At 36.8% G+C, this 66367-nt stretch overlaps 2 protein-coding genes, 2 long non-coding RNA genes and 1 other non-coding gene across 7 annotated transcripts; 2 read left to right on the forward strand and 3 right to left on the reverse strand.

Moving 5' to 3' along the window:
* Positions 1–14521: 14521 nt before the first annotated feature.
* On the reverse strand, positions 14522–14629 carry LOC112787290 (small nucleolar RNA R71). Its single transcript, XR_003194710.1, has one exon. It is a non-coding gene; the product is annotated as a small nucleolar RNA R71 (small nucleolar RNA).
* A 9672-nt stretch (positions 14630–24301) lies between these two features.
* On the reverse strand, positions 24302–30775 carry LOC112786785 (uncharacterized). Of its 2 annotated transcripts, XR_011878869.1 has the most exons (6): positions 30706–30769; positions 29726–30026; positions 27168–27262; positions 25607–27062; positions 25440–25527; positions 24305–25354 (listed from the first exon to the last, which is right to left on the reverse strand). It is a non-coding gene; the product is annotated as an uncharacterized lncRNA (long non-coding RNA). The 2 variants fall into 2 exon arrangements; XR_003194325.3 differs by lacking the exon at positions 29726–30026 and having other exon boundaries at positions 24302–25354; positions 30706–30775.
* A 767-nt stretch (positions 30776–31542) lies between these two features.
* Positions 31543–33362, forward strand: LOC112786784 (uncharacterized). The gene is made up of 2 exons (XR_003194324.3): positions 31543–32011; positions 33120–33362. It is a non-coding gene; the product is annotated as an uncharacterized lncRNA (long non-coding RNA).
* A 10254-nt stretch (positions 33363–43616) lies between these two features.
* On the forward strand, positions 43617–46643 carry LOC112783819 (mitochondrial import inner membrane translocase subunit TIM17-2). Its single transcript, XM_025826890.3, has 2 exons — positions 43617–44160; positions 45698–46643. The coding sequence occupies exon 2, from the start codon at positions 45799–45801 to the stop codon at positions 46444–46446; it is 648 nt and encodes a 215-aa protein (XP_025682675.1). The 5' UTR covers positions 43617–44160; positions 45698–45798; the 3' UTR covers positions 46447–46643.
* Positions 46644–48117: 1474 nt separating this feature from the next.
* On the reverse strand, positions 48118–51449 carry LOC112784636 (uncharacterized). Of its 2 annotated transcripts, none has more exons than XM_025827916.2 (6): positions 51116–51449; positions 50205–50295; positions 49809–49894; positions 49607–49668; positions 49205–49290; positions 48118–48564 (listed from the first exon to the last, which is right to left on the reverse strand). In XM_025827916.2, exons 2-6 carry the CDS (start codon positions 50283–50285, stop codon positions 48472–48474), a joined length of 408 nt encoding a protein of 135 aa, XP_025683701.1. In that variant the 5' UTR covers positions 50286–50295; positions 51116–51449; the 3' UTR covers positions 48118–48471. The 2 variants fall into 2 exon arrangements, with proteins under 2 accessions (XP_025683701.1, XP_072085954.1); XM_072229853.1 differs by having other exon boundaries at positions 49205–49287; positions 49604–49668; positions 51116–51435.
* Between the last annotated feature and the right edge of the window lie 14918 nt (positions 51450–66367).

Consider the following 66367-nt stretch of genomic DNA (forward strand, 5'->3'; position numbering starts at 1 on the left):
TTCTGCAGGGGTTTTCACATGAAGAGATTCTCCTGCAGAATGGTCCAATGACATTTTTGATAACTCAGACAGACCATCATAGAATATACATATGATGCTCCATTCTGGAAGCATGTTAGTAGGACACCTTTTGATCAGTTGCTTATATCTTTCCCAAGCTTCATAGAGGGACTCTCCTTCCTTCTGTCTGAAGGTTTGGATTTCCACTCTAAGCTTGCTCATCTTTTGAGGAGGAAAGAATTTGGCCAGGAAAGCACTAACCAGCTTATCCCAAGAGTTCAGGCTTTCCTTAGGTTGTGAATCCAACCATGTTCTAGCTCTGTCTCTTACAGCAAAAGGGAAAAGCATAAGCCTGTAGACCTCGGGATCAACTCTATTGGTCTTGACAGTGTCACAGATTTGCAAGAATTCAGCTAAAAACTGATGAGGATCTTCCATTGAAAGTCCATGAAACTTGCAGTTCTGCTGCATTAGAGAAACTAATTGAGGCTTAAGCTCAAAGTTGTTTGCTCCAATTGCAGGAATTGAGATGCTTCTTCTATAGAAGTTAGAAGAGGGTGCAATAAAGTTACCAAGCATCTTCCTTGCATCTCCACCATTGTTATTATTTTCGGCCATGTCTCCTTCCTTTTCTAAAATTTTTGTCAGGTTTTCTCCAGAGAGTTGTGCTTTAGCTTCCCTTAGCTTCCTCTTCAGAGTCCTTTCAGGTTCAGGATCAGCTTCAACAAGAATGTTTTTATCCTTGTTCCTGCTTATATGAAAAAGAAGGGAACAGAAAAAGAAAATATGGAATCCTCTATGTCACAGTATAGAGATTCCTTATGTGAGTATAAGAAGAGAAGAATAGAAGAATGAGAAGAGAAAAATTCGAACACAGAGAAGAAGAGAGGGTTCGAATTTTGAGTGGAATAGGAGTGTTAGTAAATAAATAAATAAATAAATAGAAAGAGATGAGAGGGGGAAGAATTCGAAATTTTAAATTGAAACAAAAGGAAAATATTTTTGTTTTTGTTTAATTAATTAATTAGAATTCGAAAATTAAAAAGAGAATTAAGATTAAATTAAAATTTAAAATAATTAGTTAATAAAAAAAGGAATTTTGAAAAAGTGGGGAGGAGTTTTTGAAAATTAGAGAGAGAAAGTTAGTTAGGTAGTTTTGAAAAAGATAAGAATCAAACAAAAAGATAAAATTAATTGAAAAAGATTTGAAAATCAATTTTGAAAAGATAAGAAGTTAGAAAAGATTTTGAAATTAAGTTTCAAAAAGATATGATTTGAAATTTATTTTGAAAAGGATTTGAAAAGGAAATTAAAAAGATTTGATTTTTGAAATTAAAGTTGATTACTTGACTAACAAGAAACTAAAAGATATAGTTCTAAAATTTAAAGATTGATCCTTTCTTAATAGGCAAGTAACAACTTGATATTTTTAAATCAAAATATTATATGCTAGCAAAGAATTCAAAAATATGAAACAAAATAAGAAAAAGATTTTTGAAAATCAATTTGAAATTTTCGAAAATATGAAAGAAAGAATGAAAAAAATTTGATTTTTGAAAAAGATTTGAAAAAGATAGAATTTTTTTCAAATTGAAAATTTGACTTGACTCATAAGAAACAATTAAATTTTAAAACTTTTTGACTAAGTCAATCCAAATTTTCAAATTTTATGAGAAGAATAAGGGAAAGATATTTTTTTATTTTTGAATTTTTAAGAAGAGAGAGAAAAACAACAAAAAGACTCAAAACATGAAAATTATGAATCAAAACAACTAATGCATGCAAGAACACTTTGAATGTCAAGATGAACACCAAGAACACCTTGAATATCAAGATGAACACCAAGAACTTATTTTTGAAAATTTTTTAAGAAAAGAAAAATATGCAAGACACCAAACTTAGAAATTTTCAAACTTTAGACACTAACAAATTGAAAATGCATATGAGAAACAAGAAAAGACACAAAACAAGAAAATACAAAGATCAAACAAGAAAATTCATCAAGAACAACTTGAAGATCATGAAGAACACATGATGAATTTTCGAAAATTAAAGGGAAATTGAAACACATGCAATTGACACCAAACTTACAATTTAACACTAGGCTCAAACAAGAAATACAAAATTATTTTTGGTTTTATGATTTTATTAAAATTTTTTTGTATTTTTCAAAAACTATTTGGAAAAAGAAAAATAAGGATTTCAAAATTTTTAATAAGAATTCCAGGAATCATGCAATGTTAGTCTAAAGCTCCGGTCCAGGAATTAGACATGGCTTACTAGCCAGCCAAGCTTTCAGTAAAAACTCCGGTCCAAAACACTAGACATGGCCAATGGCCAGCCGAGCTTCAGCAGAACATTACATACAACAACTAAATTGCTGAGAAAGACAAAGAAGCTCTTCTAAGGATAGTTGAAACCTCGGTCCAAAAGATTAGACATGGCTTAAAAGCCAGCCAGGATTTAACATATCTCATGAAACTCTAGAATTCATTCTTAAAAATTCTGAAGAACAAAATAAAATCTCTCTTTTTTTTTTTGAAAATTTTTCGAAAATAAAGGCTAAAAAAAATAAAAACTTAAAAATAAAAATAAAATTACCTAATCTGAGCAACAAGATGAACCATCAGTTGTCCAAACTCGAACGATTCCCGGCAACAGCGCCAAAAACTTGGTGCACAAAATTGTGATATCTAGCAACGGCGCCAAAAACTCAATATGCACGTTCGTAATCTCAAATTCTTTTTCTTCACAACTTCGATACAACTAACCAGCAAGTGCACTGGGTCGTCCAAGTAATAAACCTTACGTGAGTAAGGGTTGATCCCACGGAGATTGTCGACTTGAAGCAAGCTATGGTCATCTTGCAAATCTCAGTCAGGCGGATTCAAATGGTTATGGTGATTTGATGATTAAAATATAATTAAAATATAAAATAGGATAAAGATACGTATGTAATTCATTGGTGAGAATTTCAGATAAGCGTATGGAGATGCTTTGCTCCTTCTGAATCTCTGCTTTCCTACTGCCTTCATCCAATCATTCATATTCCTTTCCATGGCAAGCTGTATGTTGGGTTTCATCATTGTCAATGGCTACCTCCTGTCCTCTCAGTGAAAATGGTCCAAATGCGCTGTCACCGCACGACTAATCATCTGTCGGTTCTCGATCATGTTGGAATAGGATCCATTGATCCTTTTGCATCTGTCACACGCCCAACACTCGCGAGTTTGAAGCTCGTCACAGTCATCCCATCCCAGATCCTACTCAGAATACCACAGACAAGGTTTAGACATTCCGGATCTCAAGAATGACCGCCAATAATTCTAGCCTATACCACGAAGGTTTTAATCTTAGATTAGAAACCCAAGAGATACACATTCAAGCTTGTTTGCATGTAGAACGGAAGTGGTTGCCAGGCACGCGTTCATAGGTGAGAATGGTGATGAGTGTCACATAATCATCACATTCATCATGTTCTTGTGTGCGAATGAATATCTTAGAGAAGAAATAGGCTTGAGTTGAATAGAAAAATAATAGTACTTTGCATTAATTCATGAAAAACAGCAGAGCTCCACACCTTAATCTATGGGGTGTAGAAACTCTACCGTTGAAAATACATAAGTGATGAAGGTCCAGGCATGGCCGAATGGCCAGCCCTCTAAACGTGATCTCTGAACGTAAAACTATTCAAAGACTAACCAAAGATCTAAAATAAATCACTAAAAGTAGTTTTTATACTAAACTAGTAACTAGGGTTACATAAGATAAGTAAATGATGTAGAAATCCACTTCCGGGCCCATTTGGTGTGTTCTTGGGCTGAGCATTGAGCTTTCATGTGTAGAGGCTCTTTTTGGAGTTAAACGCCAGGTTGTAGCCTGTTTCTAGCGTTTAACTCTGATTTGCAACCTGTTTTTGGCGTTTAACTTCAGAATAGGGCAGGAAGTTGGCGTTTGAACGCCAGTTTGTGTCGTCTAAACTCGTGCAAAGTATGGACTATTATATATTGCTGGAAAGCCCTGGATGTCTACTTTCGAAAGCAATTGAGAGCGCGCCAATTGAGTTTCTTCAACTCCAGAAAATCCACTTTGAGTGCAGGGAGGTCAGAATCCAACAGCATCTGCAGTCCTTCTTCAGCCTCTGAATCAGATTTTTGCTCAAGTCCCTCAATTTCAGCCAGAAAATACCTGAAATCATAGAAAAACACACAAAATCATAGTAAAGTCCAAAAATGTGATTTTTGAATGAAAACTAAAAAAAATATAATAAAAAGTAACTAAAGTATACTAAAAACTATGTAAAAACAATGCCAAAAAGCGTATAAATTATCCGCTCATCAATGATCATGGGTGGAAACATGTAATTGAGCGATCGAACCCTCGCTGGATATGTATCTGCTCTAGGCACTCAAGTGTATGGGGCTGATTCACTCAAGTCTTCCCTAATCATGCTCTCTAAGATTTATTTTTCATCTAACAATCAACAATTACTTTATGCATGCATACAAATATCATGAGGACTTTTCCATGGGTTGTAATGGGGCTAGGTCAAGGTAGGGTGCATATGGTCAAGTGAGCTTGAGAATTGGATCTTTGATTAACTTAAACTTCCCACCTAACCTATGACAACCTATACAATTCTAAACAATCCTAGCTATCCATTCTTCACTTTTCGACACACTCATGCATTCTCTTTTGATCACCACACATATGCTTTGATTATTATTGAACTTCACCTTGGGGAATTTTTGTCCCCTTTTTATTTCAATTCTTTTTCTTTCTTTTATCATTATTTTTTTTTCAAACTAAAATATGTACAAGAGCATCAATGCATATGATTTACACCTGATTAATATATGAGTGTGTACCCAATTCCCAAGATTTCCAATACAACTACAAAACATGCTTTCATCTCTTTTCCAATGTACCCAACTTTCCCAAAATCTAGTAATGAACACTCTTACTAGCCTAAGCTAATCAAAGATCCAAACATGGGACATTTATTATTTTTCACTTAGGCTTGTAATGTGCTACAATTATGAACACTTGGGTTAAGTATAGGCTCAAATTGGCTAACAATGAAAGATAAAAGGTAGGCTATTTGGGTAAGTGAGCTATTTGAACAATGGCCTCAATCATATAAATGCATGTGTACACAAAGTAATGGACATAAAGAATCAAACAAATCAAAGATTACACTCATAGGAAGAGAATAATGCACACAAGAATGAAAATAAGTGGTTATATGATGTAACCACACAATTAAGGCTCAAAACTCGCATGCTTGTGTTCTTTGCTCAAAACATGATCCACAAAGTGTATAATTCAAGCAAGTCCTAAAAAAAATTCTAACCAATTGGGGTGGTGCCCTAGAAATGGATTTCTTGGAGATTTTTATCATATTGACTGAGCTTATTCTAATGCAAGGTTGTGATTTAGAAAACTAAAAAAATTTCTTAGTTTACCTCTTTTCCAATCAAAGCAAATTTCATACGCAAAGGGGATCAACTAAGTTTCAACAATCCACAACCAAAAAGGCTAAAACAACTATATAATAAAAATCCAACCAAAATATGGACTGTATACAATCTAAGGTGCAAAATGCGATGACTAAGATAAAGTAATTCCAAGATAGCAAATATATACAATAATCTCAGAGTAATCTCAAAGATAAAGTGCAAAATAAAATAAAGTAGCAGAGACTAGAAGATAAATGTCCAAAAGTTCACCACACATATGCTATCCACCGGTCACGAACGGTGACCTCCCCACGCTTTAGGATGAAGCATCGTCCTCGATGCTATTGCTGAAGCTCGGGCTGGGGGTCAACAGTCGCGTCGGGCTGTGGCTGTGACTCAGGTTGTGGCTGTTGCTGTGGTACTGGCTGTGAGTCCTCAGGGGGCTATTGAACCTCTGTGGTGGCCTGTGTCTCTGGGGATTCCTCCTGCTGAGTCGGCTCCTCAACATGCTCCTCCTCCTGATCCTGCTCATCGGAGGCGGGAGAGTCAGAGAGAGGAAGTAGCTCAATGCCCTGTGATATGAAGACCTGGTCTATGCGATCGAGACGTCGTATGATACGATGCTCGCTGCGCTCCATGAAGCAAAATAGGCGTTGTACTAGCAGGTATGTCGGCTCAGGTGCTGGTGGTGGTGGAAAAGGTGATGCTACTGCTGAAGCAGAAGAGGGTCCTGCTGCTGCTGTGGAAGATGAAGGCTGAGCTACCTCCACCACTGCTCTAACTCGAGAACGGTGTCTGGATGGAGGCTTCTTGTGCACCCACCCACCCCACGGAATAGTAGCCTCCTTGTCGTCATCATCTAGGGGTGGTGGTGTCACGTCATCGTCCCTCTAAGGGACATCGGCTAGCTCAATCATGCTGGTGACCAATGTAGGAAATGGTAGTAGGCCACGGATGTGTGCTCGCCACATGCTCTGCCTGATCAACCGGGGGAAGTCTACCTCTTTCTCCTCCATGACACAGCCAATCAGAACCAGTATATCCATCGGAATCTCGGAAAAATGAGTGGTGGGCAGGACATAATGGGCGAATATCTACTACCAAGTCCTAGTCTCTCTCGACAAATAAGTGAATAGCATCCCCTTGGGCTTCTTGTTGCCAGAATCCATCACCCAAGGGGCGTCCGGTGTGGCAATCACGCGCTTCAGCGCCTCATAATCAAAGGTCATGCAGTGGATAGCTATCTCTGCCTGCTGATAGGCGCATGTGTCACCAGTACGAGGTCGGCAAAGCAATGCCTCCTCAATAGCTGCCTCAGTAATCAAGATCTCCCTACCCCGTAGGTGGACTGAATCAAGAGTTGCATGAAAGAAGTTGCAGTAGAACTCCTTCACCCACGAAGTGTTTATCCTTCCCAAATCCCTATCAACAAAGTCCAAGCCCAATTCCAGAATACGGGTATTGATGGCGCGTCTCACGTCGTTGGGAAGGATCAATTTCTTCTCAATGTTCAGATTCGTCTTCCGATATTTAGGGAAGCGAAGCTCACAATAGAGATTGGGAAACTTGGTTGGGTCAGTGGATGGTAGCAGCTGATTCTCTTTATCCACGTCATTAAGCGGATTCTTAGCATAGTTGGCATAAGGGGAAGGGGTAGAGGCTTTAGAGTGCTTCCTCTTCTTTGAGGTAGTAGCTATGGCTTTTTCTTTATCCGACATCCTGAAAAACAGATGTGATATGACATAAGCAACTAGCCAAGTAGATGTATAGCACTCAAGGTAAGACATATTCATAAAGTGAGTGAAGAAAAGAGAATTCTTGGAATGCAAGTAACAAAATTCAGAGTTCAAACCAAGTCACAAACCAAGAATTCAAACCACAATTGCACAACGCTTGTTCATTAAGCCTAAGAAACGTCATATCCAAAAGAATGGTTAAAGGAGTTATGTTGAAAACAAAAGGAAGAAATCAGTTGGTTAATCAAGTTAGAGTTAGAAACTGGTTCAAAAGTTAGTGATATGGCGGTTACTGGCTCAATTAAAAGAAGTGCACAAAGTATAGAAGGTAAGCATACTCATAATCATGAGGGACATTTAGTCATTGATGATGAAATATGAGATTGCAAAAGAAACACTTTATTAAAAGTAAGTCAACAATCAATGTAAAGGTCACTAAGTTTGCCTTAATTGGTGTTGGTAAAATCAAAACATTGAGAAACAAGTTAATCAAGAAACATTCAACACCAAATTCAATGAGGCATAAAAGTCACAAGTTGAAACAAGAATGGAAAACCTCATGATCTATGTGACTTAATGTGAATTAGGTATGAATAGAATGAATCAATTCAGCCGCATAGATTTAAAACTTTCAATCTTGTGAGTTTATGCAAAAGAGGCTCAAAATCTCAAAAGAGTTTCAAGTTATGGTCAATCTGAAAATTCACTCAAACTATTCAATGCATAGAAGTAAATCAGCATTATAAACAAGCAAAGAATGTTATAAGCATGACCAAAACTTGTAAACAAGTTCAAGAGGAAATTTCCAAACCCATTTAGCAAACAAGATTCTTTAAGACATAGAAATCCGTCTAATAGAATTTCGTTGCACCAACAAAATAATGTCATTTAATGAAACAAGGTTAGAAAAAATCCAGCAGTATTTCAGCAGTAAATTGGACGTCCCCGGATAGTATAAAGCACCAAAACAGGCATATGAATCCGCAACTTGCAACAAGCATGGTAAGAACATGGATTACATATGATTAAGCCGCATTAATCTAAATTATGCGAGAAAACTCAGCAAGGCAGCATATAAGAACCAAAAACTTAGCACAACCTTAACCAAAATCCAAAAATAGCAGCAACAATCATCATTCAACCAACATGCACAATTAAGCAAATAAACACAAACGGAGCACTTATCAGGCCTAGAATCCTCTAACCACATCCTAACTACCTAACCACATACACTTCTATCTAACCTAACATACAAAGATAACTAATTAACTGATCTACTCTAATCATTAAACAAAACTAATAAAATAGAGTAGCAACTGGGCAGTAGGAAACCTGGAAGCAGGGCAGAAGAAATGAACTGAAAAATGAAAAGGGAAGGTGAATGGTGATGCTGCTAGTAACGACGGCCTACGGTGGAGCTTGCAGCGGCGCTGAGACGGCGTCGGGACAGAGCAGGAGTGGAGAGAAAGCAATAGGGAGTGAGAGTGAGAAAAGGGAGAAAGACGGAAAGGAGGAGGGAAGCGAAGGCGGCGCGGCGGTTGACGGCGGCGGAATTCGGTCGTTGGACGGGGTCGCTGGCTGGTTCAGGGGTTTATGGAGGAAGAGAGGAGGAGAGGGAACGTTGGGGAGAAGAGAAGTTGGGGTTGCGTAAATGCGCTATGGTCTTCGCGTGGATAGGGTTAATTAATTTGAATCCACGCGAGCGCGCACCGTGCGCGTCCGCGTGGGTGGGAAAATATGAAAGTGGCACGGAAGCGTCAAATGCGCTTGCACGTAGATGGGTGATGTAGGCACGGGTGCGAATGCGTACGGTGCGCGTCCGCGCGGGTGAGTTGGGCCAGAGGCACAAAAGTGGCCCAGAGTTGGCACAACTCTCGGGTCTTTGGCCTGGGTGATGCAAAAACACATCGAGGCGCGCGCGCACTATGTGCTTGCGTGTGGATGAGTTGGGCGATGATGGGGCGCGGAGGCGCCAAGTGCGCCTACGCGTAGGTAGGGAAACGCAAAGGGGTGCGGACGCGTCATGTACGCATCCGCGTGGCTTAAGACCCCGAGTTGGCCCAAAAGTGGCACAACACTCTGGTCCTTGGCCCGGAAAGTGCAAAATGCACAACCGGCGCGTGCGCGCACTGTGCACTTGCGCGTGGCTTCTCTCTCTCTCTCTCTTTTTGTTTTTTTCAAAAGCACCAAGAAGAGCTCAAAATCCTCCTAGCCTTCTCTAAGACTCAAAAACCAGCTAAAATGGAAAACCAACCATATTTTTGAAATTTTTGAGGATTTTCCAAATGATATGAGGAAACTTGCAATCCAAGCAAAAACTCAAATTCAAAGAATCATCCTTATTTAAAGCATAGGATGTATAAACAACTCAGCAAGCCAAAACAGATATACTAAGGAATAGAGAAGCTACCTACATCAGAACTCAATTCATTCATTATATCTACAAGAGAATGGAAAGAGTTTACCATGGTGAGGTGTCTCCCACCAAGCACTTTTAGTTTAAGTCCTTAAGTTGGACATTTGGGAGGCTCCTTATCAAGGTGGCTTATGCTTGTATTCATCCTTAAACCTCCAAGAGTGCTTATTCGTCAACCGGTCGTCAGAATCTCCAACCATCTTCACCAAACTTGGGTAAGGTTCCCTCCAAGATATGAGCTCCCGAAAATGGTCTTCATGTTGTGATCCAGGATCCCATATCTTATCTTCACACCCATCTTCGAATTGATCGCCTTGATTTCGTCCGGGTGACAAGAAAGTCAAATTCTTATGAAAGCACCAAACTACCCTCCTAGACCCATTTAATTGAGTACTATACCAATCCATGCTCTTCAATTTTGAGCTTCCAACTATAATGAGTCTAGATTTACAACGACAACCACTAAACATCCTCCTCTTTCGCTTAATTCCACAAAGCGCCCTAAGTTGGCCATCCGTCCAAACCAAATTCAAGTGGGATAATAAAACTAAGAGTTAGAAGTTTTACCCACTCAAATGAAGGATTGGATAACAACCTAGGTGGAGGGGTGATGAGCGGATAATTTATACGCTTTTTGGCATTGTTTTTAGTATGTTTTTAGTAGGATCTAGTTACTTTTAGGGATGTTTTCATTAGTTTTTATGTTAAATTCACATTTCTGGACTTTACTATGAGTTTGTGTGTTTTTCTGTGATTTCAGGTATTTTCTAGCTGAAATTGAGGGACTTGAGCAGAAATCAGATTCAGAGGTTGAAGAAGGACTGCTGATGCTGTTGGATTCTGACCTCCCTGCACTCAAAGTGGATTTTCTCGAGCTACAGAACTCGAAATGGAACGCTTCCAATTGCGTTGGAAAGTAGACATTCAGGGCTTTCCAGAAATATATAATAGTCCATACTTTGGCCAAGAATAGACGACGCAAACTGGCATTCAACGCCAGCTCTCTGCCCAATTCTGGCGTCCAGCGCCAGAAAAGGATCCAAAACCAGAGTTGAACGCCCAAACTGGCACAAAAACTGGCGTTCAATTCCACAAATGGCCTCTGCACGTGGAAATTTAAAGCTCAGTCCAAGCACACACCAAGTGGGCCCTGGAAGTGGATTTATGCATCAATTACTTACTTATGTAAACCCTAGTAACTAGTTTAGTATAAATAGGACCTTTTACTATTGTATGAGGCATCTTTGGACGCCTGGTTCTTAGATCAGAGGGGCTGGCCATTCGGCCATGCCTGGACCTTTCACTTATGTAATTTTAACGGTAGAGTTTCTACACTCCATAGATTAAGGTGTGGAGCTCTGCTGTTCCTCAAAGATTAATGCAAAGTACTACTGTTTTCTATTCAATTCATCTTATTTCGCTTCTAAGATATTCATTCGCACTTCAACCTGAATGTGATGAACGTGACAATCATCATCATTCCCTATGAACGCGTGCCTGACAACCACTTCTGTTCTACCTTCGACTGAATGAGTATCTCTTAGATCTCCTAACCAGAATCTTCGTGGCGTAAGCTAGAATGATGGCGGCATTCAAGAGAATCCGGAAGGTCTAAACCTTGTCTGTGGTATTCCGAGTAGGATTCAATGATTGGATGACTGTGACGAGATCCAAACTCGCGATGGCGGGGCGTTAGTGACAGACGCAAAAGGATAGTAGATCCTATTCCAGCATGATCGAGAACCGACAGATGAATAGCCGTGCCGTGACAGGGTGCGTTGATCATTTTCACTGAGAGGATAAGATGAAGCCATTGACAAGGGTGATGCCTCCAGACGATTAGCCGTGCCGTGACAGGGCATTGGATCATTTTCCCGAGAGATGACCGAAAGTAGCCGTTGACAATGGTGATGTATCACATAAAGCCAGCCATGGAAAGGAGTAAGACTGACTGGATGAAGATAGCAGGAAAGCAGAGGTTCAGAGGAACGAAAAGCATCTCCATTCGCTTATCTGAAATTCTCACCAATGATTTACATAAGTATCTCTATCCCTATTCTATTATTTATTATTCGAAAACCCATTACTGTTTGATATCCGCCTGACTGAGATTTACAAGGTGACCATAGCTTGCTTCATACCGACAATCTCCGTGGGATTCGACCCTTACTCACGTAAGATATTACTTGGACGACCCAGTGCACTTGCTGGTTAGTTACACGGAGTTGTGAACCATGGTCTTGGCATCATGTTTTTGGCGCCATTGCCAGGGAAAGAAAGAGCAATGAATTCTACATAATTAAAGTGTAATCACGATTCCGCGTACCAAGTTTTTGGCGCCGTTGCCGGGGAAGAAAGAGCCATGAATTTTACATGATCAAAGTGTAATTGCGATTGCGCATACCAAGTTGCTCACGTTGCCAGGGATTGTTTGAGCCTGGACATCACAATTTCGTGCACCAAGTTTTTGGCGCTGTTGCCGGGGATTGTTCGAGTATGGACAACTGACGGTTCATCCTGTTGCTCAGATTAGGTAATTTTCTTTTTTTGTGTTATTTTCAAAAATTTTTCAAAAATATTTCAAAAAAAATTTTTTTTCTTTTGTTTTCGAAAAAAATAAAAATAATAAAAATGTTTTCAAAAATTTTATTCAAAATTTTTAAAGAATGAATTCTAGTATTTCATGAAGCATGTTGAAGCCTATCTGGCTGTAAAGCCATACCCAAACTGCTTTGGGATTGGCTAATCACTTCAGTGGAGTCATGCCCAATCCTTCTGGATAGGGTATGTCAGGCTTGTCATGTCTGAATTACACTCATATTTTTATTAAAGCTTGGCTGGCTATTAAGCCATGCCTGACCCTTTGATTGGAGCTTTAAGACTAACATGACAAGATTCTTGGAATTCATATTAAAGATTTTGAAATCCTTATCTTTGTTTTTCAAATAATTTTCGAAAAAAAAAAAAACCAAAAAAAAATTTAGAAAATCATAAAAATCAAAAATATTTTTGTGTTTCTTGTTTGAGTCTTGAGTCATATCATAAGTTTGGTGTCACTTACATATTCATCTTGCATTTTTTGAAAATTCATGCATTCATAGTGTTCTTCATGACCTTCAAGTTGTTCTTGGTCAGTCTTCTTGTTTGATCTTGATGTTTTCTTGTTTTGTGTCTTTTCTTGTTTTACATGTGCATCTTTCGTTTATTAGAGTCTAAACATGAAAGATTTTTAAGTTTGGTGTCTTGCATGTTTTCTTTGCATATAAAATTTTTCAAAAATATGTTCTTGATGTTCATCATGATATTCACGGTGTTCTTGGTGTTCATCTTGACATTCATAGCATTCTTGCATACATTCATTGTTTTGATCTAAAAATTTCATGCATTGCATTATTTTACTTGTTTTTCTCTCTCATCATAAAAATTCAAAAATCAAAAAAATATCTTTCCCTTTTTCTCTCATCAAATTCGAAAATTTGGGTTGACTTTTTCAAAAATTTTTAAAATCAAGTTATTTCTTATGAGTCAAATCAAATTTTCAATTTGAAAATCTTATCTTTTTCAAAATCTTTTTCAAAAATAAAATCTTTTTCAAATTTCTCAGTTATTTTCGAAAATTCCAAAAAAAAATATTTTTCAAAAATCTTTTTCTTAATTTTACATCATATTTTCGAAAATAACATCAACAATTAATGTTTTGATTCAAAAAATTTCAAGTTTGTTACTTGCTTGTTAAGAAAGATTCAAACTTTAAGTTCTAGAATCATATCTTGTGATTTCTTGTGAATCAAGTCATTAATTGTGATTTTAAAAATCAAATCTTTTTCAAAACTAATTTCAATCATATCTTTTCAAAAATATCTTCTTATCTTATCTTTTTCAAAAATTTGATTTCAAAATATCTTTTCTAACTTCCTAACTTCTTATCTTTTCAAAATTTGTTTCAACTAACTAACTAACATTTTGTTTGTTTCTTATCTTTTTCAAAACTACCTAACTAACTCTCTCTCTCTCATTTTCGAAAATTTCTTCCCCCTTTTTCAAAATTTCTTTTTAATTTATTAATTATTTTAATTTTTAAATCTTAATTTTCGAAAATTACTAACATTTTTCAAAAAAAAAAAACTATTTTCAAAAATCACTAACTCTTTTTCAAAAATTATTTTCGAAAATTCCTTCTCTCTCATCTTATTCTATTTATTTATTCATCTACTAACATCTCATCTCACATCTCAACCCTCCTCACAGTTGTGTTTCTTCCATTATATTACATTCTTTGTCTCCCCCTCTTCTTCTACTCACACAGGGATCCCTATACTGTGGTATAAAGGATTTCTATTATTATTATTATTATTCTGTGCCTTCTTCTTTGTCATATGAGCAGGAGCAAGGATAAGAACATTCTTGTGGAAGCAGATCCAGAACCTGAAAGGACTCTGAAGAGAAAATTAAGAGAAGCTAAATTACAACAATCCAGAGATAACCTTTCAGAAATTTTCGAACAGGAAGAGGAGATGGCAGCCGAAAATAATAATAATGCAAGGAGGATGCTTGGTGACTTTACTGCACCTAATTCCAATTTACATGGAAGAAGCATCTCCATTCCTGCCATTGGAGCAAACAACTTTGAACTGAAATCTCAATTAGTTTCTCTGATGCAGCAGAACTGCAAGTTTCATGGACTTCCATCTGAAGATCCTTTTCAGTTCTTAACTGAATTCTTGCAGATATGTGATACTGTTAAGACTAATGGAGTAGATCCTAAAGTCTACAGGCTCATGCTTTTCCCTTTTGCTGTAAGAGACAGAGCTAGAGTATGGTTGGACTCTCAACCTAAGGATAGCCTGAACTCTTGGGATAAGCTGGTCAAGGCCTTCCTAGCCAAGTTCTTTCCTCCTCAAAAGCTGAGCAAGCTTAGAGTGGATGTTCAAACCTTCAGACAGAAAGAAGGTGAATCCCTCTATGAAGCTTGGGAGAGATACAAAGGACTGACCAAAAAGTGTTCTTCTGACATGCTTTCAGAATGGACCATCCTGGATATATTCTATGATGGTCTGTCTGAGTTATCTAAGATTTCATTGGATACTTCTGGAGGTGGATCCATTCACCTAAAGAAAACGCCTGCAGAAGCTCAAGAACTCATTGACATGGTTGCTAATAACCAGTTCATGTACACTTCTGAGAGGAATCCTGTGAGTAATGGGACGCCTATGAAGAAGGGAGTTCTTGAAATTGATACTCTGAATGCCATATTGGCTCAGAATAAAATATTGACTCAGCAAGTCAATATGATTTCTCAGAGTCTGAATGGAATGTAAGCTGCATCCAACAGTACTCAAGAGGCTTCTTATGCAGAAGAAGCTTATGATCCTGAGAACCCTGCAATAGCAGAGGTAAATTATTTAGGTGAACCTTATGGAAACACCTATAACTCATCATGGAGAAATCATCCAAATTTCTCATGGAAGGATCAAAAGCCTCAACAAGGCTTTAATAATGGTGGAAGAAACAGGTTTAGCAATAGCAAGCCTTTTCCATCATCCACTCAGCAACAGACAGAGAACTCTGAACAAAATACTTCTAATTTAGCAAACTTAGTCTCTGATCTATCTAAGGCCACTGTAAGTTTCATGAATGAAACAAGGTCTTCCATTAGAAATCTGGAAGCACAAGTGGGCCAGCTGAGTAAAAGAATCACTGAAATCCCTCCTAGTACTCTCCCAAGCAATACAGAAGAGAATCCAAAAGGAGAGTGCAAGGCCATTGATATAAGCACCATGGCCGAACCCAAAGAAGGAGAGGAGGACGTGAATCCCAAGGAGGAAGACCTCCTGGGACGTCCAGTGATCAATAAGGAGCTTCCCTCTGAGGGACCAAAGGACTCTGAGGCACATCTAGAGACCATAGAGATCCCATTAAACCTCCTTATGCCATTCATGAGCTCTTATGAGTATTCCTCTTCTGAAGAGAATGAGGATGTTACTGAAGAGCAAACAGCCAAGTTTCTTGGTGCAATCATGAAGCTGAATGCCAAATTATTTGGCATTGATACTTGGGAAGTTGAACCTCCCTTGTTCATCAATGAACTAAGTGATCTGGATCAACTGACATTGCCTCAGAAGAGATAGGATCCTGGAAAGTTCATAATACCTTGTACCATAGGCACCATGATCTTTAAGGCTCTGTGTGACCTTGGTTCAGGGATAAACCTCATGCCCCTCTCTGTAATAGAGAAACTGGGAATCTATGGGGTGCAAGCTGCTAGAATCTCATTAGAGATGGCAGATAATTCAAGAAAACAGGCATATGGACAAGTAGAGGACGTGTTAGTAAAGGTTGAAGGCCTTTACATCCCTGCTGATTTCATAGTCCTGGATACTGGAAAGGAAGAGGATGAATCCATCATCTTAGGAAGACCTTTCCTGGCTACAGCAAGAGCTGTGATTGATGTTGACAGAGGTGAACTAGTCCTTCAATGGAATGAGGACTCCCTTGTATTTAAAACTCAAGGATCTCCCTCTGCAACCATGGAGAGGAAGCATGAAAAGCTTCTCTCAAAGCAGAGTCAACCCAAGCCCCTACAGTCAAACTCTAAGTTTGGTATTGGGAGGCCACAACCAAACTCTAAGTTTGGTGTTAAACTCCCATATCCAAACTCTAAGTTTGGTGTTGGAGAGTCTCAACAATGCTCTGAACATCTGTGAGGCTCCATGAGAGCCCACTGTCAAGCTATTGACATTAAAGAAGCGCTTGTTGGGAGGCAACCCAATTTTTATTTATCTAACTATATTTTTCTTAGTTATATGTCTTTATAGGTTCATGATCATAAGGAGTCACAAAATAAATATAAAAATTGAAAACGGAATCAAAAACAGCAGAAGAAAAATCACACCCTGGAGGAGCATCTGCCTGGCGTTCAACGCCAGAACAGAGCATGGTTCTGGCGCTGAACGCTCAGAACAAGCATGGTTCTGGCGTTCAACGCCAGAAATGGCAACAAATGGGCGTTGAATGCCCAAAATGGGCACCAACCTGGCGCTGAACGCCCAGAGTTGTGTGCAAGGGCATTTTACATGCCTAAATTGGTGCAGGGATGTAAATGCCTTGACACCTCAGGATCTGTGGACCCCACAGGATCATCTCAGGATCTGTGGACCCCACTCGATCCCCACCTACCTCATCATCTCTCTTTCCATTCATGATCATCCCTTCTGTTTTCCATTTACCACTCACATCCATACACCCACTACCTTCAAAATTCAACATCTCTCTCCCACCCAATCCCACCCATATGGCCGAATACACACTCCCATCCATCTCCTCCATATCTTCTTCATTCTTTCTTCTTTTGCTCGAGGGCGAGCAACATTCTAAGTTTGGTGTGGTAAAAGCATAGCTTTTTTATTTTTTCCATAACCATTGATGGCACCTAAGGCCAGAGAAACCTCTAGAAAGAGGAAAGGGAAGACAAAAGCTTCCATCAAGGGTCTATAGCTCAGTGGTAGAACATTTGACTGCAAATCAAGAGATCCCTGAGATACCTCAGGGGATACATTTTCTTCCACACAATTATTGGAAGCAACTAAGGATGGAACATCAAGAGCACTCCATCATCCTTCATGAAATCAGAGAAGATCTAAAAGCAATGAAGGAGGAGCAACAAAAACAAGGAAGAGACATAGAAGAGCTCAAGGACATCATTGGTTCCTCAAGAAGGAAACGCCACCATCACTAAGGTGGATTCATTCCTTGTTCTTATTTCTTCTGTTTTTCGTTTTCTATGTTATGTGCTTATCCATGTTTGTGTCTTCATTACATGATCATTAGTAGTTAGTAACTTTGTCTTAAAGTTATAAATGTCCTATGAATCCATCACCTCTCTTAAATGAAAAATGTTTTAATTCAAAAGAACAAGAAGTACATGAGTTTCGAATTTATCCTTGAACTTAGTTTAATTATATTGATGTGGTGACAATGCTTCTTGTTTTCTGAATGTATGCTTGAACAGTGCATATGTCTTTTGAAGTTGTTGTTTAAGAATGTTAAATATGTTGGCTCTTGAAAGAATGATGACTAGGAGACATGTTATTTGATAATCTGAAAAATCATAAAAATGATTCTTGAAGAAAGAAAAAGCAGCAAAGAACAAAGCTTGCAGAAAAAAAATAGGCGAAAAAAATAGAAAAAAAAAAAGAAAAAGCAAGCAGAAAAAGCCAAAGCTCTTAAAACCAAGAGGCAAGAGCAAAAAGCCAATAACCCTTAAAACCAAAAGGCAAGGGCAAATAAAAAGGATCCCAAGGCTTTGAGCATCAGTGGATAGGAGGACCTAAAGGAATAAAATCCTGGTCTAAGCGGCTAAACCAAGCTGTCCCTAACCATGTGCTTGTGGCGTGTAGGTGTCAAGTGAAAACTTGAGACTGAGCGGTTAAAGTCAAGGTCCAAAGCAAAAAAAGAGTGTGCTTAAGAACCCTGGACACCTCTAATTGGAGACTTTAGCAAAGCTGAGTCACAATCTGAAAAGGTTCACCCAATTATGTGTCTGTGGCATTTATGTATCTAGTGGTAATACTGGAAAACAAAGTGCTTAGGGCCACGGCCAAGACTCATAAAGAAGCTGTGTTCAAGAATCATCATACTGAACTAGGAGAGTCAATAACACTATCTGAACTCTGAGTTCCTATAGATGCCAATCATTCTGAACTTCAATGGATAAAGTGAGATGCCAAAACTATTCAAGAGGCAAAAAGCTATAAGTCCCGCTCATCTGATTGGAGCTATGTTTCATTAATAGTTTGGAATTTATAGTATATTCTCTTCTTTTTATCCTATTTTATTTTCAGTTTCTTGGGGACAAGCAACAATTTAAGTTTGGTGTTGTGATGAGCGGATAATTTATACGCTTTTTTGCATTGTTTTTAGTATGTTTTTAGTAGGATCTAGTTACTTTTAGGGATGTTTTCATTAGTTTTTATGTTAAATTCACATTTCTGGACTTTACTATGAGTTTGTATGTTTTTCTGTGATTTCAGGTATTTTCTGGCTGAAATTGAGGGACTTGAGCAGAAATCAGATTCAGAGGTTGAAGAAGGACTGCTGATGCTGTTGGATTCTGACCTTCCTGCACTCAAAGTAGATTTTCTGGAGCTACAGAACTCAAAATGGCGCGTTTCCAATTGCGTTGGAAAGTAGACATCCAGGGCTTTCCAGAAATATATAATAGTCCATACTTTGGCCAAGAATAGACGACGCAAACTGGCGTTCAACGCCAGCTCTCTGCCCAATTCTGGCGTCCAGCGCCAGAAAAGGATCCAAAACCAGAGTTGAACGCCCAAACTGGCACAAAAACTGGCGTTCAACTCCACAAATGGCCTCTGCACGTGGAAAGTTAAAGCTCAGCCCAAGCACACACCAAGTGGGCCCCGGAAGTGGATTTATGCATCAATTACTTACTTATGTAAACCCTAGTAACTAGTTTAGTATAAATAGGACCTTTTACTATTGTATGAGGCATCTTTGGACGCCTGGTTCTTAGATCAGAGGGGCTGGCCATTCGGCCATGCCTGGACCTTTCACTTATGTAATTTTAACGGTAGAGTTTCTACACTCCATAGATTAAGGTGTGGAGCTCTGCTGTTCCTCAAAGATTAATGCAAAGTACTACTGTTTTCTATTCAATTCATCTTATTTCACTTCTAAGATATTCATTCGCACTTCAACCTGAATGTGATGAACGTGACAATCATCATCATTCCCTATGAACGCGTGCCTGACAACCACTTCCGTTCTACCTTCGACTGAATGAGTATCTCTTAGATCTCCTAACCAGAATCTTCGTGGCGTAAGCTAGAATGATGGCGGCATTCAAGAGAATCCGGAATGTCTAAACCTTGTCTGTGGTATTCCGAGTAGGATTCAATGATTGGATGACTGTGACGAGCTCCAAACTCGCGATTGCGGGGCATTAGTGACAGACGCAAAAGGATAGTAGATCCTATTCCAGCATGATCGAGAACCGACAGATGAATAGCCGTGCCGTGACAGGGTGCGTTGATCATTTTCACTGAGAGGATAAGATGAAGCCATTGACAAGGGTGATGCCTCCAGACGATTAGCCGTGCCGTGACAGGTCATTAGATCATTTTCCCGAGAGATGACCGAAAGTAGCCGTTGACAATGGTGATGTATCACATAAAGCCAGCCATGGAAAGGAGTAAGACTGACTGGATGAAGATAGCAGGAAAGCAGAGGTTCAGAGGAACGAAAAGCATCTCCATTCGCTTATCTGAAATTCTCACCAATGATTTACATAAGTATCTCTATCCCTATTCTATTATTTATTATTCGAAAACCCATTACTGTTTGATATCCGCCTGACTGAGATTTACAAGGTGACCATAGCTTGCTTCATACCGACAATCTCCGTGGGATTCGACCCTTACTCACGTAAGGTATTACTTGGACGACCCAGTGCACTTGCTGGTTAGTTACACGGAGTTATGAACCATGGTCTTGGCATCATGTTTTTGGCGCCATTTCCAGGGAAAGAAAGAGCAATGAATTCTACATAATTAAAGTGTAATCACGATTCCGCGTACCAAGTTTTTGGCGCCGTTGCCGGGGAAGAAAGAGCCATGAATTTTACATGATCAAAGTGTAATCGCGATTGCGCGTACCAAGTTGCTCACGTTGTCAGGGATTGTTTGAGCCTGGACATCACAATTTCGTGAACCAAGGGGTTCCCAATGATCTTGACAAAGCACGCTCCACTCCTGTCCATCCTCTTCTAGAGGCTTCCACCACTTGGCAAAGTTTTCAAGTTCCTCCTCTTGCCAAGCTTCCTCAAGTTCACATTCTTCTTCACCAATTTTTGCCATCTCTTCCCCATCACTCTCATCATAGATAGGAGGTTTAGTGAAGTCTACTTCATCATCAAGTCCAAGCATATTGGTGAAGGACTCTTCAAACTCGAAAGGGTTGTATGTTGATGCGGAATCATCATATATAAGGGGGCTTGTTGCTCGGGACACTTCTTCCAATTCTTCACTCACAATATGCCTTAGAGGTTGCACATCCTCCTCAACATTGCTTTCTAGTCCATTGGAAGGAGGCTCAACAAGATCATCAAGGGGATAGATCAATGTGGACAAAAAATCACTAATGATGGAATCCACTTCTTGATCGATTTCCTTCAACTCTCTATCCACTTCCGCAAAATCACTCTCCTCTTTAACATCCCTTCCAAACTCTGTGGAAGATGGCTCTCCAACTTGAGATTTCTTTATGTGATCAACATATCCTAAACATCCACCCACTACTTCCTTTTTTTCACTAATCTCTACCTCCTCCTCTTGTTGCACTTTTTGCTTTAACTCCTCTTCCTCACCATGGAGCTTCAAGTTCACTCCCTCATCAGGCTCCTTGATTGTTTCTCCACATTCAACAATGGGAGTACTTAGGATGCATGAGCTTAGGTGGGATGTTAGGTGACTCACAGCTTCTACCATGCTAGCCATCTTTACTCTTAATTCCTTAAACTTATTTTCATTCTCCTCTTGTTGCCTTAAAATATGAGATTCAAGATCTCTCATTTCTAACATGAGGGCTTCATCGGGAGGTGGTGGTGGAAGAGAGGGTTCATTTTTTGAGGGAAGGTTGTTGTAATTGGAAAGTGGTTCATATTGGTGAAATTCTTGAGGTGGTGGGTGTGGACTTTGTGGTTCTTAGGAGTATTGGTGTTGGAATGGTGGTGGTTCTAGGTATGGTTGATATGGTGGTTGGTATGGTGGATGCGGGTTGGGATCATATGGAGGTGGATGATGGTATGGGGCTTGTGAGTATGGTGGAGGGTTATATTGAGGAGGGGGTTCATATGCATATGATGATTGTGGTTGACAACCACAATGAGGGTCATCACACACATTAGATTGGTATGCATCTTGGAGTGGTTCTTGCTCATAGTACATTGGTGGAGGTTGATGCCATGGAGGTTGAGCAAATGCTTGAGGCTCCTCCCACCTTTGGTTGTTCCTTCCTTGATGCATGTTATCATTGTAATTTCTATCTCCTACAACATAGTTAGAACCACACTCATAGCCAAAAGGATGAGAATTCATAGTGTTAAGAGAAAATAAAAAAAAAAACAAAAGCTAACAAGAAATAAAGGAAACTAAGTCCTACAACTAGCAAAAACCAACAAGCAAACCAAAAATCAAGCTATTCACAATATATACAATAGCCAATAACATAGCACTATTGCAATATCCCCGGCAACGGTGACAAACCCCAATTTGACGGTTTGTTTTGTATTGATTTTTGGGGATTTTATCACCTTTTACCCATATTTATTCAAGAAATAGCATGGTTTTGTATATTCTCCTTTAATTGTGCTTGAATGTGAAAACATGCTTTTTAGGACTCAAAATAGCTGAATTTAGTTCACCTTGATTCTATTAGATGCCTTGATATGTTTGTTAAGTGATTTAAGGTTTAGGAGGCAAAGATTGGATCAAGGGAATGAAGAAAGAAAGCATGAAAAGTTGGAGAACTCATGAAGAAATGAAAGAACCGGAAAGCTGTCAAGCCGACCTCTTTGCACTTAAACGACCATAACTTGAGCTACAGAGGTCCAATTGATGCGGTTCCAGTTGGGTTAGAAAGCTAACATCCGGGGCTTCGAAACGATATAAGATTTCTCATAGTTGCTACACGTATGGTGGCGCGCACGCGCAAAGTACGCGCACGCGCCGTTGCTGCCACCTAGTTCACTTAAAGCAAAACGTGGCCAACGAATTCTAAAGCCCTGTGGGCCCAATCCAACTCATTTCTGATGCTATTTAACCCAAGGAGTGAAGAGGGAAACATGTGTTAGTTACCAATTAGTTTAGTTTAGCTTTGTAGTTAGTTTCTAGAGAGAGAAGCTCTCTCTTCTCTCTAGGATTAGGATTAGATTAGTTCTTAGATCTAGATCTATTTCTTCTTATTCTCTCTTCTAATTTTCGTTCCTCTCCTCTATTGCACTTGTAGGATTCTTCTTCTAATGTAATTCCTTTGTTTGTAGTTTGTGAATTCTCTTTTGTAGATCTACATTTCTCCTTCAATGCAATTGGTAAGTTCTTTGTTGTTTCATGATTGATTTAGTTTTCTATTGTGGACCTCTTGCCTTTGTAGTTAGATCTCTCTTTAATTCTTGCAAATTTATGTGTTCACTTGTATTGCACTCTATGTTTTTGATGAAATGTCTCTTATAGCTATTAGTTAGATTTTGTTCCTCTTGGCCTAGGTAGAGTAATTAGTGACACTTGAGTTATCTAATTCCTTTGTTGATTGATAATTGGAGAGATTGCTAATTGGTTTGGAGTGCACTAAAGCTAGTCTTTCCTTGGGAGTTGGCTAGGACTTGTGGCTCAAGTCAATTCATCCACTTGACTTTCCTTTCTTTAGTAAGGGTTAACTAAGTGGTAGCAATGAACAATTCTCATCACAATTGAGAAGGATAACTAGGATAGGACTTCTAGTTCTCATATCTTGCCAAGAGCTTTGTTAGTTGTTAGTTTATTTTCTTTGCCATTTATATTTCTTGTCCAAAAGCTTAAAAACCCCAAATATAATTCACAACCAATAACAAGACACTTCATTACAATTCCTAGGGAGAACGACCCGAGGTCCAATACTTCAGTTTATAAATTTAGGGGTTTGTTTTAGTGACAAACAACTTTTTGTATGAAAGGATTAGTGATTGGTTTAGAAACTATACTTGCAACGAGAATTCATTTGTGAATTCTAAACCGTCAAAAATCCATTCGTCAAACGGCGCCATTAATTTGATACGCGAATTTCTACCGATTCAGAATTCCACAAAATATTTCCGCTGTTAGTATAGTCCAAACCGATAGTTAATCCTCAAATCAAATTAAATTTGGTTTTGTCACAAGTACAAACCCCAATAAGAATTAACCGAAGTATTTACACTCCGGGTCATCTCACAAGAAATTGCAATGAAGTGGTCAATTATTGGCTATAAAGGAACAGAGGGGTTTTGGTTTATAAGAGCAACAAGAAAAGGTAAATCAAGCAAGTGATTAAAGAAAGCAAGATAAAGAACTCTTGGCTAAGACTTAGGTAATTGAGATCACCATCCTTATCAACAAATCAAATATTGATAATTATAAGGAACCAAGCTCATTATGTCTACTCACTAAAGCCTTAAGTACGTAATGTCTACTCCTAGGCTTGGAGTATGTCAAATGGCTTGATCAACATCAATCCATAAGTCCCAACCTAGCTACTAATTAACTTAGTAGTAAGCTAGAGTCAATGGTTATCAAATTGATCCCCAAGGGTTCTAGAATTACCAATTCAATGAAGTATAAGGACTCAAGATCACTCAATCCCCTTAGCCTAGGCCAAGGGTCAAGAGAACTACTCAAGAACTATAGGAAACATTCTATTAAACACCTAATATGCAATAAAAGTAATCATCACAAAATGCTAAAATTAAAGAAACCCATAACTAACATAAGCAAGAAATCAACAATAACAATGAAGATAAACATAAAAGAGACATGAAAACATAAAATTGTATTAAAAGGAAATTAGATCCAACAATGTTTATCAACATAAAAGATAGCAAAATGAGAATTTAACACTACAACTAAAGAAACAAGATATAAAAATGAGGAATTGTAGAAGACACAAGATGGAATCATGAAATTGAATCAATATCTACAAGATATTAAACTAATCCTAACCTAATTCTAGAGAGAAGAGGGAGCTTCTCTCTCTAGAAAACTAACTAAAGGCTCATGTTGACTAACTAATTGCTCCCCACTTGCTTGGGCTTCAATTCTGCATGAAATACACTCAGAAACAACTTGGATTTGGGCCTGGGCAGCTCAGAAATCGCCCCCAGCATTTTTCCTTTAAATGGGTCACGTGCGAGTATCGGTGCGTACGCGCCATGTGCGCGTGCGTTTCGATTGGCTGTTTCTTCATCCGCGCGTACGCGTCATGTACGCGTGCGCGTCGCTATGCGATGTCGTTTCTGTGCGCGCGCGCCTTGTACGCTTGCGCGTCCCTTGAAGTATTCCCAATCTTTGTTTTCTCATGCATTCTCCACTTTGTATGCTTTTCTCCTCATTTCTTCTATCCCACACTTGCCTTATGAACCTGAAATCACTCAACAAACACATCAAGGCATCGAATGGAATTAAAGTGAGTTAAAATCACCAAATTAATAGCCTAAAAAGCATGTTTTTACACTTAAGCATAATTCAAGGGAGAATTACAAAACTATGCTATTTCATTGAATAAATGTGGAAAAAGGTGATAAAATCCCCTTAAATAAGTACAAGATAAACCACAAAATTGGGGTTTATCAAGGTCATCTGGCACAACCCTACCCGTCACCAAGTGTTGGTCACCCTGACTAAACAACTCTTTGTGGTCACCCTGGCTCGATGCTCAGCACGAGCATCCCACATCTCATGCCAGCCACTCAAGAAATGCGGGAACCACTCGCCTCACCCAAACCAACCATCGTGCCTATGCATCTCGTCGATGTTCAGAGGCCTGGTCGGAATGTGCTACAGGACACCGAACTGATGTAAAACCCGGTTGACCTGATGCCACTCGATGATAGTGAAGCAGAGAAGCAGACATAAAACCGCCGCCGGGGCTTCAGCCTCAGCTATCCCTGGTGGAACAAGACCATGCAGCTATGGATCAGCATAAGGCGTCCAGTCAACCTGTTCACAAAACGCAAGAAGCATCATATACAAGATAATAAGTTAATTAATATAAAATTATAATTCTTAAATCTTTATGACTTACGTTGAGGATGCCGATCCCATTCAGGGTGCGCCTGTAATGCCTAAGCATGTGCTCGCCTTTGGCATTATCTGGACGGTACTCAACTCACCTACAATATTGCAAATGATTACACATTATTTCTCAATTTTATTAACTAATGAAAAAAAAGTACAAAAAACGAATAATACCTCTCAACTAGCGGGAATCAACGAGTATAAAATCCATCTGGCCATATGATGCTTGATTTCTTGTACGGTTTAAAATTTCACAAATGAAATCTCGTTGCAAGTATAGTTATAAACCAACAAAGAATCCTCACATGCAAAAATATTGGTTGTCACAAGTACAAACCCCAATAAGAATTAACCAAAGTATTTAAACCTCGGGTCATCTCACAAGGAATTGCAATGAAGTGATCAATTATTGGCTATGAAGGAATAGGGGGGTTTGATTTTGATATTGACAAGGATATATAAAAGCAAGAAAGTGAACAACAAGAACTAATAAAATAGAGGAAAGAACTCTTGGCTAGACATAGGTAATTTGAGATCACCATCCTTGTCTACAAACCATATATTGATAATTATGAGGAACCAAGCTCATTAAGTCTACTTCCAAAAGCCTTAAGTACGTTTAATGTCTACTCCTAAGCTCGAAGTACGTCAAATGGCTTGATCAACATCAATCCATAAGTCCTAACCTATCTACTAATTAGATTAGTAGTGGGTTAGTGTCAATGGATATCAAATTACTCACCAAGGGTTCTTAAATCACCAATTCAATGAGACCCAATGACTCAAGGTCACTCAATTCCCTTAGCCTAGGCCAAGAGTAAAGAAAGCTACTCAAAAACTAGTGTAAACATTTTATCAAACACCTAGAGTGCAATAGAAGTAAACATCACAAAATACAAGAATTAAAAGAACCCATAACCAACATAAGCAAGAAATCAATAATAGCAACTAAGATCAACAAAAAAGAACATGGAAACTTAAAATTGCATTAAAAGAAATCAAGCTCCAACAATGGTTCATCAACATAAAAGAGAGCAAAACAAGAGATTAACAAGAGAAACTAAGAAGATTAAGACAATAGAACACTAAAATATAATGAGAATTAAAATCAAAACAAGAATTGAAAGAGAAGTTTGAGAGTGATTAACCTAACTTTACCCTAATTTCTATCCTAAATCTAGAGAGATGAGTGAGCCTCTCTCTCTAGAATTCTACCCCTAAAACATGATGGAAACTAAACCATGACTACTTGGTTCATTCCCCCTTCAATCCTTGGGTTCAATAGCATCAGATTTGAGTTGGATTGGGCCCAAAATGAGCTAGAAATCGCTGGCCATCTATCATGGTGCTGCTCCCACCTGCCGATGTAGCCACCAACAGGATTGCCATCAATCTTGAGTTCCAATTGGTAGGCCACGTCCTGCTGGGTGATAGTCATCTTCCCGCATGGTAGATGAAACGTATGGGACTCAGGTCCCCACCTCTCTATCAACGCTGATGCCAATGACCAATTGTGCTTGAACTCCACCATATACGCCACATGCTCAAACCCGGCTCACCTGAGATATGGTCTAATCTGCTCAGGCGGGTGTCTCATCAAATTCTGTCTGGTGCGCAAGATCCGAGGCACCTACCGAATGGAAAAATAAAAATTTTAAACAAAAGAGGCTCAACACATAAAATTACAAATTCACATTTTATTACAATATAATAAACAAGAGTGATAAAAGTGTACCACTCGATCAAATCTGCCGGCAATGTGCTCAGCCTGATCCAATCTGTAAAGCGTATGCTCGTACCTCAATAACTGTTGGTCTATCTAACTACATTCTAGTAAATAAAATAACATAAACTAAACTCAGTTCCTTTCAAATTAACTAAATTTTTAAAAGACATAATTAAACTAAGGGTTAAGTACGATTTTGTTCCCTAAAGTAGGAGCTGAAAATTTTTTTTGTCCTCAACCTTTTTTTTGCTTACAAAATCGTCCCTGAGATTTAACTTATTTTTAAAACTGCCCTTCGAACCAAAATACCCTTCTCCTTCTTTACCAAAATACCCCATTTCTATTCTTCTTTTTTGTTCTTCTCTATCAACAGCAACAACAACAATAAAATCACCAGTAACAACAACAATGAATCAAAAGAAAAAATAATGAAACACAAGAACAATGAATCTGAATTCGAATCCAAATCAAAAGCACAAGAACAATGAATCAAAAGAAAAAACAATGAAGCCATCTCTTCTTTTTTTTTCCTTCTTCAGCAACAACAATGAAGCAGAAGCATAAGCAGAATTAGAAACAAAAGTTGAAGCAAAATTGGAAATAGAAATAGAAGCAGAAACTGAAGTAACAAAAGCATCAAAATTAAAAGAACAAAGAATCAGATACAGAATTAGAAACAGAAACACATCAAAAGCATCAAAATTAGAAACAGAAGCAGAATCAGATGTGAAAGTAACAAAAGTAGAAGAACAAAGAATCAAAATTAGAAATAATGTGATTAACAAAATCAAAATCAAAATCAAAATTGGTGGATTAACAAAATCAGAATCAGAAACATGTGATTAACAATCTGATTAACAAAACCATAAATAGAAGCAAAATTGGGGATAAACGATGATGCGACATGAAGAGGGAGAAACTGTTGCTGCCATTCGTGCATGTTGCGACCGCTGGAAGGGAGCTGGGAACCGTCGTCGTCACGGTGGGTGGAAGCCGTTGCCGTGCATGCCGCTGCCAGTGGAGTAGAACGTGAGGAAAAAGAGCGGCGAGATCTGGCGGCCAGGACCGAACGACGAGCAACAGCGGCGGCAGCGAAGACTGAACGACGAGTAGCAACAGCGGTGGCAAAAAGCAGCGGCGGATTCCTTCCCCTTCTCTTCCCCACCTTCCCTTCCTCCTCTTCTTCCCAAGAGAAACCCCCCCAGCGTGATTCCCTTCCCCCTTCCCCTTTAATCCGTTTTTATTTTTATATTTTATATTTTTTTAATTAGGAGTAATTTGGTAATAAAAATTAAAATTTTGGTAAAAAGAACGATTTTAAAAATAAGTTAAACCTTAGGGACGATTTTATAAGCAAAAAAAGGTTGAGGATGAAAAAAAATTTTGACCCCACCTTAGGGACCAAAATCGTACTTAACCCTTAAACTAACTAATTGTCTACCTTACATCTTAATCAATTTATAAACTTACTAATTAAAATATAGAACAACCACATGAGACCGTCAACTAACCCTATAAAGATATTAATGAATAATTAACTTATAACTTAATTTTATTAATTATGTGTCATTCTAATCTAATCTAATCCAATTACATATTCAACTAACTCTATAAACATACTAATCAATAATTAACCGATAACTTAATTTTACTAACTATGTATCATTTTAGTTACCATCTAACTCACAACTTATGGCTCCATTTGGTTGATGTATATGATGAGACATAGACACAAAGACACAGACATTAAAGACATGGACATAAAATATTTGTGTCTATGTATTATGTTTGACAAAAATAAGGAACAAGACACACATATTTAAAAAATACTGAATTACCCTTCATTCAACCACAAGTTTTACTACATCACTGTACACCCATTATCCTAAACACTACATGTCATCCTCATTAAATTTTTATTTCTTCTAATATTTTTTATTTCTTCCAATATCATCTTAAATTATCATTTAACTATTAAATATATAATTTTTTTAAAAAAATAAAAAACTAAAGCTCAGAATTTATCAAAAATTAATAAAAATTTAAATAAATAAAAAAATTAAATGTACAATATTTTTTTTGAAGAAAATAGAAGGATAAATTTGGTTGTAGAATCAGAAAAAGGAAGAGGAAAAAGAAAGATTTGGAGAGATAAGAGGACAAATTTAAAAATTGAATAAAGGTAAAAGAGTAAAAAATTAGTGTCTCACAAGTTGTGTCTCAGTGTCTCACCAAATTGGAGGTACACAAATTTAGTGTCTTCGTATTCATTCGTGTCTTCCCGTGTCCTTCAAAAATCTTTGTCTCACTAAACCAAACAGCATACATGTGGCACCGTGTCCATGTCTCAATGAGACATGGACATCAACCAAACACTACCTAAACTAACTATTGCGACTAAACTAATTAATAATTAACTAATAACTTACTCTAATTAACATGTTATAAACAGTAAACAATAACTGTATTTGAAAACAAAAACATAAAAAATCTAACTAATATGTTATATACTCTAACTAACATATAAACAGTAAATAGTAACTCTAACTAACATGTTAAATACTGACCTAAAGCTGCCGATATAGTGCATAACGAATTTTACGGATGTCGAAAAGCAGAAAATCTTAAAGAGAAAACTCTGAATATCACAAGGGAAGGAGAAATAAGAGAGATTTAGAAGGAGGAAAGGGAGGAAATGGATTGGCCCCACGATTTTTATAGTGTGCCGAACTCAACTTGAAGTTCGCCTTGGGATGCGGCAAACTTCATATAAATTATGAAGTTCGCTGGGGGATTTTATAAACCATAAAACACTGGCAAGTGCACCGGGTTGGATCAAGTAATACCTCAAGTGACTGAGGGTCGATCCTACGAAGATTAATGGATCAAGCAAATAATGATCAATTAACTATTCTAGTCAGACAATCAAGAATAATTGTTTGAATAATAAAATAGCATGAAAACGGAAAATTTAACAAAAGCAAACAAAACTTGGTTGAGAAAGTAAGATAATAAAGGTGATTAAGGTATCAAAGATGTTCACTCCTTAGGAAAATCCTTGTATTTATTTATACGAGGTATGCAAGGATTAATCCGGACAAATCATAAATAATCAAATTCCAATTCCTTAGTAATTTAATTTCTCTTTGACTTAATTAACTGCAAATTCCTTAGTCAATTACTTAAGAAAAAGAGGTGAAACACAATTTTAATTCAAATTCAAGTAAGATTCAAAAATAGTCCTTAGATTGAATTATATGTCACGTATTCAAGCTAGTCCTAACAATTAAAACTCATAGTGTCGCACACTTTTTAAACCTATTCCTAGTGTAATAAAAAAGTAGTGTGAAAGAGTTTTTAAACTAATTCAAATATTAATTTTTTCCAAAACAATAATCCAAAACGGAGTTAGAATATTTTTCAACAATTCTAAATCTTAAGGGATGAAGAACGAAAACTCAATCATGAATTAAATCAAAGTATAAACCTCATATAAAATAGAACACTTAGATTAATAACCCATAAAAAGATTAACAAAGCTCCTAACCTTAACCAAGGAGATTAGTGGCTCATGCTTGAGAAAACAAAAACCAAAAATATGAGAAAATGGCCCAGGGCTAATCCCTCGGATGCTTTTAGGATCCTTATATACTAAGGGAAAATAAACTAAATTATTAAATTCAAACTTAAATTTAAAAACAAAACAAAATCAAATCAAATCAAATCAAATCTTCCGCGTTAAATCTTCAACTTTGTATCTTCTTTTCAAAGATTTGGTGGTCTCAAATTGTATTCTGAATGGGCTTGGAGTAGCAAAAAGGATTAATTATAAAATTTGGGCCAATTGACATGCTTTTCCTATGAAATGTCACGTTTTGCATGCAGGAAGCATGCATTCCTGGAGGTGGGTCTTCATTGGCATGTAACACCCCCTTATGGTGTGTGGAATGCCCAGCTTTTGTCTCGGTGTGTGGCATGCCATGTGTTGCCGTTTAATGCCCTTGTATTCTGGTTCCTGGAACTCCAAGTGGGGTCTTTAAAGGGGTCTTCTGAAAATTTGGCCCAGTGTGTAACGTTGGTTTTGGTGTGTGACACGCCACACAATAAAACATAGTCCTAGGTGGTGGAGATGGCGTGTGACACGCCCAAAGTGTGGCATGCAACATCCTTGTTAATTTTGCTCAAAAAGGGCTTGAAGGCGTGTGAGAGCTACACGCCCTTGTAACTTGGCGTGTAACACACCATATTGATTTATGATTCACTTGGTTTTATGCATGCTTTGCTTGCTTCTTAATATATTAATGTCACCCGCATGCTTTATACTTAGTTCATATTAATAATCTCATGCATGCCTCCTTTAATTTGATTCATGCCAATTAATTAGCACATGCATGCCTCGATGATTAACATGCTTCTTTGGGTCTTTCTTCGTGTTTCATGCCTGCATGCTTGTATCTAATACTTCATATAACGTTATTGATATTGGCGTGTAACACATTGTTGAGTGGCATGTGAGACGCTCACATTCACCGGGTCGCGTGTACGCGTAGGGGTGGCAGGAGTACCAGAACTCGCGGGTATCCGACCCACCCCTACCCGACCGGGGCAGGTTTAAATTCGACCCAGATCCCAGAAACACACACAGCAACCATCCCTCATACCCACTTACCCATATCACAGAAACACACACAGCAGCCACCTTGCTCACCGTCGTTGCTCAGTTGCTCACCTTGCCGCTCTCCCTCACCGAACTCACTTCGCTTGCACTTCTCTCGTTTGCCGTCACTCTCTTCGCCGCTCGTCTCTTCGAGTTGTGGTCTCCGTTCCCTCCTTCCTCTGTCGTCACGTCACTGGTTAGCAGCAAGCACTCCTCTTTCACTCACTACTTATAGTTTATTGGCTTGCTCTGCGCTTCTTGCCTTCTCCAGATTTGTTTTCTTTGAGTTAATTTATAATTTATTTTTGTATGTTAAAACAGTTAAACTTGCCTTTTGTATGTAATTTATTTTTGTTTTCTCTGAAATTATCTATTACTTCTCATTTTTTATGTTAAATATATATCATATGGCTTTCCTGTTTAAGCATTGTTTATGGCTTTCCTGTTTAATAATTTCTAGGAATCAAGATACTTGTGGTAGTTATAAAATTAAAGGATGATTATTAAGGTTTTCAAGTTTTCTTTTGGGTCTGATTTAGAGTCAGTCAATGAATGTTATCCTTCTGTATATTCTTGTGATTTGTGCTTGATTAGTTATAACTGATTTCAATCTAACACCATCAAATCATCATGCTTGCTATGTATACACATGAAATTCATTTAGGTAATGTTTACTCCCACTTTTCCCCTGACCAAACATACCCTTAGGCCTTAATGTAGTGTTTTCACCCAAGATACCTTTAAAATAGGCAAGTTCAATCATAGTTCTGATGTGAAATAGTGTAGTAGAATAATTGTTAATAGAAATCAATTGTTGACCTAATCAAACTAGATGACAATAGGGGTCTACTTGGTTGAAAATCATTTTCCCTTGCTGCTTATAATGACATATGAGAATGAGTGATTCACTTGGCTGATATTTATCATACCTCTATAACGTGCATGATTTTCACTTAATCTTTCTCTTTAGCTCTCTTATGGTTTCTAATTGGGTTTTGCATCCTGTGGACAATGGAACTTGTTCACATGAAAGGTACTAATGAATTTGATTTTGCATTGTGTTCTAAAGGTTGCACAATCTTTTCTTCCATTAAGTTGCTCCTCATTTTAAGAAGATTTTGTTACTCTTATTTTATACCATGAATTTTATTAGAATTAACATTGAATAAACTAAAACATTTTTTGAAAGTTAGTTCTTGCCAAGCATATTTAAGTATTTAGAGAAGAGACTCCAATGTGATATTATTTATCATATTTAAGTTAGTTCTCATTAATTTATTAATTGTTATCTCTTTGATTTTCAGGTTTGAATTTTGACCTCCAAACTTTTAATGATGATGAAGATGTTGAAAGTGATCAAGTATAAGGATTGAAGACTCTTATATTTAATTATGTAATATTTTTATTATGGTGTTAAATTTGTAGTAATCAAACATTAACTTTTTTTACTCTCAAGTTATTTGACATTGTGTGAATTTTATGTTTGTATTTTAATTTAAGTATGAATTTTAAATTTTTATCTTAATTTATATATGAACATTTAAAAATTAAAATGTTATTTAATTTTTATAGGGGCGGGGCGGGTACCCGCAGGGGCGAGTTAGGGAGAACAGTTTACTACTCGCGGGTAGTAGAAGGGTAAAAGGAGGGCGGGGCGGGGTTGGGTAGGGCAAAAACCCGCCCCTACCCACCTCATTGCTACCCCTACGTACGCGTGAGGCATGCGTATGCGTGACCATGTAGAAAATCTTAAGTTGCGCGTACGCCTGCGGCATGCGTACGCGTGAGTCCCATATCGAAAGCATTTCAAAATGGAATGCCCATACTCCCCGGCATGCAACACGCCACTTTGTTGTGCTTCCAAGGGTCTTTTCTTCATGGGCCACGCTTTCAAAAGCGTGGCCTAAGGCTCCAAAGTGTATCCTAAGCTTCAAAGCATGCCAAACTTTCTCTTTTGCTTCTTTTGAGCTTGTTTTGTGCTTTTTGCTTCTTTTTTTATTATTTTCTACAAAATTTATCAAATCAAAAGATCAAAGCAATATCCAACTTAAGCACCAAAACACTCTATAATTAAGCATTATGTATTTATTTCTTATATGAAAAAGCATAGAAAAAACATAGCATGATGCACACGCATCACAACACCAAACTTAAACTTTGCTTGTCATCAATCAAATAAAGAATCATGCAGTGTAATTTTGACAATCCAAGGTGAAAAGAATAGTAATTTTTAATGTTCAAGATTGGCTAGTTTACTATGCATGCAATAATCACAAAAGAATTTAAATGATTGATGTTTCTATCTTGATCACTTTATGAAATCTTTTCTTATATTCCTTCCTTGAAATAAGCTTTTCTCTTTTTTTTTTCTTAGCTTAGCTTCTTGGGTGCTTTGCACCATTTGTTTTTAGCTTCGACTCTAAATGGTTTATTTTCAAGTATTACCGCCTAATACATAAGCACCATAAGCATATAACTAGAGAACTCTTTAAGCTTTGGTTTTGCTTCTTTTTTTTACTCTTTAATCATTGATGCTCAGAGCCTTGAGCTTTGAGGGAGTGCTTTACACTTGAGCCTAGCCTTGTCTCTAAGTGTTTTGTTTTCAAACTTTTTTCTTGTTACATAAACACCTCAAGTACTTGACTAATAAATTGTCATTGGTACTCAGAGCCTTCAGCTTTCTCATTCTTTCCCCTTTTATTCTTTCTTGAAAATTACTTAATTTGCGTCTTCAAGGTTTTTAAAATTTCAAAAATTTCATAAAATATTCCAGATGAAAACTTCAATAAAAAAATTCAACTGTGCTTGAGCAAAAATAGTCATGCTAGCCTTCCAATACTTATATGCTCATGTTGTCTTCTTCTTTAATTACCTTGTTTGTTTATAATCATGATGCTTAATTGCTTTGACTCACAAATTTCAAGATGGTAATTATGATGTAAAGCAATATGTTACAATTCAAACTTAGACCATGCTTATCTAAAAGGAAGAACACACATGCATATAAAAGAAATGGAAGACAATCATACAATCAAGAGTACAGGAAACAAATAAGAGGAAAAAGAACTTAACCACCTTGTAGATCTTCATCATCATTGTTGTCGTTTTCCTTATATTTTCTTCCTCCGTCATCCTCTTTATCTCCTTTTAGGCTATGTAGAGCATAGCCTTCAACACCAAACTTAGAATGATTGCTTGTCCTCGAGAAATAAAAAAAATAGTGGTGATGGACTAAGGAGTAATCATGATTATCTAGTAAAAGCAATTGAATAATGTGGAAACTTATCCAAGTAAAACAAACAGGATTAAGAACTAAATGAAAGTAAAGCTAAAACAATGTAACATAAATAAGTTGCTAATGTGTTTGCATGGGGGTTGAACCTTGCATGAGTAAAGTGTGGTAACACCAAACTTGGTGTGAGAACATCAAACTTAGTGTGACACAATGAATATGAACTTGGGCCAAGTACCCAGTGAAATACAAGTCTCCTGTTGGTGTTGCACACCAAACTTATTCTATGAAACACATACACAACTTGAAACAAAGTTAAAAAAAAACATGAATGAAAAGAAAATACCAAACATTGGGTTGCCTCCCAACAAGCGCTTCTTTAACGTCACTAGCTTGACGATTGTTCTTGAATTTTCTTCCTCTTATTCCAGTTGGTTAAAAGAAATGACTTCAAGGGAGAAGAGAAGAAAATTGATGTCTCCTGTTTTGATTGCCTCCTGATGAGCGGATAATTTATACGCTTTTTGGCATTATTTTTAGTATGTTTTTAGTGGAATCTAGTTACTTTTAGGGATGTTTTCATTAGTTTTTATGTTAAATTCATATTTCTGGACTTTACTATGAGTTTGTGTCTTTTTCTGTGATTTCAGGTATTTTCTGGCTGAAATTGAGGGACTTGAGCAAAAATCAGATTCAGAGGTTGAAGAAGGACTGCTGATGCTGTTGGATTCTGACCTCCCTGCACTCAAAATGGCGCGCTTTCAATTGCGTTGGAAAGTCGACATCCAGGGCTTTCCAGCAATATATAATAGTCCATACTTTGGCCGAGTTTAGATGATGTAAAAGGGCGTTGAACGCCAGTTCTATGCTGCTGTCTGGAGTTAAACGCCAGAAACACGTCACAAGCCAGAGTTGAACGCCAGAAATACGTTACAAACTGGCGTTCAACTCCAAGATTGACCTCTACACGTGTAACATTCAAGCTCAGCCCAAGCACACACCAAGTGGGCTCCGGAAGTGGATTTATGCATCAATTACTTACTTCTGTAAACCCTAGTAACTAGTTTAGTATAAATAGGACTTTTTACTATTGTATTAGACATCTTTTGATCATTTTTAGATCTCTAGACCTCTATGGGAGGCTGGCCACTCGGCCATGCTTACCCTCTATTCACTTATGTATTTTTCAATGGTAGAGTTTCTACACTCCATAGATTAAGGTGTGGAGCTCTGCTGTTCCTCAAAGATTAATGCAAAGTACTACTGTTTTTCTATTCAATTCAACTTATTCCGCTTCTAAGATATTCATTCGCACTTCAACATGAATGTGATGAACATGACAATCATCATCATTCCCTATGAACGCGTGCCTGACAACCACTTCCGTTCTACCTTAGATTGAATGAGTATCTCTTGGATCTCTTAATCAGAATCCTCGTGGTATAAGCTAGATTGATGGCGGCATTCATGAGAGTCCGGAAAGTCTAAACCTTGTCTGTGGTATTCCGAGTAGGACTCTGGGATTGAATGACTGTGACGAACTTCAAACTCGCGAGTGCTGGGCGTAGTGACAGACGCAAAAGGAGGGTGAATCCTATTCAAGTATGATCGAGAACCTCAGATGATTAGCCGTGCTGTGACAGAGCATTTGGACCATTTTCACAAGAGGATAGGATGCAGCCATTGACAAGGGTGATGCCTCCAGACGATTAGCCATGCAGTGACAGCGCATCGGACCATTTTCCAGAGAGGATAAAAAGTAGCCATTGACAACAGTGATGTCCTTACATAAAGCCAGCCATGGAAAGGAGTAGGATTGATTGGATGAAGATAGCAGGAAAGCAGAGGTTCAGAGGAACGAAAGCATCTCTATGCGCTTATCTGAAATTCTCACCAATAATTTACATAAGTATTTCTATCCTTATTTTATTATATATTTTCGAAAACTCCAATACTATTTTATATCCGCCTAACTGAGATCTACAAGGTGACCATAGCTTGCTTCATACCAACAATCTCCGTGGGATCGACCCTTACTCACGTAAGGTTTATGACTTGGACGACCCAGTGCACTTGCTGGTTAGTTGTATCGAAGTTGTGAATGAAAAATAATTTATCAAGACATGCATACAGAGTTTTTGGCGCCGTTGCCTGAGAGTTCTCTAATTAACTGGAGTATGAATTCCCTTGATTGATTTCCTCTCTTTCTTCTGTAGGATCTTGCATTGTATGTATTGGGAAGGAATTTGCTTATTTCTCTATCACATGCTTAATGATCAAGTCTAGATGTTTCTCTATATTTTTGAAACTCATTCTCATCTTATGTGTGCAACTTTGAACAGTATTCTCAAATTCTTTCATGGCAAGCTCAAGAGCTAATGGTTCTTGCTATGAATAAGGAGGTGACGGTTCTTGATATGCATAGAGAGGTGGTGGTTGTTAGTATGAATAAGGAGATGACGGTTCTTGATAAATGGAATATGGAGCATTGTAGCTTCCTTGGTTTTGACCTTACCAACCAAAACTGGGTAATTCATCCATCCACAATAATATGAATCATCTTTGAGTATGAGTAGTAACTCGTGTAGTCTCTCTCCATTATTTTCCTTAGCACAAAATACAAAATCAAATCAAACGCACCATGTGGTAAATAGAAAGGAAACAAAGAACGAATAGAAGAAAATAAAATATTTTTTTGGAAATAGAAGAGAAATAGACAAAAATGCCTAATCTAGGTAATCAATTGATTGGTAGTTTGTTAATCACAATTAATTCCCGGCAATAGCACCAAAAACTTAATGCAGATTTTATAAACCATAAAACACCGGCAAGTGCACCGGGTCGTATCAAGTAATACCTCAGGTGAGTGAGGGTTGATCCCACGAAGATTAATGGATCAAGCAAACAATGGTCAATTAACTATTCTAGTCAGACAATCAAGAATAAGTGTTTAAATAATAAAATAGCATGAAAATGGAAAATTAAACAAAAACAAACAAAACTTGGTTGAGAAATTAAGATAATAAAGGAGATTAAGGTATCAGAGATGTTCACTCCTTAGGAAAACAATCCTTGTGTTTATTTATACGAGGTATGCAAAGATTAATCACGACGAATCATAAATAATCAAATTCTAATTCCTTGATAATTTAATTTCTCTTTGACTTAATTAACCGCTAATTCCTTAGTCAATTACTTAAAAAAAGAGGTGAATCACAATTCTGATTCAAATTCAGGTAAGATTCAAAGATAGTCCTTAAGTTGAATTATATGTCACGTATTCAAGCTAGTCTTAACAATTGAAACTCACAAAGTGTCGCGCACTTTTTGAACCTATTCCTAGTGTAATCAAAGAGTAGTGTGAAAGAGTTTTCAAGCTAATTCAAATATTAATTTTTTTTTCAAAACAATATTTAGAATCCAAAATGGGGTTAGAATATTTTTCAACAATTCTAAATCTTTAGGGATGAAGAACGAAAACTCAATCATTAATTAAATCAAAGTATAAACCTCATATAAAATAGAACACTTAGATTAATAACCCATAAAAGGATGAAAAGAACTCCTAGCCTTAACCAAGGAGATTAGTGGCTCATGGTTAAGAAAACAAAAACCAAAAATATGAGAAAATGGCCCAGGGCTAATCCCCCGGATGGTTTTAGGATCCTTATATACTAAGGGAAAATAAACCTAATTATTAAATTCAAACTTAAATTTAAAAACAAAACAAAATCAAATCAAATCAAATCAAATCTTCCGCATTAAATCTTCAACTTTGTATCTTCTTTTCAAAGTTTAGGTGGTCCCAAATTGCATTCTGAATGGATTGGAATGGCAAAATTATTAATTATGAAAATTGGGTCAATTGACATGCTTTTCCTGTGAAATGTCACGCTTTGCATGCAAGGAGCATGCATTCCTGGAGATGGGTCTTCATTGGCGTGTAAGCCCCCCCCCCCTATGGTGTGTGGAATGCCCAGTTTTTGTCTTGCCATGTGTTACGCCATGTGTTGGCGTTTAACGCCCTTGTATTTTGGTTCCTGAAACTCCAAGTGGAGTCTTTAAAATGGTCTTCTGAAAACTTGGTCCAGCGTATAACGCTGGGCTTTGGCGTGTGACACGCCACACAATAAAACATGGTCCTGAAAGGTGAAGATGGCGTGTGACACGCCCAAAGTATTGTGTGCAACGCCCTTGTTAATTTTGCTCAAAAAGGGCTCGAAGGCGTGTGAGAGCTACACGCCCTTGTAACTTGGCGTGTAACACACCATATTGATTTATGCTTCATTTGGTTTTATGCATGCTTAGCTTGATTCTTCATATATTAACGTCACCTACATGCTTTATACTTGGTTCATATTAATAATCTCATGCATGCCTCCTTTAATTTGATTCACGCCAATTAATTAGCACATGCATGCCTCGATGATTAACACATGCTTCTTTGGTTCTTTCTTCGTGTTTCATGCATGCATGCTTGTATCTAAGACTTCATATAACGTTATTGATATTGGCATGTAACACACCGCTGAATGGCGTGTGAAATGCCCACATTCGCCGGGTCGCACGTACGCGTGAGGCATGCATACGCGTGACCATGTAGAAAATCCTAAGTTGCGTGTACGCCTACGGCATGCGTACACGTGAGTCCCGTATCGAAGGCGTTTCAAAATGGAACGCCCATACTCCCTGGCGTGCAACACTCCCCTTTGTTGTGCTTCCAGGTGTCTTTTCTTCAGGACCACGCTTTCAAAAGCGTGGCCTGTAACACCCTATCATACAGAGCTTTACACCTAGGATGTAAAACAGAGGTGGCGAGACATTACGACCTCTAAAAGCAAAAATATATTTATATAATATAGCGAGGATATTTTTATCTAGGAGCCTTTAAAGAAAGGTATTAAACAAACTTGTTAAACAGAAAAGTGCATCACTCTCGAAAATAATAAATGTATACCAGACATGATAAGAGTAAAGCGACATATATACATATATACGTAGGAAGAGAATTCCAGAGATACAAATAACAAAGCTTTTGACTCGGCTTGCAAAATTAAAACCGGCCAGAGCATATGTACATATATACAAAATAAAACCCAAAAGACCCAAAAGACAGTTTATAGAACCTATTTTTTTAAATCAACCTCTAAGAGGGATAAAGCATAATATACATATACAATGGAGATATAAGAGTATTTATATATACATCAGAACCACAATAAAATTCCAACACAAAAATCTTCGCTTTCAGAAGCTCCCAATATGCCTCTGTGAGGTATCTCATGTCCTGTATATGAAAACCACAAAATATGTATGGAATGAGAACCGAAGGTTCTCAGCATGGTAACGATACCCACAAAACTAACATATAATGTCCCGGAATAGCCAGAGACGATCCTAGAACTTCCGACAATAGATTCAAACTTAAAACTAAAATTGGAAACCATAAACAGGGTAGGATATCTAAGGCTCTTATCTCTAATTCCTTTCTAACTTAAACCCTAATTGCCGCCTTCCTCCAATCCTCCAAAGCTCCAATGCACAGACAAGAAATACAGACAAAGCAAACACAAATAGGATATAGATACAGCAAATAGAATATATGGCAGTTAAGCAAGAATGTCAATTACGCAAACCCAAGAATGCAAAACCAAACAAGACACTCAAATGCATATGATGCATGCCTTTTCTACTGGCCGTGAGCTCACCTGTCGGTTACTTTGCCAGAACCCGACACATCCGGTAGCTAACCCGGATATCGTCCTCTTGAAAATCGGTGGGCGGTACACCACGAGGAACCCCACCTGGCGGCCAGTACACCACCACGAATCCCACCATTGCAAGTGGTACACCACCACAAACCTCGCAAGATCTTCAATTGGAAAACAACACATACATGTAGGCGGTAAACTACCACGAACCCCACAAAGCATTCTCATTTAAAAATATGTGGGCAGTACACCGCCACGAACCCCACACAATATTCTTTTCTAAAAATATGTGGGCGGTACACCACCACGAACCCCACATACATCTCGACACTAGGCAAGCGGTAAACCACTACGAACCTTGTCAGGTCAAGCTCAAAACAAATTCATTTTCAAATTCATTATAACTCATTCATTCATATCCAAACATTATATTGCATAATCATTAACTTCCATATATATATATATATATATATATATATATATACATACTACCCCAATAAGCTTAACAACTTTAACTCATAGTTAACCAAACTCAACCTCAACATTCACATTCAATCAACCTCAACATTCACATTCAATTCACAATCATATACCCAACTATCATCATTCTCACCTCAAAAGCACCATAATCTATATAACATACCTCATTATTCATCAAGCTATCATCATCATTGTTCGTCATTAATTTACGTCAAAGAAATCTACATCTCATGCTCATACAATAACTATCAATCCAACCAACCAATTCAACACCCATATACATCAAATTCGACAATTATCCTCATTATTTACTAATCACAACAATTCACATATTCATCCAATCCTACGGTCGACTAGCTTAAGTCTTTACGACACATTATATTTTAGTTACGAGAAACCTAAACCATACCTTGGTTGATTTCTCCCTAAGCTCAAAACCACCAAAATTCAAGCTTTAAAGACTCCAATTCACACCTAATGGTTCCAGCCACCAAAGGTTTGTTCCAAGAGCTCCAATTTGACAAATTCAACTCTAATTCAAGATAAATTCAATTAGTTCATATAATTCAATAATTTGGCACAAGGGCACACTTAATTGGGCAAACCACAAGGGTTTAGAGTTTCCTTACCTTACCCATTGATGATTGGGCTAAAATCCAACAATTATCCAATGTTAGATTATACCTAAACTACCACAATCATCAAAATCACTCAATACACATACAAAAACGTGAAACAAAAAGGAGATCAGAAACTGGGCGCAAAATTTCTTACCACTTTGTTTAGATAGAATTGAAGAGAACTTCGAGACAAATACGTGCCCGCAAACAACTCGTCAATCGGAGCTCTGGATTGAAAGTTACGGTGAATTGAAATCGGAATCCCTTCCCTCAGCGTGTATTCCCTTGATTTGGGGATGAACAATGCTGAATTTGGCTTATATACTTGGGCCTTGGGTTCGGTTTGGACCCGGTTCAACCAGTATGGTCCGACGACATAATTTTGGGCCAAAATTTTTTAAAATTAGTGTCAAACTTTATATTTTAATCATTTCTAATTCATGAAACTATAAAATTTAATTTTCTAATTTCTTTAAATAATAATTAATTTATTAGTTAATTATTTATTAATTACTCGGGGTTTACATGGCCTAAGGCTCTAAAGTGTGCCAAACTTTCTCTTTTGCTTTTTTTGAGCTTGTTTTGTGCTTTTTAATTCTTTTTCTATTATTTTCTACAAAATTCATCAAATCAAAAGGTCAAAAAAAATATCCAACTTAAGCACCAAAACACTCTATAATTAAGCATTATGCATTTATTTCTTATATGAAAAAGCATCCCTCAGATGTACTCTATTAAAATTATAGAGTTTGTGACGGGTGCCGCGAACTTGTCTTAAATAAAAAAAAATGCGTATCTGAAAATTTAAAATTGGAATAACGAGTTTTAGGAAACAATAATTTTTTTAGTTTATTTTTAAAAAAACCCTTAAAATATAATGCACAAAATTATAATTCTTTTTACATTGGTTACATATGGGTATTTCAACCCAACTTTTTCATATTACCAATGAAATTGTGAGCTTATTGGCTTAAACTAAAAAGTTTTGCGACGGTTAGAAAATGGATATTGAATATTTTAATTTAAATAAAAAAATTCATTGGTTAAATATGAGTATTTAAGTCCAAATTTTTTATAAGGTAAAATATTATTTTGGTTCTAACGTTTGAGCTAAATCCTAATTTGGTTTCTAATGTTTCAAACATCTTATTTTTGTCGCATAAAATTTTAATCGGATTCAATATTGTCCCATTATTAAATTTGACACAAATAACTAACATATTGAAGAGGCAACAACATTCGATTTCACTATTTTTCTTAGATTTTGGAATATTGATGATTGATTGTTAAGGTTTGAGGTTTATACAAAAATAAGAATGAAAATAAGAAGTGTTACAAGAAAATTTTGGTTATGTTTCTCTAAAAAATGTTGTTAACGTTCGCGTCACTCACTCCGCTAATTATTCATATTAAATTTAAAGGTTTGAATCCATTCGAAACGTTTTAGAACTAAAATAGAACATTTAAAACATTAAGAATCAAATCAAGATTTAGCCTAAATGTTAAAGGCTAAAATTTTTATATATGAATAATTTTAGTGTGAAATAAGAGAATATTTAATATTTTACATACTATAATAATTATACACAACGTTATTGACGTTTTGTAAAAAAATATTATTTTAATTATGAAAAGACACCATAATAATATATAACACAGCTTAAATTATTTTTAGAGAATTCATGCCTAATAATCCAATATATATAAAAAAGTTCAACGAGACTAAAATAGAATTGCAAGCTTATTGCTGAAACTAAAAAAATTTGCAACAGTCAGAAAATTACTACTAGCACACCTAATTACTTTTGGCGAAAACACAATTTCTCACTTTAAATATTCACTCACTCCCTCACTTCTTATTCTTCTTCTTCATCTTCACAACTATTGACATCAAAATCAGCATCACCATCTTCTTCTTCTTGAAAGCAGCATCAAAATGTGGAATTTTTGATGTGATTAGTACTCTTCCAAAAGCTTTTTCAGTGTTCCTACCCATTAATCTCCCAGTACATCCAATCTTCACCATCTCCGATTTTTCTATAATGCTAATTTGTTCTTTTTTCTTTTTTGTTTGTCTTTTCTTTTCTTTTTTTTTTTTTTGAAGTTTTTATGCAGTCAAAAATGCATCCAATTTCTTCTTTAGCCTCTGATTAGTTCAGATTCTCCTTCTTTTTCTTTACTGAGTTACGGGATTATGACGTTCAATTCTCAAACACAAGACATCCTTCTCGTTAGTATTACGGAATGCTTCTTTATTTGTTTTTAGAGTTTTGATCGTAGCTACATGTTCCTTTTCTTTGAGGTTAGTGGATCTGTTTTAAAAAAAATTTTAAAATAATGCTGTGATTTTGTGCTTTATGATTACACGATAATGAGGAGGAATGGATGATTACTGTTTGTAGCGTTATCTTGGTTCTTTTTTTCGATTTTTGAATTTTACTCGAGGAATTTCAACTTAACATATAACTTTTAACTTTTAACTTTTTGCTAGTTTTGTTTATACCTGCCTTTTCTTGAAAATAATCAAAGTAAGGCTATTTATCTCTTTTAACAAGAATTGTTGTTTATCAACCATGAAATGTAAATAGAATGGTTTAAAATTTATAATATTCTTAAACTATAAAAAAAAAAATTTAAAAAAATAAGAACATATATAACTGTATTAATAGTATGTTAATTTTGTATTAAATTTTATCTCAAACGACTAACAAAAATTTATTAATAATTTAATATTTTACTAACTTTATTAAAAAAATAATTGCTATATGATATTGCGTTTCATATTACGTATTTTATTTTAAATTTAAAAGTATAATTATAGATAAATTAATTATATTACGACAAATATTTATATAAAAATATAAATCGTATTATTTTTATATTTATACTAAAATAAAAATATTATTTTTTATTTAAATATTATTAAAAAAATTTATATTTATGAATTTATTATTTAAAAAAGAATTAATATAATTAAACATTTGTGTAAAAAAAATTAATGTTTTTAACTATTGGACAAAAAATAAATATATCTATAATTTTTTTTGTTTTCAAAAAAATTATTTAGAGTTTGGCGAACGAGTTATAATTCAAATTAGGGTCCGGCCCGGTACGAAGACCCGGTCCGGTCCCGAACACTTTAGGGGCTAATTTGGTGTGATTTCATCGGGTCTAGGGCCGGGTATAGGTCTCAAAAATAGACCTGGTCATTATTTCGTGTCGAGTCCGGGCCATAGCTCGGGTCACCCGAAATCGGCCCGGTGGCCCGGTCATCATACATAATTAATATTTTGTGTTATTAGTGATGGATGATGGCTATTATTATGTGAAATTTAAGTGTTGTAAACCTTAATATTTTGTGTTATTAGTCATTATATATAAGACTATAAGTTAATATTTTATGTTTAAAATGCATAAGACTTTAGACTAATGCATAATCTTGTGTTATTTGTATTGATTTAAATATTTGGTGTTATTAGGTAATATTAGTATGGATTATGGTTATGCTTTAATTTTAGACAAGAGTTGGTTCTTATTATATTTTTTTAAATGAATTTTACCATGTCAAATAATAATTGGAATCTTGAAAATTTGGATATTTTTACATGCTAACTTAGAAGAAGGTATCAAGGTAATATAATGTTAACGGCCCGATTTTTACCCAGTTTTTACTCGGTCTAATCATGACCCGAAAGTGTATAAGTTTCATCGAGTCTAAGATCAGATTCGGGTCTAACAAATAGGCTCGGTATATATTTCAGATCGAGTTTGGGTAGCATCAAACCCGGCTTCACCCATGCACACCCCTAATTCAAATGATATAGTTTGTTATGTTTCAGGCCGTCAACCCCAAATCAGAAAACCCTACATTGTTCTGTTTATCTTCCTCTTCCTTCTTTCTTCTCTTTAGAGAGAGAGAAACGGAATCGAATCGATTGCCATGGGAACCCCGGAGACATCACGCGAGCCCTGCCCTGATCGCATCCTCGACGACATAGGCGGCGCTTTCGGCATGGGAGCAGTTGGAGGCTCCGGCTTTCACTTCATCAAGGGTTTCTTCAACTCTCCCAAGGGTTCACGCCTCGTCGGCGCGTCACAGGCAGTGCGTCTCAACGCGCCGAGACTGGGCGGAGGCTTTGCCGTTTGGGGTGGACTCTTCTCCACCTTCGACTGCACCTTGGTCTATGTTCGTCAGAAGGAGGATCCATGGAACTCAATCATGTCTGGATTTGCCGCCGGAGGATTTCTCGCCATGCGTCAGGGACCCGCCACCGCCATGCGCTCCGCCATGTTCGGTGGTATTTTGCTGGCGCTTTTTGAAGGAGCTGGGATCATGCTCGCCAAGATCACCACAGTATCGCAGATGCCGCCTCTAACGGAGGAGGAGCCTATGCCGACCAATTACCCTTCAGGCGTCGGATTTCCGGGTCAGCACAGTTCTCATCCTTCTCCGCCGAGGGTCTCTTGGTTTGGTGGATTCTTCGATGGAGGGAAGAAGGAGGAGCCGTCGTCTGGTGGCGGCGGAAGCCAAACGAAGATTCTGGAGAGTTTTGATTCCCCACCGGTGCCGAATTTTGAGTACAAGTGAAAGAAAAAAAAAGAAGTATAAATAAGTGGTCTTGGTGGGGAACAAATTCAAGGGTTAGGGTTAGGATTTTTGTTGGGGTTAATTTATTAACCGAGATTAATGTATCAGCCAAGTATAGTTTTCAATTAACTTGTTCTTTTTAAAGTATGAACCTTTTAGAAGGATAAATGGATTCAGGTGGCATTATACTCTGGAAATATTCTGTTTGGTTGTTCATTACTTTTTAAATTTAAGTAAGTTTATGCCAATAAAATTATTATGATATTATTATGTGCATGGTTGAGAAGCATACTCTAGATTTGTTAGACGAATCAGAGACAGAAATGCAGTTCTTGGTATGAGAGACAGAAATGCAATTCTTGGTATGGGTGAGAGAGAGAAAGACAGAACGAAGCAGAGAAGAAAACACACGGAGAGAGAAGTGACTTATGTAATGTTTTATAGGTATTTCTCTTACTAAGTAACATTTTACGCGAATTTTATAGTTACATCGATAAATATTAAATAATCTATTGCTCCATGGAAGTGACTTATGTTATTAAAAGAGCAAATCAATTAGTGTTTTGGAAGTGAGATTAGGATTACTTTTTATAGTCGTAGAATATAAATTAGAGATACAGTTTGTGACAGATTTAATCGTACTAGAAATAGATGAGGATAATTCAAAATGTTGTTGATATAAATTTAGCAAACCTGAGCCTCAAAACTTGGTTTATGAAATTATGTTTAATCCTAACGGTCCAACCATTGAATGCTCATGCTTGAAGTTTGAGAAAACTGGAATCCTTTGCTGCCATGCCATTCATGTAATGAAACCCGACGGACTGGGGGAAATTCCCTGAAATCTCATAAACGTGAGATGGACGAAATCAGCAAAATCAAATGCGCAATTATGGCTGCCTACTCGCCTGCAGTATTTGTTGCCCCTCACACAAGCAACAATGGTGACATAGTATGCCTACTAGTGAGAAAGATGATCATGCAGGGCCAAGAGTTAGCAGTCATGTTGACAAAAACAAGCAAAGGAAAACACATCAGCTCCCTTGATTCACAAGAAATCATGTATACTTTCATCTCACCAGTGACCATTTTTTTTTCCACATTACCACTGACCAGTTTGATGTTAAAAGATTAATCAAACTCTTGCTGCGGTGTATCAATGTGAAATTAAATCCTTGTTTGTTTTGGTTTCTTTTTCTTTTAATTTTTATGCTATAAATTTTCAGCTTTTGATTTGGTCCCTACATACTTCTATCAAAACATTGGGTTTTATAGAAAAAAGGTTTCCAATTTCATTTTATGCTGCTTGTTATGAATTTAATATATGAAGTTGCTATTGAATGCATAGATGCATCAAATTGAAGATGTTTGAAATGCAAGACCAGAATAAAAATGGATTATCAATAATGCTTATACATGCCAAATTTAACATTTTATTTGCTTTCACCCTACATATACCAATCAAAATAATTGAATGGCTTATAAAAATGTCTCATTGTAAAAATTATTCGTGCAAAAAAAAACCAAAAAATTTCGATGCAGTTCATTTTGAGTTTGATTGATATTATCTTTTATCGAATATGCTTATGTTTATATTCACTGTACATGCAGTTCATTTAGATTCATGCTGTGGAGGCTTTCACTATAAAATGCAGTGGCCATCATAAAATATTTGATTGAGAAAGCACCAATATACTATAGTAATATTGGCCTATAATATTTTTGAAATCAATGTTAACAAAAAATATTTGATTAGTGTGTACAAGATTTGATCATAAAGTACAAGATTGATTAGTATGTATTACAAATTGTAGCACTAGCAATCCAACAGCATTTGTCAACATAACTTCACTCTTCCTTAGCAAACAAACATAGCCATCTTCCGCTAATGACTTGTGTACAAACACATTTCAGGGAACCACCAAACCTAACCTTGCCGTCAAATATTGTAGGGAGTAACAACGATAAACGAACAAGGTAGGGGTCAGATCCAGACTCGCTGCTATATGAGCTAGCTGATGGACTCTACAAATATTTTCGTGCAAGAGCTCGGACTTTTGTGTCAAAATGTGATGATGTGATCCGGGAGCCAGGCAAGTACAGGGGATTAAGAAGTGTCTGCAATTTCAATAATCCAGCAAATATGGTGAGTTTAGCGAGAAAATAAAAATCAAGTATCAGCATATAAATCTTCAACATCGAATTAATAGGACAGCTGTGTTATCAGTACTCATTCTTCCTCAGACACCATGCTGACATCCACATCCAATCCAATGTTGAAGGGGAGTGTGTCAGCTTAGTATCCCAGGAACAATGGGTATAAGAATAAGACGGTCTATTGCAATGGAATTTCGAAAAGATCTATGAATATACACTCTTCTAATGCATAGCACTTTACAAAGTATGTAAAGGAAATAAGACGGTCTATTGCAATGAAATATTGAAACATTGATGAGAAAAAATTGGAATACAGCTATTTTCAACATCAATAAATCCAGAAAGAAAAACTGCAACAATCAGTTTATTCTTTTATTGTGAAGGGATCTGCAACGATTTATGTTGAGTTTCACCAATTTAATACAAATGTAACTTTTATTCTTTTATTCAGAACAAGAAGATTTCAAGAGAAGCAATTTTAGCAGAACAAGAACATGAAATGAGAGGGTTTTGACATTATCAAACTAATTAAAGAATAAAACAAGGAAAGACTATCTATGAGTTAAGCTATAGCCTAGCGTGACAGAAAAAAGTAAATTACCTTTATGTAAAGTTCATGCACGTCTTGGAAGAAGCTCTTAATGCCATCATCATTACGAGAGTCATGAAGCAACATAAAACGGGTATGTATGACAAGTCAAGGAAGATATTAGAGAAAACATAAATTCCTTAAAGAGTTTACGCATTTAAGTTTCGAAAGTTTTTCAATATTGTGCATTGGCTCTTCCATTTTCTTCCCCTGCCAGATCATGCAAGGAGTTCAGGGTAGAGACAATGTTATAGGCCTATAGCCATACAAACTAGGAAACTGGTTAGTTCCAAAAGTTAAGTTCCTCAGTACTTCATCATATGAACATAAAAGTAGACCAACATTTTTTTTTTAATATCAGAGGAGCAATATGATTTTTATCACAAATATAAAATAATTCTCAATAAAGGATATGACCAGCTGTGACATACACTGAGACCACCAGATCATTAAACCTATCTACCGATTTCAAGTACCTGCATCAAGAATGTTAAGAAATAAGCTACAATGTAAAGGAACATTACAAATAAAAGCAGTACACACAGAAAAGAAGAATCATAAGATCAAATTTTCGTAATTAAAATTGGATTGCTTATCAACTCTAAATGTAACTCACATAGCACTAGTAGTCCACGCTAGGTCCTGAACAATATCGAGAGCAGCATGCAGGATAAACTGATGCAGCTGAGCAGCATCTTCTCTCTGTCAGAGAGTGGCACCAGATCACAAATGATGAATATTTCGGAACTACAATAATCCCTTCTTTCCAAAATGACACGAACCAAAGTAATACAACAGATTCAACTATTCAAATACGCATCTACATTATTTCATTAAAACAAACTATTATGTAAACTAAATCCCCCATAACATTTTCAGCCATCAATGAACCTCTTGAATCATATGAATAACCACTTCTATAGTTTGAATGACAAACATCTAGATTCTAACCATATAAAAAAGAAATAAATTCTTAAACTTTAGCATTAAAAAAGGAGAGAAAGAATCATACTTTAGCAGCTACTCCAACTTCAGCTTCATAAATAGGAATATCATTTCTGCTAACAATGATGAAACAAGCAGTGGTTGCCATTATATAATCCCTGCAAGAATGGCAAAAACGCAAAAGCATTACATGACGATATTTTAATCAAAATCACAAATAAAGCAATAAAAAATTTATAATTTTGGACGAGATCTAAGCTCAAATAGACCGAGAAATCGAAAATCAAACCTTCAAATAAGAATGAGATGCAATCAAGGATTAAACCCTAAATCCTAAACCGTGGTTGAACGGGTTTATTTAAATAAAAAATAAAATTATTAAAATCCCTTGATATATAATTTTAAATATTTAAATTCAATGATTTGTAAGCTAATACAATTCAACATTTTACAATTTCACCTAATAAATTATTCATAATTTATCATTAAAAGTTCACAAACAACTTCAAAATTTATGATTAAAGAAAATCAAAACGCAGTCATATAATGTTCCACCATAAAAAAAAAAAACAATAACAAAAAGTGTTCCAATATCTCCATCTTGAACATACAGCCAAAAACAACACAAATTACATCCAGAAAATTTTCAGAAAAATTAACTCACCAAAGAAAAACAAACCATCAACAAAATTATTCCAAAAAATTTAGCAAGATACCATCAACTCAGCCAATAAAATTTAACAAATAAGTGAAACACCATCAACAAAATTAATCCAGAATAATTAAAATTCTTCAACGTCATAGTTTATTTCAGTTTCATACAAAATTAATAAAAGAAAAAACATAACAAAACCATCAGAAACACATAATCATAAACATTATTTCAAATTACAGAATCATATAATCAGAGACAGAAACTCAAAATCATCAAAATCAAGTTATTAACGAAAGAAAAAAAACCGAACAAGCACTGGTTACCGCGCGGCGAGGGAGGCACGAAACTGACGGCGAGGTAGGAGCGAAACAGACGGCGAGGCAGGGAGGAACGAAACAGAATTACCAGCGAAGGAGGGACGATTATACAGAGACGCAGAGAAGAGCTACTAATGTGCGAGAGAGAAGAGGGTCAAAGAGCTACTAATGTGCGAGAGAGAAGAGGGCCGAGCAGAGCTTCCAGAGGCGACTAAATTTTGATGTTTAGTGAGCACTTCTGCTGCTCAAGTTTGAGAGAGAGAGAGAGAGAGAGAGAGGGGGGTTAGGGTAGGGGTGGCAACACTACCCAAACCCGCGGGTACCCACCCCGCCCCTACCCGCACCGGGGCGGGTTTTAACGGGGCGGGTTCTTAGGCGGGGCGGGGCGGGGTCGGGTTTAGGTTGAACCCGCCCCTACCCGCCCCGGTATATATAATATATATGTAAATATATATATTTTTAATATATAATATATGTAACGTATATAAAATAATTAGTAAAATGATTAATAATATTATATTATATATAAATTTTTACTTTAATTTATATTATGTATGTAAATGGTGGTTATATAATTTTTAAAATTTAATTTTATTTATTGGATTTAATAATTATAAGGGCGGGTAGGGGCGGGGCGGGTACCCGCAGGAGCGGGTTAGGGTTTAACATTTTACAACCCGCGGGTAGGGCGGGGCGGGTTTGATGCGGGTTTTCTGTAGAGCGGAGCGGGGTCGGGTAGAGCAAAAACCCGCCCCTACCCGCCCCGTTGCCACCCCTAAGTTAGGGTTCGTTGGCTTGTGAGAGAAGGGGGAGGGGTTTGCGGGCTGGTTTTCTTTTTTTTTTTTTTTTATCAAAATGACGAAGTTTTGATGTGGGATTAACGAACCAATCTTTTAAAAAATCGGTCCGGTTTATCGGTTAATCTCTGATTTGACCGATTTTTCACCTTTTTTGCAAGACGATTTTAAATTTTAACTGGACCGGCTAAAAACCAGTTTTCGGTTAATCCGGTTGCCATTATATATTCCCTACAAGAATGGCAAAAACGCAAAAGCATTACATGACAATATTTTAATCAAAATCACAAATAAAACAATTAAAAAATTATAATTTTAGACGAGATCTAAGCTCAAATAGACCATGAAATCGAAAATCAAACCTTCAAATAAGAATTAGATGCAATCAAGGATTAAGTTATCGTCCAATTCGATCAATTTCGACAGTTATCGAAAGTGGGCTATTTTTTTTTTCATATAGAAAAAATGATGGTGTAATGCAATGAAATGGAAATGTGTAAAAAAATTTCGTTGTTATAATGTCAGTTTAAATTGCAACTTGCGTTTTACCCTTTTCTATTGTTCTTTATTTTTTTTTTTTTTATCAAAACAATCAAATGCAACTTGCGTGTTATTCTTTTTAGAATTTTTAAATTTTTTTTTGTTATTTCCTTTAGATCTAAACGCAACCTACTGATGAGGGAAAATCGATTCCACACAAATTCATCGGCAAGTATACCGGGTCGCATCAAGTAGTAAAATTCACAAAAGTGAGGTCGATTCCACAGGAATTGATGGATCAAACAATTTTAGTTGGGTGATGAATTTAGTTAAGCAGACAGTTGATAATTTGAGTGAAAGTTGAGTAACAGAATGTAAATTGCTGGAAAATTTAAAGTGCAGAATGTAAATGACAGAATCTTAAATTGCAGGAGAATTAAATGACAGAAACTTAGAGAGCAAGAAACTAAAGGAGCTGAAAATTAAATTGCAAGAAATGTCAATAACTGAATCTTAAAGTGTAAGAAAGTAAAAGTGCAGAAACTTAAATGGCAAGAAAACTTAAATTGCATGAATTATAAAGGAAATTGGGTGCAGGGAATCAAAACAAAAATGGACAATTCAAATTGAAATGAAATCAGAGAGATCTAAATTGTAGAAAATCAAAGAAAATGATTCATCAGGGATTGGAGATATCATAATCCATCATGAACCAATTGAGTCTCAACTCCTTTCTCAATCATATGAGTAGATCTATGGCGGATTGAAATTGATTGGATCCCAATTCCTTGGCAATCCAATCTCTCTAATCACAATCAATCTTGTCAATTCCTTGATATAATTGTCATGAGAAGAGTTAGAGCACATTCTCTTATCCATAAGCCACACAAATTCTCAAAACCTCAATTCCTCCCGAATAGTGTTGGTTAGGAGAATTGTGAAGGATAGAGCTCCAATTCTAATGTAGGTGATTCCCCTTCCGAGGCTCACACCCACATTCAATTGAATTAAACCCCCTTCCGGAGTGAATAATTCACAATCAAAACAGAAGATATCCTATAGCTACCCAAGCGGATTGAGAAGAAGAATAATTTCATTGATTCATTATGATTACAATAGAGCTCCTCCCCCTAATGAATTTGGGGTTTAGTTCATCATTGCTCAAGCAAACAGAAAACGGAGAAAATTGCAGAAAAGAAAAATGCAAAGAAACTTGGTACAGAATTCCCCAATTGGGATCTTTGCCTCACTGGCCTTCCAGATCTGCTAGCCTGTCTCTCTCTTTTCCAAATCAAATTCCCTTCTATTTATACACTTTCCAATTTAGTCTGCAAGTACCTGGAATGGGCTTTTTGGCATCTGTTGAAGCAGGTTAGGATGGGTCCATGTTGGCATTTTCATGCAGCTTCAGGAGAACGTAGCGTTCTCAAAGAGAGCGTAGCGCTCATTCACCGACGCGTACACGTCTCCCACGCGTGCGCGTCGTTCTTCATTTTTGCACTATCAACACGTACGCGTCACTTACGCGTGCGCGTCGTTTCTCTGTGTAACCCATATCACGCGTACGTGCCGCTTACGCGTACGCGTCCCTTGTAGCGCTCTCCAAACGAGTGTAGCGCTCTTGCAAACAACGCTCCTCCACGCGTATGCATCACCCACGCATACGCGTGGCTTTCAGAAAACCATTTTCACGTTGCTGCTTGGCTCACGCATACGCGTGCTTCTTCTAAAACGCCCCTTTCACGCGTACGCGTCGGTGGCAAATCTTGGATCCCAACTTTGAAAGTGTCGCAGGCGCTCGTTTGAAGAGAACGTAGCGCTCTTTTTGTAGCGAGCGCTGATCATACCCACGCGTACGCGTACGCGTGGGTCTTCCGAAATTCTTGCCCTACGCGTAAGTGTTCTGTACGCGTGCGCGTCACTAGAGAGCGTAGCGTTCTTTAATTGAACGTAGCGCTCCTCTGCCTTGCTTCTTTCTCTATTTCTTCCTTGCATCTTTTCATCTGTCATCAATCAAACATGCAATCAAAGCCTTGCTAAAATCATAAGATTTTGCATCATTCATAATAATCACATAATTCTTGCAGAAATCTCATGATAATACATAAAATTAACATTGTTTGATTGAGTTAAGACAATCATGAAATTCTTATTCAAACACTTATTTATTGCCTAAGAAATGCTTGAAAACTAAGTAAAAAATGACTGAAAAGGCTTGTGAAACTAGTCTAAGATGACTTGTCATCATCACCTACGTTTTTGGATTGGCAATATTTTAAATTTTTTTTAAATCTCCAAAGCGTAGCTTGTGTTTTTAAAGTGTCAAAGCTTTTTTTTGAAAGCTTCAAACACAGGTTGCGTTTTATGTAGGAAAAAATATTTTAATCGAGAATATTGCTTATAAATACAAAACGAAACTCATTTGAAGTTCCTCACTTCACTTCTACTCCTGTTACTCTTTCTTTCTTTCATATATCTTATACTTGTGAGTTTTTTTTTGGCAATTAGTGGTGTCAAAAAAGTCAGGTTAGGTGATGTTGAGATTATGGAAGGTATTGCAAATATGCGAGTGTATTATAATGGTGAGATTATACCAAACACACACGAAGGAGTGACTTTTGTTTGTGAATATCCATTTTCATTTGTTATTCCATGTACCATGAGTTTTATAGAGTTGCAAAATGGTCTTTGTGAGAACATACAAAGTCACATTTTGAAAAGAGTGAGCAGCATTTTGTATAGAAATTATGTACAAGTATTTGGTGGGCTGATACAGTTTCAACTAATGTCCATCACTAACGACGCATGCATGCAACGGATGTTCTATATTTATCAACAAACCCGATTTCACGTGCCGATGATAGAGCTGTACGTTGAGTTTGAACAGCATACGGGGATGGATGCGGTTGGCGACAATGTCAATGTTGATGAATTCGGGGATATAGATTAGGAAGAAGTTAACAACGACAGTGAAGAGGAGTTTGAAGCCAACTATGAAGTCGATGACGAAAACGATGACGGAGACTTGACAGGCAATCTAGCAGTACAAAATGAGGCGCATGCGATTGTAAGTCAGCACCCTTTTGGCGTTTCGTCTTTTATGTGGACTCTGGATCTCGAATACATGCATGCCCTGAAATTTTCTGAATATGCAAATATCGGTATGTTATCTTATGGTTATTAATTAAAGTTACCGCTACCATTTATTTTATTTGCCTTGTCCGACTGACGGTGGTTCGCATGTCATAGGTGAAAGCAATGTTGCGGCGAATGATGATGAGTTTAGTGTCGGAATGAAATTTGGTTCTAGAGAGTCGGTGATATCTGCAATCAAAAGCTACACTATCTCTAGAGGATGTGATTACACTGTTTATGAATCTGAGCTGTAAACATTTTACGCGAAATGCAAGGGTTATGGTACAGGGTGCGATTGGCTTATCCGAGCTAGCTTGATTCGAAAGAAGGGGTGTTGGGAGATCAAGAGATACAATGGCAAATACACGTGCACCATGGTCATGATTTTACAAGATCATGCCAAGTTGGACTCAGACACAATTATAGATGCCATTAGGACGTTGGTTGAAGCAGACCCATCGATAAAGGTGAAGTCTATTATTGCAGAAGTTCAGTCCAGGTTCAACTACACTGTAAGTTACCACAAGGTTTGGTTGGCAAAGCGAAAATCTATCGCAAAAATTTTCGGTGATTGAAAAGTTTCTTACCAGACTCTGCCAGTATGATTGAAAGCAATGATTGCGAAGATAACAAGGCCTCATGTTCAAATAAAATGCTCCCCATTTACCGTGAGAGTGAGGAGATTTTAGGTGTAAGAGTTCTCCATTGTATTTTTTGGAGCTTCTATCCGTGTGTTGAAGCATTCAGGTACTGCAAGCCACTAGTGCAGGTTGATGGCACACACCTGTACAGAAAATATAAAGGTGCACTTCTAGTTGCGGTTGCACAAAAACATTGTGCCTATTACATTTGCGATAGTCGAGGGTGAAACGGCAGATGCGTGTGAGTTTTTCCTAACCAATTTGTGGAGATATGTTGTTATCATTGATGGAGTAAGCATTATTTCTGACCGCCATAACTCCATCGACGTAGCAATAGCTTGCAGTAACGGTGCATAATCTCCACAAAAAATGTGACACATGTTCTGCATCAAGCACATCGGATCTAATAATAATAATAATAATAATAATAATAATAATAATAATAATAATAATAATAATAATAATAACTAAAATTTTCATAAGCCGTGTTATTTTTTTTTTAAATAATACTCTGTAATAAAATATTAATAATAATAATTATTAATATATTTAAAATTATCAATAACAACAAGATAATGATAATTTATTAAACAGTATTATTATCATGAAAAATAATATAAATTACTAAACAATAATAATAAATTATCATTATCATAAACAGTATTATAAAAAAATAATAATAATAATAATAATAATAATAATAATAATAATAATAATAATAATAAAATTACTAGTTAAAACATAAATAAATAAAATCCAAATAAATATATTTATCAATCATAAAATTTAAAAAAAATTACTTATCCATTAAAGATTATCCAAATATTTAATAATGTGTTCTTCAGGTTTAGTAAAATTACGAACCATTTTTTATTATAAACTATCTAAAACCCTAAACCTTCTACTCTTCTTCTTCCTCCCACAAGCTTTCTCAAACCTTTGCAACCTCTCTCTGAATAAGCCTCATGCAATGCTCACTCTAACCTACCCTCACCAAATTTTAACTCTTTTTTCCTTCTATCCACCTGCGTTTTGCATTATAAAGACCCGCTCAACACTCTCTTCCAACATGTGGCGTTCATGCAGCCAGAGAGTCTGCAAAATACAACCTGCGTTTTATCCCTAACAGCTACCAAACGTAACCTCTGTTTTGGGAGTTTCCAGACGGTCAACACAACAGGTCATGTCTGCATGCAGGAAACAGGGACACGTTTCGAGACTTCCTTCTCCTTCCCTGTCAAACGCAAGCTGCATTTTGTGATACTAATTTGGTTCAAAGTATTTTGGAAGACTGTGATGCAGGGAATCAAGATCAAAAGGATGATGAAACTGTGCAAAATCAAGAAAATGGAAACTCTGGACAAGCTGAACCGGAAACTACAGTGGCTGAAAATTTAAGAGAAGATTCCATTTTGTCTCATAAATCTGAAGGAGATCCTGAAACCAGTAGTTTCCAGAATTCCTTGGTAACTGAATCTGCCTCCAAGTCCACCAGACCTCGTGAATGGAGATTCTTGAAGAATTATCGTGAGGAATTTGTCATTGGGGGCGTCTCTCATGGGGTTAAAACTCGGTCTTCAACTAGAAAGGTAAAACGAAGGAACAAACATTGCCCTTCTCTCTCAAATGGAGCCTCAAAATGTCAAGAAAGTCCTTGATGACCCTTCTTGGGTAAAGGCAATGGAAGATGAGCTTCAAGAGTTTGAGAAGAACCAAGTTTGGACATTGGTTCCAAGGCCGAATGGAAAGAAAGTGACCGACACCAAGTGAATTTTTCGGAACAAGCTAGGAGAGGATGGTAGCATTGCAAGAAACAAAGTAAGGCTAGTGGCACAAGGATATGACCAAGAAGAAGGAATAGACTTTGATGAATCCTTTGCCCCCTGTTGCCCGAATGGAAGCCATTAGACTTCTCTTAGCTTATGTTGTGTTTTGTGGTTTTAAATTATATCAAATAGATGTGAAATGTGAATTCTTAAATGGTGTGATAGATAAAGAAGTGTATGTGGAGCAGCCACCAAGTTTTGAAAATAAAAAATTTTCCAACCATGTTTTCAAATTATCAAAAGTTCTCTATGGTTTGAGACAAGCTCCTAGAGCTTGGCATGAGAGACTTAGTACCTTTCTTTCGAAAAATGATTTTTAAAGAGGCACCACAGACACAACTCTATTTATCAAGAACTCGAATGATTCTTTCATTCTAGTCCAAATATATGTTGATGACATTATTTTTGGATCAGCCAATGAATCCCTTTATACTAAATTTGGAAAACTCATGACAAGTGAATTTGACATGAGTATGATGGGTGAACTTAATTTTTTTCTTGGACTACAAATTAAACAAACTGAAAATGGTATTTTCATCAAGAAAAGTATGCCAAGAAACTAGTTAAGAAATTTGGTATGGAAAATGCCAAACCCATGGGAACTCCCATGCATCCTAATTCTAAATTAGACAAGGGAGAAACTGAGAAAGATGTAGATGAGACTAGGTATAGAGGAATGATTGGCTCTCTTATGTACTTAACTTCCTCTAGACCTGATATTGTGCAAAGTGTTGGAATGTGTTCTAGATTCCAATCAAAACCAAAAGAGTCTTATCTTTCTGCAGTAAAGAGGATCATTAGATATGTTCATGGCACATTCAATTTTGGTCTTTGGTATCCTAAGATTGATGATTTTTCTGCAGTTAGTTATTGTGATGCAGATTTTTTCGGTGATAGAGTTGATAGAAGGAGCACATCAGGCTTATGTTGTTTCCTTGGAAAGTCTTTAAATGTTTGGTCAAGTAAGAAGCAGCCAACAGTGGCTTCATCCACTGTAGAGACTGAGTATATAGCTGCTTCTTCATGTTGTTCTCAGCTCATGTGGTTAAAAACACAGCTTGCAAATTACAAGTTAAATGCTGAAAATATTCCCTTGTTGTGTGATAATATGAGTGCCATCAATATCTCAAAAAATCCAATTTTGCACTCTAGGACTAAACATATTGAAGTGAAGTTTCACTCAATTAGAGAACACATTCAAAAGGGGGATATTTTCATTCAATTTGTTAAATCTGAGGAGTAATTAGCAGATATTTTTACTAAACCACTAGCTGAAGACAGATTCTGCATGCTTAGGACTAGCCTAGGAATTTTAAGCTATGATTCTTTGTTTGAAAGTTGCTAATGTGTTTGTTTGAGTTTTTGTCTCATAAACAAGTATGAGACAATTCTGGGCATATGAAGAACCCCCTCTAATCAGTGTTCTCTGGGCTTACTAAACGTACAGAATCATCTGGGCCAACATAAAAAATCAGATCACTAGTGGTTCAATGTGTTTCCTTAAACCAAACCACCTTTGGGCCCAATATGAATGTTATATTTGTTTTGTTTTATTTTTTGTTAGCCTGTTTGCTTTATTTTATTTTTGTTTTGTTGTTTTCTTTTAAGTCCAAAAAGATTTTACATTTTAAATTTGATTTCCATTTTAATTTTTAAATAAAATCAAATCTTTCTTTTTGTGATGTCAAGTCATTTCAAGTCAAATCAGAAGGTGATGTAGTTGCATGGTTTGAGAAATTTTCTTTTGGGTACGGTTACCAATACTTCTTCTTCTCCCTCCATAACTCCTACAACCCTTCGATTTTTCCCCACTACCTTTACTACATCTCTTCCTTCAAAATCAGAAACCAACCAAATGAGGAAGAAAACCATTTCAAAGAAGCCACCACGTGAAAAGATATACAAGCTTCCTGCAAAACCTAAACCCTCAACTCGCTCTCAGGACCAAACCTTCACTCCATTTCCTTCTCCTCCTACCTCACCTCCTCGGTGTGATCCCATTGCTCGCACCAAGAATCCTTCTAGGTTTCCACCTTCAACCAAATAGACACCACCACCGAAGGAGCCTCCATCCAAGCCTGGTTCATCGAAACCGAGTTCATCGAAAGGGAAAAGACCAGCCGCGACTGAACCTTCCTTTGAGCCCACACAACCAAAGACAAGGTCTGCTCCCTTACGTTATCAAAGAGGTAAACCTCGACTTCCCCTCAAATCTGTTTGAGAACCAGACATTGATCCTTTTGCTCATAAATCCCACTTCATGACTTCTCATTCTAACTATAACCCTTATAGGTTTAAGTTTGTCATGAACAATGACTTTTATGAAGGAGTTATTAAGTACCATACCATGTGTCCCTCTTTTCTTGCTGATTTTCAAACCTGAAAAAGAAATATTTTCCATTTGTTGAAAATTTAGAATTTTTAGACTGGAATCATCTTTTTAATATCAAAAAGCCTATGTATCTTCTTTTGGTCAAAGAATTTTATGCTAACATGACATACCATGGAGGAAGTGTGCATTCTTATGTCAAGGGCCGAGATATTATGCTAAATAATGAAACAATCAGTGATTCATTGAAATACACTGATGTTGGGGCTTGTGCTTATACTTCTGTTAAGTGGAATGAAGGAGTTGGTATTTCTTTCAATGATGCTTTAGCTCATATTTGTGAACATATTTTCTTGATTGATGGCATTACACCCACTCACAAAGCCCTAGGATATGGACGTGCTCAGTTGCACCATATTGTCAACCACATCATACTTCCTCAAATTGGTTCATATCAAAGGGTTTCTTATACAGACACACTTGTTTTATATGCCCTGCTCACTAAAAAAGAAATTTCTTTTGCTTATTTGATGGTTAGATACATGTTTGACTCTGTTAGAAGTGAGAAAGACAAAGCTCTTCCATATGGCATGTTTCTAACTTACATTTTTGAGCATTTTGGTGTTGATTTGTCCAATGAGGATTATGAAAATAGACATTCATATCTAAAGGGAGGTGGTGCAATGAAACAGCAAAAAGGACTGATGAATGAGATTTTTGACGGTTTAGAATTTCACAAATGAAATCTCGTTGCAAGTATAGTTTCTAAACCAACAATAATCCTTTCATACAAAAATTTTTTTGTCACAAGTAACAAACCCCTAAAATTAATAACTGAAGTATTCAAACCTCGGGTCGTTCTCCCTAGGAATTGCAATAAAGTGTTCTTGTTATTGGTTATGAGGTATGTTTGGGGTTTTTTGAATTAAGAGATAAGAAATGTAAATGACAAAAGAAATAAGCTATCAACTAGAAAAGCTCTTGGCAAGATATGAGAACTAGAAGTCTTATCCTAGTTATCCTCTTCAATTGTGACAACAAATTGTCCATTACTCCCACTTAGTTAACCTCTAACCATAGAGGAAAGTCAAGTGGATAAATCAATTTGATTCCTCAAGTCCTAATCAACTCCTAAAGAAAGACTAGCTTTAGAGGCATTCAAATCAACTAGCAACTTCTAATCTTCAATCAACAAATGCATTAGATAACTCAAAAGTCACTAATTGCTCTACCTAGGCCAAGAGGAGAAAAATCTATGCTAAAATCCAACCAAGCATTTCATCAAACACATGGAAGGCATAAAAGGAAAGTAAAATGAATTAAGCAATTCAACAATAAAAGAACAAGAATCATAAATTGCATTAAAATGAAAATAGAAGAAATAAAAGTGCATCAACATAAAAGTAGAGAATTACAATAATTAAATGTTAAACTAGAGAGAGGAGAAGTAGAAGAAGAAGAATTACAAAAAGGAAAAGTAAATCAAAGCATGAAATTAACCTAGATATAAGAAATTCTAATCTAGACCTAACCTAATCCTAATTCTAGAGAGAAGTAAGAGCTTCTCTCTCTAGAAACTAACTTTTCCTCCAAAACTCAAACTAAAACTAAACTATGACTAGCTTATTGATCCCTCTTCATTCCTTGGGTTAAATAGCATCAGAAATGAGTTGGATTTGGGCCTGGAAAGCCCAGAAATCGCCCCCAGCGGATTCACTTTAAGTGGGTCACGTGCGAACACCGACGCGTACGCGTCGCTTGATAATTTTCCATCCACGCGTACGCGTCATGTGCGCGTACGCGTCGCCATGCGACCTCACAATCCACGCGTGTACGTCTGCTGTACGTGCGCGTCGTTGATCTCATCCTAAATCCTTGCTTTTCCATTATTTCTCCACTTTGCATGCTTTTCTCTCCATTCCTTCGATCTATTCCTAGCCTTCTCAACCTGAAATCACTAACACACACATCAAGGCATCTAGTGGAATCAAAGGTGAATCAAAATTGGCAATTAAGGGCCTAAAAAGCATGTTTTCACGCTTAAGTACAAATTAGGTGACAATCATGAAACCATGTTATTTCATTGAATAAATGTGGGTAAAAGGTCATAAAATCTCCTAAATTAAGCACAAGATAAACCCTAAAAATGGGGTTTATCAACCTCCCCACACTTAAACCATAGCATGTCCTCATGCTAAATCAAGAAGGAAACAAAGGGTATCAACATTTATTCAATATAAACTAACTAAATGCAATCTACATGAATGTAATTAGTTGGTCAAAACAAATCAATTCCCAAGAGAACATATATGCACAAGGGCCAAGGACTAGCCAATCTAATCAAATCCATAATTGAATTGAGTTATTAAAGATTTTTACAAACTTGCATGAAAATTGATGATCATAGATGGAGACATGTAATTGAGCAATTGAACCCTCACTGGAAGTGTTTACACTCTATTTGCTCAAGTGTTTAGGGTGGATTCACTCAATTCTCCCCTAATCATGCTTTCTAAGATTTGTTTTTCATCTAACAATCAACAAATATTTCATACATACATATAATTATTATGAGGTCTTTTCATAGGTTGTAATGGGACTAGGGTTAAGGTAGGATGCATATTTGGTCAAGTGGACTAGGAATTTGAATCTTTGATAAGCTTAGACTTCCAACCTAACATACGACATCCTATACAATTTCAAAGCTAACCCAACTACCCATTTTTTACTTTTTCACATACTCATGCATTTCCTTTTCTTGATCACAACTCATACCATTTCCTTTCCTAATCAACTCCTAAGGAAAGACTAGCTTTAGAGGCATTCAAATCAACTAGAAACTTCTAATCTTCAATCAACAAATGCATTAGATAACTCAAGAGTCACTAATTTCTCTACCTAGAACAAGAGGAGAAAAATCTATGCTAAAATCCAACCAAGTATTTCATCAAACACATGAAAGGCATAAAAGGAAAGTAAAATGAATTAAGCAATTCAACAATAAAGGAACATGAATCATAAATTGCATTAAAATGAAAAAAAGAAGAAACAAAAGTGCATCAACATAAAAGTAGAGAATTACAAGAATTAAATGCTAAACTAGAGAGAGGAGAAGTAGATGAAGAAGAATTACAAAAAGGAAAAGTAAATCAAAGCATGAAATTAACCTAAATCTAAGAAATTCTAATCTAGATCTAACCTAATCCTAATTCTAGAGAGAAGTGAGAGCTTCTCTCTCTAGAAACTAACTTTTCCTCTAAAACTCAAACTACAACCAAACTATGACTAGCTTATTGATCCCTCTTCATTCCTTGGATTAAATAGCATCAGAAATGAGTTGGATTTGGACTTGGGAAGCCAAGAAATCGCCCCCAGTGGATTCACTTTAAGTGGGTCACGTGCGAACACCGACGCGTACGCGCACAGCACGCGTACACATTGCTTGACAATTTTCCATCCACGTGTACGCGTCATGTGCGCGTACGCGTCGCCATGCGACCTCACAATCCACACGTGTGCGTCGTTGATCTCATCCCAAATCCTTACTTTTTTATGATTTCTCCACTTTGCATGCTTTTCTCTCCATTCCTTCGATCTATTCCTAGCCTTCTCAACCTTAAATCACTAACACACACATCAAGGCATCTAGTGGAATCAAAGGTGAATCAAAATTGGCAATTAAGGGCCTAAAAAGCATGTTTTCACGCTTAAGTACAAATTAGGAGACAATCATAAAACCATGCTATTTCATTGAATAAATATGGGTAAAAGGTCATAAAATCTCCTAAATTAAGCACAAGATAAACCCTAAAAATGGGGTTTATCAAGGACCTACTCGATCTGAGAGTGGTTCTAGATGATGAAGATGATGAGTTCATTCCTGAGGAATCTCCTCCACCTTCCACCGAAGGCACCTCCATCTCCACTGGACAAAAATCTGCTTTATTTAATGTTGTTAGAGATGTAGTCCAAGAGTTTGTCTCCCAATCCAATCACATGATTGCCATGAGTAAGGAACAAAGGAAGCTAGCAAGCAAGCATGAGAATTTCCTCTGAAAATCAAGGGATAGAGTGGCTGTATTTCTAAAGTTCATTGATAATCTTTAACAAGATGAAGATCATGCCACTGATGCTGAAGAAGAAGCTTATTCGGAGGGAACTGGTTCAGATGCCTAGATTTGTCTCATGAAGTTGCTACTGTCTGCTCACTTTTGTCTCATGAAAACTGTTTCTTTTGTTACTTTTGAAGTACTCTTGTTATTTCCAAGGTTCTGAAAACCAAACCAGTCATCGAACTGTTCTAGCTACTGGTTCACTGGTTCAAAGGTTCAACCGGTTTGACTGTAGTTGAACCGAAAAACTGTTTTATAATAAAATAATAAATAAAATATAAATAAACACATAAAAATATAATTATAGTCTAATGTAAACTTTAAAATATCATTTAAATTAAAAGTACTACATAAACTAGAATGTTATAATCTCATTCAAATACAAATTCAAAAGTCAAAAAATAAAACAACCAATCAAACATAACATAGCAACATCAAAATGATCCAAGTTTGTCAACAAAATCTAATGATATGAAATGAAAGGATGAAATATATATTCCATTTGTTTTTTTACATCATACGGGACCTTAGAACACTTCTTAATGTCTCCACCTATCTTCGCCAAATACTTTTTCATTCTATTAATTCCCCCGCCCCCAAAAGTACTCAGACAAAATAAGCATTGGTAATGCGATTTTCCATTTATATTTTGTAAAGCAACGTATCTCCAAGCAGGATCAGTTTTCCCCGAACACTAGAAGTTTGTGACTGACTTTCGTTAGTCACGGGAGGAAGAGAACGTTCATTCGAAGCAGAATTATTTTCAGCATTATTATTCCTAGGTAGTTCTCGGTTGATACTTTCATCTATACCTAAACATTACCAACAATCCAACCCAATAATCTCAACTCTCAAGTTCACAACAAACAACATCCAAAATTATTCAAAATTGTTCATAATTATTCAACAAACAACAAAATCCAGTTCAGTAAACAAAGCAAAATCAAAGAGCTACTCAATCAAAGAGTTCACAGTTTAGCAGTTCATTATGTCACAAAATCCAGTTCAGTTAAGCACTCAATCAAAGAGTTCACAGTTTAGCAGTTCATCATGTCACAAATCCAGTTCAGTTAAGCAGGATCAATTAGAGTTCACAGAAGCAGAGTTTATCATGTCACAAAATCAAAGAGCTACTCAATGAACAGAGTTCACAGTATCAGAGACTCAGAGTTCATCATGCAACAGTTATTCAGTGATTCAATCAAACAATCATAAGTTCATAACTAAAATAAAAATTACCTGGAACTCTGGAAGCTCAAAGGCACCTTCAAGGCTTCAACAAAACATGCAATAAGGAGAGTGGGAGACAGACAGTGACGCCGAGTGGTGACGGGTCGAAGGCGGTGACTGCTCGACAGAGGTGACTGGTCGAAGGAGCTGACTGCGCAACGGAGGTGACACGTCGAAGGAGGTGATTGCGCGACGGGGGTGAACGCTCGACGGAGGTGACTGCGCGACGGCGAACCCCTGTGGCCGTGTGAGCCTGTCTACCTGTGAGTCGTGATGGCGTTCTCTGTTCTCTCTGAAGCTCGATGACAATGGTGAAGGTGAACTGTGAAAGTGTGAAGGGATGAAGGCAATTACAATTAGGGATCAGAATTCAGAACATGTGATTTATGGTTTCAGGGGAGGAAACGACAGCGTTTTGCTGCCCAACTCAAAAACCGGCCGGGTCATGGTTCGGTTCAACCGACCAGTTACTGGCCGGTTTACCGGTTCAACTCCGGTTTTTAGATTTTGCGGTTTTACTTAATGTCCGAACCGTTTTGGTGTCTGGTTCACGATTTGACCAGTTCGACCGACTGGTTCGAATCGGTTTTCAGAACCTTGGTTATTTCGGATGACTATAATACCTTAACAACTGCTGCACTTACTTTAAATTAATTTGGTGATTTAGACGGTGCATTAACAATCTCTTGCAGGTTTTAAGGTCCGTAT

The sequence above is a fragment of the Arachis hypogaea genome, chromosome 20, assembly GCF_003086295.3.
Source record: "Arachis hypogaea cultivar Tifrunner chromosome 20, arahy.Tifrunner.gnm2.J5K5, whole genome shotgun sequence".
NCBI classification, from domain to species: Eukaryota; Viridiplantae; Streptophyta; class Magnoliopsida; order Fabales; family Fabaceae; genus Arachis; species Arachis hypogaea.

What these genes read in the sequence shown, in the direction of transcription:
- LOC112783819 (XM_025826890.3), top strand. Translation starts at nt 45,799, where the DNA reads ATGGGAACCCCGGAGACATCACGCGAGCCCTGCCCTGATCGCATCCTC.
- LOC112784636 (XM_025827916.2), bottom strand. Translation starts at nt 50,285, where the DNA reads ATGGCAACCACTGCTTGTTTCATCATTGTTAGCAGAAATGATATTCCT. An exon ending in GCGTGGACTACTAGTGCTAT is followed by an intron (nt 49,669 to 49,808) that starts GTGAGTTACATT and finishes TTCTTGATGCAG; the next exon opens with GTACTTGAAATCGGTAGATA. An exon ending in AGTGTATGTCACAGCTGGTC is followed by an intron (nt 49,291 to 49,606) that starts ATATCCTTTATT and finishes GACTTGTCATAC; the next exon opens with ATACCCGTTTTATGTTGCTT.